Raw genomic sequence first — 60,948 nt, 5'->3', positions numbered from 1 at the left:
TTTGAGAAATATTACATATATTATATATTTTATTCGTATAAAAAACCAATTAAACACATTTTTTCTATAAATAATTTTTCAACAGCTTTTAAAAATAATTTTTTTAAAAACTTAGCCTAATAAAACATGCCCGAAGTAGAGAGCAGACGGTGGATAGCGGTCGGTTTCAATGTGCCGAGAAGATGGGCTACATAATACGTCTTCGAAGCATGAAAAACAGTTAGTTAACTGGGAGCCCGTGGCTTTGGGTGGAAGGCAGCGCCATTATCATCACCATCCCATCGTCCGAAAGCAATCGAACGGATGTCCAGTCGTAATCTGCCACCTGTTAACCCTTCAAGTCACAGCGCAACCGGGGCCCCACCTCCCGGTCTCTACTTCCCCATTCTTTCCAAACTGAAAAAAAAAACAAATCAAAAGGGTGGGGAAAAGAGAGAGGAGAACGCCCCCCCCCCCGCCTCCTCGATCCCGACGAGACTGACCACCGCGGCGATGGAATTCTCCAGCGGCGGCGGCGGCGGAGGCGGAGGCGCTACTCTGTCGGAGATGTACCAGAGCGCGCGGCGCCTGCTGCTCTCGGCGCGCGACGGCGTAGCCCGCGTCGAGCGTCTCGCCTCGGCGCCCACCTCGTCCTCCTACTCCTCCTCGGCGCCGCTCGTCGGGGGCGGCGCCGCGGGGGACCCGGCGGCCGCCGAGGAGGTGCGGCGGGAGGTGGCGCAGATCCAGACGCTGTGCGCTCAAATGGACCGGTTCTGGCGATCCATCCCCGCCAAGGGCCAGCGCGACCTCTGGAAGAGGTGAGGGTTCTCCTTAGATCCTCGACTACTTTAGCTGCTCGGTTGAATTGGTTGTGTAGAGCGTGAATTGATGAAGCCAGAGATCTGGCAGTTCTTGGGTTCACGGTGGGGGTGCAGATCACAGTTTATGGTATTACCTTTTCTTTTATTGTAATACTTGCCAGTTGAGTTGCTTGAGTGTGAACTTTTGTGTCAATGGTGAGGAGTGAGGAGATGATCTACGGTTGCTTAAGGTGTTTAATTAGCTATTTTGCTTAGCCATTATCATAACAGATTCGGCTAAGTCACGTAGGCGGATGCCTATTAGAACTGTGATTTCGACAATCGAATCGGCCTGTTGATTCCATTCGTAGTGTGTCTAGTTTTAGTGCCTGTCTTAATTACCTATCAAGATTAGCCATTATCAGTTTTTTGCCGTACTGTATTGTTGCTTGGTATGTTGGTTGTCTACTTGTTAAGGAAGAGAATGGTAAGGTTATCGACATAGAATGAACTGTTGCTGTTGGCAAAAAGTATCCAAATCTGGCTGTTGCTGCCAGCCTGCCACGGAGATTCAAAATGTTAGATTTGTAACAGGAAGTTCTATCTCCAGTATCATCGTTCTCAAGTTTGATATTGTGCTTCTAGATGCCTGCAACACTAACTAGAATTGATGGGCTACTCTCATAGAATCTACAATCGCATGCTATCTATTATTCATGGGTCAGGAATTTTAAATTGATTTGCTTTGTCAATACTGAGTGCTAGCAATTCGCATTGTCAAGTTCATTGTCAAATGTGAAACCAAAGGTGCAATGTTACTAATTAGGATGCCAGCATGAGAAACATGACCAAGTTGATCTGTTCTAACGTCTGTGCTACTAGAGCAAATAGAAGCATCTTCATAAAGTTTACTACTAGTCTATTGCATGTAGTACTTTAGCTCTGCAGTACAAAGCAGGCAATGTGCAAAATTTTGTCTTGTTACATTGATTATCTCAGGTTAATTAGTAAGCAAAATTTGCAATGGTTTTTAATTTCATAGCACATATTAGGAAATTTAGCTTAATTTTATAATAGCTGACATAGCTGACTATGCAAGCAGAGGATTCTATTCCTCATTTTATAATCATTATTTCTAATTAATTAGCAGTTCTCATTTTGCATATATGCACCTTCAGGGTGCAATACAAATGCTATAACTATGCACTGTACTGCAGATCCTTGAAGACTTCACCGTCATGTTTTTAACCATATAGTGCCACTTGACCTTGAATTCCTTGTGAGCGTGGTCTCTTTAACAATTTGTACGATCTTTTTGTAGTGCTTTACATGGATATGGTGCATACATTATCAACATTAGATCATAGGAATACACTCTTCATTTTTGACCATTTTCTGAAGCCTACCTTTTACCTTTTAAGCTAACAATTTGTGGTTGCAATAGCAGCAGTACTATCTGAATGAATCTGGTCCCCATGTTAATCCCTCTCAAACAGTCATCTCACCAGCTTAGTCAGAGGCTCTTGCCTTTTTCTATGAGTGGTACAACATGAAACTTTCAGGCCACAAGCGTCAACCTGATTAGATACACACTCGTCTTTGGTTGTTATGGAAGATATTAGACCATCCTTGTCTATCTTGCTGAATATGTATTCATTTGCCTTGTTTGACTAGTTTATCCTGTTGATCCATGTTTCCTTTCCTTTGTGAAGAAGTTTCATCTGTGTGTTGCATAGTTGTTAAGGCATCGGTGCAGCGTCGATATAGCGGCATGGCGGAAAATCTGCCGAAGCCATGGCTCCGGCGAGTATGGTGTCCGCCATATCGCCGTGGCGTCATCGTGGCGCGGATTTGGTGTCCTATGGCGACAAGGCGGTGTGTGGAAGGTGCAATACCACTTCGGTCGAGGGGATAAGGAAGGGAACCGAGTGTGTGGGTCACAGTACCTCATCAGTGTGCCGCAATACCCTAGCCCGAGTTGTGTCGTCTTTGCCACCGCCACCTTTTCCGTGACGTCCGCCTGTCTGTGCTCCTCACTGTTTGCCACCGAGATCCCCGCACTCCTTGCCGTCCCCCATCGCCCCCTGCCCCTGCGTTGTCCGCCCCGCTGTCCAGATCTCGCAGGAGGGAGCATGGGGCGGCTGCGGGATCTTATGCTATGGTGGCAAGAGAGCGCGGTGGTGGGAGAAGTGCTCTTGCTGCTGGAGAGCACAGGAGAGGCGATGGAGCACGCATCATGCTTGGCGGTGGCGGGTTTCGTGAGAGGTCGAGGGAGACGAGAGAAGCAGCGTTGCGTTGCTTGGCTGCTAGGGCTAGAGCCTTAGAGGAGACATGGGCTACGAGGGCTTCTATGGGCCAGCTTGGTGGGCTAGGCCAATTAACAAGTTCCTCCTTTTCTTTGCCTTTTCCCTTGTTGTCTGTTTATTATACCTATAAATATATTGGTGTATATCTGATTGACATAGTAAATATCTGATTTACACAGTAAGCTTGAGCTAAATCAGTCTTCAACCTTTTGCTGGATTTAACTGAGGGCATGTGTATGGCGTCGCCACACCGCGCGCCATAAGCATTGTAAAGATGTGAAGGTGGTGGGTCGCTGCGCCTCGCCACATTGCCGTAACAGCCATGGCGTGTTGTTTGTGTTCTGTAAACTGTTCTAAAATTGGTCTACTAGGCCACATACCGGGAAAGAGTGCCCCTGCCGGTTACGGTGTAATCAGATATGCATAGTCAGGCTTTTTAGGTCATGCAATCATTACTAGGTGGGTGACTGAACAATTATTACTTACTGCCTTTTAGAACATTGAATCTATACAAAACCGGTATGCTGGGGTTTGTACAACAATGCTGCATTGTTCTATAACACAGCTGCCCAAATTGTTCATACTACTGGTACATGAACTTTATCAAAAATAGCATTATTGTTAGGAAGATTGTCCTTGTCCCAGCAACATTCTAGTTGGAAAACTTTATTTGCAACGCTCCAACTAGTTTATAAGGTCCACCTTATTGAATTATGTTTTAGTTTGGTTTATTTACTTTTGAAACACTATGCTTAAATATTTAAGAGCAATGTGTCTTACTTGCATCATGCTTTGAGTTGTCTTTTGCAGAGCCTGACATTTGATGTGCTGGATATCAGAGAAATGCTCTAGGATATGCATTAGGTTGTGAGTTCATTTAGTCCTGCTGCATGTAGAAAGTTCAGAGTTTGTGAAGTTTGATAGGAGCTTCTTAGTAGTAGAAGTTTCAAGTTTATGACACATTTTTTTTTTGTGCTGTCTTGGCAGAAAAGTGGAGCAGCTGTCTGAAGAGGTTGATTCACTGAAGGAAACCCTTGACAGGCATTCCTTGCGTCAACAAAAGCGGATTCTGGAAGCAAAAGAAAGGGCGGAGCTATTTGAGAGAGCTGTAAGAAATCCTTTAAGCAAATCTAGATTCTTTTTTCCTTTTCTGTACGATAATTTCAATTGATTAAAGTATTGAAAATTGTTGTTGCAGAATGGTGAGTCCTCACATGTCCTTCGAATATTCGACGATGAAGCCCAGGCAATGCAATCAGCTCGTAGCTCCTCGCGCATGCTTGAAGAAGCTTATGAGACAGGTGTGGCTATCCTTCACAAGTATGCAGACCAGAGGGATCGACTTAAGGTAAAACATATTTCACTTTCACCATAAATCATCAGTTTTAACTGTGGACAGACTATTAATGAATGGCATGGGCCATCTTCATGGCTTTTGATGGTCTAACATCTGTCTCCTAATAGTTAGTCTAACTGCACTGCAGAGTGCTCAAAGGAAAGCTTTGGATATCCTGAACACTGTTGGTCTATCAAACTCTGTTTTGAAGCTTATTGAAAGGCGGCACCGTGTCGACAAGTGGATTGCGTATGCTGGTATGATCATCACCGTAGTGGTGATGATTGCGTTTTGGCGGTTGACACATTAGTGCTGCACTGTGTTTTGAGATATGGTATGTGCAAATCACGGGAATAGGTCAGATATTGAATTGTGAAAGTTTCGTGCTGATACTGGACCAGTTTAAGTTTGCTCTTGTAGTCCTTCTCTGTATGCACCATTCTGACCAGTTGATGGCCTCAAGTGTCAAAGTAGGTTCTTCCGCCAACATCTTTCGTGTTAGCTACTTTGCAAGTTCAATGCAAGCTTACATGTGGGTTAAATACTCATTCCTTATCCTGTATGCACAGAGCTGTGTAGTCTATTATATTACAATTCCTACACATACTTTGCTGTATGCCAAAAAAAAAAGGTGATGGTACTATTTCTGTACAAAATATTCGATTGCCTATTTCTGTACAAAATATTTGATTCGTAGCAAATAAAAGTGGAACTAGGATTTATCTGTGGAAGTTGTGCGGCAGTCTTTCAAAAATTACTGGTGTTACCCCGAGCATGCTCTCACCGCCCTTGCAAAATGTGTACATTTGGTACTACATCATGGTCGCTAGTATAGGAACAAAGTGCATAATCCTATGAAGCCTAATGATAAAAGAAAGGAAGTATTACTCCTGTGAAGCCTGAAGATTCTGATGCAACTATAACAATTTTCTCAAATTTCACAGCAATGGCCGGTAGATTTGATTTTTTGGGTCAAACATTGAATTTTCATACTGAGATTTATTTCCCACTTGAAAGTTGAGAATCTAATTATCAGAGTTGAGAATCTGGTTTGCTGGAAACTAAAGTTGTATTCTTTTGAGTTCGACCCAGGGGTGGATTGGCTACCACCGGCCGCACCCTGGTGTACCCCAGGTAGCACCAGGCTTTAATCTGTACGAGATTTATTATTATCCTGTGATAGTCTTGTTCATGAGCACCCATAATCCTGCATGTGCTACTAGTTCAAACCACATTTTGGAACTTTTATGACGAGGGATGAAGCCTTTTCCCGTTGAGTGTTGCGTTGCGTTGTGTTGGTAGTGGCAAGCGCTGGTGTGCTGACTAGCAAACGATGACTTTGTCGTGATATCGATGTACTCGCCGACAAGGCTTGGAGGCAAAAGCGGTGGATCCGGTTGCTTCTACAGCTAAAATATGCTTCGGCGGGTAGAAATAGCAAAAGAGAAGCACGGGCAGCTTCATCCCCACGAAGGATTTGCAGAGGTGAGTAAATATGCTCAGTATTATGATAGAGTTGAGGTTAAGGTTGATGAGCTTGAGGCTGTAGAAATTGAGGTTTTCTTTGAAGAAATCCAAGGCGTGGAGATGAAAGCCGCTATGGAAGAAGGCCTTTAACACCATAATCTCTTTAGTGTTTGGGGTTGAAAACTCTTCTTCCTCCGCTTCCCTCCAATGAATCAGATTTTTAGGGGCGATCAATTCTTTCTTCTCTAGCTTTAGCTTTTAGATGCAAGCATCCGAGGTCTCTGAGGTGACCCATGCGCTGCTAGAAGATGCCATTGGAGGTTTGGGGGCTGGAGGTTGAAGAAAAGATAAGGTTTTTGCTCCAAGGCGAAGGATTTGAGAATGTGTGGGTAGGAATAAAGATAACATCATAACCCTCTTCTATTTATAAGCCAGAGGGGTTTGGCAACTGCTTCGTAATGAACGTCGGCATTATCACTTCAATTAGTGGCGTCCCTGGCTGTTCAAATTCGAAACACCTTTTTCCAAATGTCGTTATTGCTTCAACTCCTAAAAAATCGTGTGTATTTAATGCGATATTCTCTGAGGACACAGAAAAAGAGAAGGTAACCATTTGCTTCTACGGTTGGATATAGTTCTCAATTAGGTAGGCCTCTACGAGTAGAATTCTATTTAGTTGAAGGTGGTTTTTTATCCAAAAAAGTTCTATTCAATCCAAGATGATTCCGAATTAGGAATAATTTTTTTTTGTCAAGAACCATTCTCGACTATGTGAGTTCTAATACGGTCGGATCTCCGACTATATCTAATCCAATTGCCCTCTTCTGAGCAGAGTTGGTGTGTTAGCTGATGATGATTTGATAATGCAATTGACTGGGATCCACCCTAATGTCTTGGAGAAATTGCTCCAATTTGGGCAATTAGTAAATAAGGGTTTACTAGAAATGCAATATATCCTAAGGACGATATTTCAATTTTACATATGTCCTTAATCCGATACGGTATGTTTCAAACCGTCATAAGGTAAATAAGACATGTGTAGATATTCCAGACAGTTGTTGAAATTAGTTATGCATATAACATTATTACCACAAGCGCACGGGTCATATGTAGCCTTTCACCTAGAGTATTCCAAGATTATCATATGCACAAGGATAAACAAGCAAACCAATCGAGCATTATACTTAATCTATTAAGTTAACCCTATCCACGAAGCATGATTGCATATGGGGAGCAATGAATGTAGAGCGAAAGCAGCAAAAGAAAGTAACAACCGAAATTACGAGTCTTAGCAAGATATGAATTAAGCATTATCTCGATAGCAGTACTTGTAGTTCTAGCCAAAAGATATTTTTGCCATTGCTAAGCTAAGCATCTTTAAATCTATTATCTTCCTTAATTATCACATACTAAGCCCACAAAGACTCCCCTAGTTCCCCATCACGTCGTAGGGTAATTCAATTCTCTCACTTTTTAGTAAATACAATCTAAGCAAGTAGACTCATAGCTAATAAGCATTAGACAGTTCATGGAAGTCTATAATGCTGGTAAAATTCCTACATCTAACAAAGATGTTACAACCAGGTTAAGTTTGGCGAAGTATCACACCCTAAAATCCTAATCTAGTCATTAAGCATGCATACGCATTATGACATCATGCCTCATATTATTTATTTTTGTTTTAAGTGTTCAAAAATATTTTGGAAAAATATTACGTTGTTAATCAATGCGAGTTTTCACCATATATATTATGAGTGGAAATTGTTAAAAAAATAATTAAGAAGACCCAAAATCATTTAGGAAAGAGAAGAAAAAGAAAACGAAGATACGAGGAAAAGAAAAAAGACTTTTAGCACTAGGCCCTACCTGTGGTCTGACCACTAGAACTCAGAGCTGTCACTTAAGACCCCATCGACCACCTCTCACTCCCTCACTCGTTCATTCTATCCCCACCCGAGAGAGAGAGAAGGGATCTCTCACCATTCTCCCATCTCGAGCTCAACGGAAGCTGAAGATTGAAGGAGGAGGCTGCTCATGAGTTCCCCACGTCGTCTCTGACCTCATTCCCAATCATCCCCCTCGCTGGAGCAAGCCCCAAGTCTTCTTCCACCTCTAGGCTGGTTGGAGCACCTCAGGGTCGATCTCCACATCAGCGCTTCTCCGAAGTCTGCCAACCCTCAAGAAAGCTTCCACACACCAAGGTGAAACTCTCCAACCACTTCCCTCTCATTTCCCTTAAGTTCCCCAACTCTCCATAGCCATAGGACTGAGCTCCACCTACGTTGATCCATGGGGTCAATCTTTTGGCCCCATGAATGTCGCTTAAATCACCTAAAATGTGTTAGTCTTGACCAAAGGCATCGCCAGAATCATCGTCGACGAGATCACCAAGTGCCACCGACCGAGCACAGCGGTCTGACCACGTCTCATAGTGGTCTGACCGCCATTTCAGGAGTTGGATCGCCTATTGGGTCGGTCTGACCGTCGGGTATCAAACTAACACATTTCCTAGGAGTCTGATCGCCTTTCTCCATAGTACAACCTACACTCCCAATGGTCTAACCATGCATATTGGCGGTCTGACCGCGGTCAACTCAGATAGACTTGTTTTAGTGGAGTTTACTATTTTGATGAAACTTGTAAAATTCATAATAAATTCTTTATAGCTCCAAAAATTATGAAATTAATTTTTTTGGTTTCATAATAATGTTCTCTACCTATTAAAAATATCCAAAACTATGAAATAGTTAATTAATTTTCTGAGATAAATTAATTATATTAAAGATACATTAATTCACTATTAATTCTTTACAAGTCCAAAATTGGGGAAACCAATTTTACTAGTCTTCTTATGATATGTGCTAAGTAGGAAAATGTTTTCGTAACATATCGCATTGCATCTTGTTTATGATCATGCATCATGAAGTTTACTTCATGGTATTTCATCATGTTATTGCGATGCATTTTTCTCTTTTAGTGATCAACAAATCGGAGAGTGATGGGTTTTCTTGAGAAGGTTTTATGGTTGATTTTCATTTGAAGCAGAGTACCAAGGTAAGCATATATCATATTTCTCCTATATTTTGGTGAATTATTGATTAATCTGTTAGATATTGCTATATGCCGTATATGCATGTTTAGCTAGTTGATGCCGGGAATCGGGTAGAACCTCTCTTGTTGCATTTATTCCTATCTTACTATTATTGATCCCAATCCTTGCAACATGGGGATAACCATATTAATGCCTAACTTAAAATTTATCCAAAATACTTAGCAATGAATATGTCACTGGTAGAAGTCGAGTGGTAGAATGTTCCATCGTTCGTGAGTTATAGGCTTAATTACTTCCACGATGATAATGATATTGGGATGAAAAGTTTGTGAGAATGAGACAAGATGTGGATGATGTTAGAGGTAGGTCGGGAGAGGAATCTGGATGCTATAGACCGCTTGCATTGTTTAACCACTGATTGTTGGTGCCGTTGGTTTAAGCACATTTCCGTACTACCATATATCAAATAGGTTAAGGATGATCCAAGTATCATAAGTCACCGCGCTCATTTGACTCATACGCCCGTGATGTGAGCGAGAGTGCTTGTAGAGGCACCTGAGATTGCTCCGGGGGTAGATCTAGGTGGCCTCTGCATACTCAGACATGGGAACAAAGGTTCGGTTGGGTACGTGAACGGTTGTCATGTGACTCATCACTTACAACTGTTGGGTTGTATTGAGGGTGATCTTGTGTAGGGTTGAAAACAAAGCGGATACAGATATTTTTAGATCGATTATGAATACATATTTGTTTTTGGGGATATGAAAATGGAAACGATTTTTGGGTCAGATATAAAAACAAAAATGAATATCAGGTCAGATTCAAAATGGATAAATCCGTTTTCACCTGGCCCATTGAGGAACAACGTACAAGCCCATCAGTCCACCACCACCACCCACAGCCCACCACGGCCCATACAACCCTAACTACTTAGACCTTAACCCTAACCTTATCTAGGCCCATGCAACACAATTTCTATATGTACATTGTTACTTTTTGCTGTTTTTATATGCATAATTTAAGGGGTCTTTATCATTTGACAAATATCCATATCCGTATTTGTATTCAATTCATATTCGCACTGTATGTGTTTCTGATACTATCTGTATTTGGGATTCCTATATTCATTTCTGTTTCTGGTTAAAAATACGGATACAGAACAACAATTATTCGTCCGTATCCGATTTGTTTTCACCCCTAGTCATGTGTGTAGGTAAAGATGTACTCTCCTGCAGGGTGTAAGATCAATTTAAATTATCGCACTATTGGTCATGAGCGCGCTTATGTCTATCCACATCAGTCGTAGAGTTCTGATGGTGGTCGTATGTGGTGTGTTGGGAAGTAGTAGTGAAGGCTTATGTCGAGTATGTTTATATGTCAGTTATGGTCTTGTTCTTATGGTTAGGCTAGGATAGTCCAAGAATTAGGATATGTAGGTCTTACATATTTAAGTTGTAAGTTCAATTGATTTTCGCATAATTCAATTTAACCTTGTGACATATTCCTTGCTAATTCATTCAAATGAATTATCCTTGGAGTTAGGGATATATATACCCATATGTGTAAGTCTTACGAGTACATTCGTACTCACCGTGCTTTGTTGATTGTTTTGCAGGTGAAGTTAGCTGCCGACTACTTGTACCCCACCGAGAGCAATGTGGTGATGAGTAGTCACTATAATACTACTAACCCCGGTCGATTGCCTTGTGGGCAAATGGCGCCACCGGTCTTCATTTCTGTATATGTTTATTCCGCTGCGAGTTGTGTATATTTTTGCTAGATAATACCTTGCTATTTGTTTAATTTATCAACCTGTAATCATTTGAACACTTGTTTAATCATGACATTGTGATGTACATGTTAGTAGAGATATGTGTGGATAATAGTTATTCTGAGAATGATCAAAACACACATATAGGGACTACCTGAATTGGGTTCATTTTAATAATTTTGTGGCTACGATTATTGTGATGAGATGCGGGTTAACACATGGCATGTTGAGAGATGGACGTGTGCTACCTCTCATTTTCCTAAATGATCGTCCAATTTAATTAATTCGAATATAATTTGGATGGGTCCTCACACAAAGGCTAGCAACATACCCCTTAGATCATACCTTACTATCATGTAGGTCAACTAATAGATCTAATCGCCATGATTACATCTACTAGCTCATCATCTAGATGCATTTAAATGAAAGAGTAAGCATGATCATAATAATAAGTACCAAGAGAGATACAAGATCGCTAACATACTTTACAAAGGCAAATCAATCTTCACAAGGTAAATTATACAAGCACTATCATAGACATACCTAACGGTGATCGTATCTAGCTCTTGAAATTTGGTCTAATTAGAACCATAACTAATTAGAGTGTTCAAAATTCAAGGGATACTCTAATTAGAGTGCTAATTAGCTAGACTAAATAGCCAACTAACATAAACTATGCAACTAGACTACATAGCTCAAGATGAAGGCAAGATTCCACCATTTGTAGCTCTCAACTCAAAATTATGAGTTGGTGTACAATTGAGGGCACCCCTGGGTTCTATTTCATAGTCTAGAGGTGCCTTGGGTGTGCTCCATCATCTTATAAACGAGATCTATCAAAGGAAGAAAAGTACAACTTGTTTTCCAAGTCTCCAAGTTGGTTAGGATTTTTCTTTTTCGTAGATCTCCCTTCAAAGGATGATATCTCCCACGTCCGAATTCTAAATTCTATGAATTTAGACTCTAAATTGTAGTCCTCGGAAAGATATACTTCTTTGGTATTATCAAGTTTTCTTAGAAACACCATCTTTGATCCCCAAAACGTGCAACAAGATAATCTGTTATGTTTCAGACTCTTCTACTCAACATTCATTTCGAGCGCAATATCTCCTAACTCCAGAGTCCAAAATATATCATATATGCAAATCAAAGCTCTCGACAAGATCTATAACTTCGGTATTATCAAGTTTTCCATTTGAGGATGTCTTGAACTCCGAACCTGTGTTGGAAGGTGGTGTTGTCCTAGACTCCATGAATAATTTTAGTTTTAGGATGCTTTTGGATGGACTTTACAGAAGACTTGTGTGCCAAGTCATGGGCTTGGGCCTTGCTCCAAGAATCTTGTGGGCCGTTGTGAGATGATTTTACACTTGATGTGCCGTGGCCAACCCATCTTTGGATGGAGAACTGGACATCATATCAACAATTGTTGTATTTCACCATTTTGAGCTATTATTCGAGGAATTTCTACAAAACCAATTCAAAGGCAATATATCACAAAATCGTCAATATTAGTGATGATAATCTATAATCATAATGATAATTCCATCATATTTGAGAGAAGTTGACACTAAAATTGTACAATAACTAGCATCAACAATAGTTCATCGTGTTTCCTACGAAAACTACCTTTAGATTAGGAAAGAATCCTCGAGATATTTAGAAGTGATATAATTCGGAAAGATTATGCTCAAGACTCCAAGTATAGTACGTTTCCCTGAGCTGACTATATAAGGAGATAAGGGGATATATCAAAGGGGGATCCAAGTCAAAGAATACGTACAAGCAATACAAAACCAAACAAGTTGGATAGACGCATAAACAACCCATTGAGATCCAACAGTTTCAAGCCACGATTAGATTTATACGACTAGGGCTCTAGAACTTAAAATACGAGAGAACTCGCTAAGATTCATAAGAGTAAATCTAGGCACACTTCTATTATAATTATCTTTTTCTGAGATTAAATAAGGCATCACATAATATTGGACTATTATCATAAATGAGACTGAATCTACATAAAATCTCATATTCTCCTCTTATATATGTATAGTTGATAACTAAATATCCTCATTTTTAATAAATACTTACATAATTGACTTTACCGGTCACGACTACCGATAGAAAATTAGCTAAATTTGCATAGGCAGCCAAGACAATAAAACTTTACCATCTAGCATGTTCAAACAAACATAACCCCAAAAAAGAAGAAACAGAACACTTCCATCTCCTCCGCACAAACTCCGGTGCTACCGTCACATGACAAGCTGACAAGCAGCATAAATTCTCCTTGCTTTCTTCCTTTTCCAGGTCCCACATGACGAGAACATCGTGGCCGTCGATCAAGCACGCGTGCCGCTTGCACTTGCGCGAGTGGTTTTCCCGCGAAAAGGCGGGCGGGGAGGCGAGACCACTGATCCCCCAACCAATGCAAAGCCGCCCCCTGCTCGTCGAGCCCATGAATCGTACACAGTTCGTCCTTGGAATCCACGGGTATCGCCGCGCTCGCGTCGTCCTGGACTTGATCACTCCAGCTCCTCCCTCCGGCCCATGGTTTTTGGCCACAGGGATCGCACGAGTCTAGCTGCCTGTCTATATACGTACATGCCTCCCTGGCCCTACTCTTTATCCCTCTAGCTTAGCTACCCGCCTGCGCCACTTTTCTTGGTTTCGTTGGTGCGACGGATTGTGGAAAAGGTTGAACTTTACCGCGCCAAAAGATTGTATTTTTCCGATGCAGATGAGCTCGGTTTCGATGAAGGTGGAGGAGGGGAGCGCCGGCGCGGTGGCGTCCGCGCAAAAGAATTTGGTTTCGATGAAGGTGGAGGAGGGGAGCGCCGGCGCGGTGGCGGACCAGGCGGACGAGACCGCGACCTCGCCGGCGCCGGCGTGGACGCCGCTCCAGCTGCTGCTCGCGGCGTGCAGGGACGCATTCGGGGGACCAGGCACCGCGCCGGCGCGCGCCGACGTCTCCCTCATCAAAGGCATCCTCGGTACGTGGCTGCGTACGCCACTCTGGCCATTCCCCTTGAGTTATCACTGGTGCATTCCGCTCTCACACTTCAAAAACAAAAGAGCAGCATCCGTCTTGCCATCATATGCTTATGAGCATGCAGAATTCAGAAGGGAAAAAGAAACTCTTCACTGATTTGTTCTATTGGTAAATCGACCTACGCAGGTCAGATTGTTCTTGTGTGAAAAAAATCTATGTTGCTCTCAGCACATAGATTTTGGTGCACGGTTGGATCTGCTGCCCCCTGCTTTGGACAAGCTGTTTACTTTGCCACGCTTCCCCTAGATGCATCGATGAGGCGATCAAGAACGCCGGCGGGGTTAGAGAGAGAGGGATTGATTTTGGGGCTCCTTCGCTCGCTGGACTTAGAGGAGGTCCGAGGCTATCGGAGGAGGCAGGCGCGGGGCAGAGTGGTCAGAGTGCCGCCGGCCCACGGGCTGCGAATGACAACCAGTAGGCCAGTGCCGGTTGGTGTAGGTCAGGACGTCGGGTTAGCGCGATGGCGGGCGACGTCGGCGGATTCGGCGGTGGGAGTAACTCCGAAGACGGGTGGAGGATGGCGGGAGACGGGGGTGAGCACGCGAACTTGATTGAAGGGTGGGGAGCGCGAGAGTCAGGGGAGCCGTCGGATGTTGGCTCACAGTCGTCGCCTGAAAAAAAAACTAAAAAATCAGGCCTACTTATTTTAGCATCACCCTTGGCTTTTGTGTGCCGCCATGTAACATGTGATCCATTTGTGACTCTAAATTGGGAAGGGCATGCTCCTATCCTACGAAGGACCTAGTGCTCTCACAAGTGAAGTGGTTGGGAAGAGAAGAACTCACCCAACCCACCCGAATTCGAGGACCGCATCCAACTTACACGAGGGCAGTATTACTATACTTCAAGATGACTAATTTTGCATAGCATGTTCTTAACTAAAAATTTGTATGGCCACGGTTGCACATAGGTCCACTAGGTGGTGAACCTCTTGATTCAGAATTTGATCGGTAATATTGGTCTGCTAGAAGGTTATATGAGCTTTTGGGACTTCGGTACGCGCTGTTCGTTCCGCACTTAGTGAGCAGGACTTGACGTGCTGGTTGCTGTGACCTTTGCAGACAAGATTCGACCAGAGGATGTGCACCTGAGCGCCAAGCACAAGGTCTTCGAGGCCAACACGGACACTTCCGGCCGTCGATGGCATCCTATTATCACGCGGACCACTATACACAAATGCAGAAACTTCTCGGTACGACATGAACCGATGTGTGTTCAAATCATTGACATGTTACTCACTCAAGCTGGATCCCGAATTTATTAATTTGAGCCCTTTCAGGAGCCTGCGCATGACAAGTATTTTCTATTTCTTGGTGTGGTTTGCAGATTGTGATCTTCTTCCTGCCCCCAGGTGGAGTCATCCCTCTGCACAACCACCCGGGGATGACCGTGTTCAGCAAGCTGCTCCTCGGGTCACTGCACGCCAAGTCATACGACTGGGCCGGCCCTCCCGTCGCCGGCGGCTCGACCCCCGATGATCACCGTAAGCTTGTCTCCGCCTGATCGATCGGTGCATCTCCATCCATCCATTTGCAGTCCTGCGGTCTCTGCGTGCACAGCGCTAGCATGCCTGAGCTCTGCTGCTTGTACACTGGCAGCACTGAGGCTGGCGAAGCTGGTGCTGGACGCCGACCTCCGCGCGCCGTGCGACGCCCTGGTGCTGTACCCGGAGTCTGGCGGGAACATGCACCGGTTCGCGGCGGCCACGGCGTGCGCGGTCCTCGACGTCCTCGGCCCGCCGTACTCCGAGTCCGAGAACCGAGACTGCACCTACTACCAGGACTTCCCTTACTCCCACCACGATCCAAGTAAGCTGCTCCTTCCTGGTCCTCTCAAAACATCATCTGAACTAGATAGATTCGTTTCTTCATCATGGAGATCACAAAGAACATGAGCTAATGTCAGTTTATCTTGCACACGCAGGTGAGACCGGCGACGTACATGTCACGGATGAGCAGAATGCCCGTCTGGGATGGCTGAAAGAGACGGACAAGCCCAAGGATTTGAAGATGTACGAAGTGCCATACAGAGGCCCTCCGATCTTATAGACGAACTGGCCTGCTGGTAGCAGAGATGAGAGTACTCGTGTCTTCATTAACATTTCTGTATCACAGATAGATATTTCAGTTTGATCGTAGTTGTTTGTTTGCAAGAGGAGCGTGTGCAAATGTCTGGACCAATCGGTGGTTTGTTGTATATATATATATATATTGACTGTTCTTTAATTTGCCTCTCTATGAAGTCTGAAATCTGAATTCCTTCATGCATACTCAGAACCTGGGTTGATGTTCAGCGTACGCAGCTATATACATCACCATCGGCTGCATACCAAATAAGAAACCTGACTTGGCTCGAGGTTTTGCTTTTAAAGAATGAAGTAACGAATACATCGCTATCATCGGTCATGTGGGTGCTCGGATCAGCACACTGCTCTGCTCAGCTCGCAGAATCTACTGAGTGGATTGTGCTCTGCTCGCAGAATCTACCGAGTGGATTGGATTAGGGAAATACAACTCGGCAACTTATTGTGCATGCACCGTCTATGTTGATTATTCACATCTCTCATCTAGTTGTTGATTCTCTCACGTATCATATGATTATTTTTAACTAACTCTTCCGTATAAATCTCCATGCAAATAGACGGCTGAGATAGACGGTATTATGGAATTTTCCCTTCCGAGTGGATTGATCGCCTCGACACACCGTGGCACTATAATTTCTTGTCCATGCAAGGCCGGTCTCCATTCGGTTCCCGGAATTGGCAAACCAGCGTGCGGCCGGCTATCTAATTTCTTTCGCCATCACTACTTCACCTGGTACTCTTTTGGACCAAGTAAGGAATCCAGAATACTAGTAAACTGCACTTTAGTTTGAGATATTTTACTCTTTTTTTCAAGTAGCAGATCTAGAACCATCAAATTAAGACTCTCCTTCTTCTCCTTTATTCCTTTTCTTTTCTTCTCTTCTTATTTCTCTTCCGTACGTAAAAATTGAAGAAGCAACTTAATGGCCTCTAGGTGCGCCCAAAGATACGAGGGCTTGAACTCCAACGCCCCCACGGTGAAATCGTCCTTTTCTTTTAGAACTCATTCTTAACTATCGAATATCTAACTATGAATATATACGTATAAAAAATATATCATATATAAATAGGGTATGCATAACACGTATTAAGAAATTTTAAATATCACGGAACTGAATCAGCGGTGTCTGATACACCCGAAATCACCGAAGTACATATCAGAAAGGTTTCGATTAGATACCTAACTCGATGCGGTTAGTACTAAAAAAAAATCTATCTACTTGGACGTTAAGGAAGATAACTCCTTATCAACCACGACTGGATAGGAGTCGGTACCTTACCCCTGTATAAGGTGAAAAAGCTGAGGATGAGAACAGAGGACACGAGAACAACACACAAGGAAAACACAGCAAGAGAGAACTCGAGGCAAGCATCAAGACCCTAGCAGAGAAGGTACTTGGCGACCCTAACTTTAGGTTAGACCAGATCTGATATACTCTCTGTAATAGATTTAGCCTCATTGCCTGTACTCGAGATCATCAATATACGGTAGCAACACCCCACAGGATGTAGGGTATTACTCCAATCGGAGGTCCGAACCTGTATACATCGATTGTCCTGTCTCGTGATTAATCCCTGCACTCGAATGTACCTAGTCTATTTACGGACACATTGTTAGGAATTAATCTTCGACAGTTGGCGTGCCAGCTAGGGGCATTCTTCTGCTCTGCAGGATTAATCATGTCTCGGGCTCACGTTTACGTCGAATTCTCCAACGACGGCTTCTACGGCCACTTCGAGTCGACGGTGGACAGCTTTGAGTCCCCTCTCGTCAATTCGAAGATCATCTTCGGAACCATAGTTTTCCGTTGGGACGGCCAAAGTGGACTGATCCATACCAGTACCCTCGAATCCAGACCAGTGGATACGTACCGTGAAGTGGGACATCTCGAGTGGGATCTTGCGGAGCCTAATGTTCTCCACTGCATAGACACCGACAACGATGAGGGTGGCGACGGTGATTCTAACACTAGCCAGAGCAACCGAACAGGTCGATTCGTGTATATGGCTAGAAGCAATGACCCCCCATCAACTGACCCAATGGCAATAGATCCAGAGGCCGTAGTCGACCATGGCACGAAAATTCCCAAAGATCTGACAATAGCTGTCGCCCCTAACGGTACCGGCGCTGAGTTATCACCAGAAACATCCACAGTTGGAGCCTTGTGTGCACCCGACATAACCCTTCACCGGCAGACCACGTAAGAACAGATGCCTCCTGGCCTCTCTCGGCGATTTCCGGTGGGTACGCCTTTGCCTATGACGACTTACGGCTTAAGGGAGAAGCTCCCTCCAAACAATCACCATGAAGCCTCATCGGCTTGACCACCACTGACCACCACCGAGCCTTGGTAACGACGTGTTCAATACTCCGGATGCTAACATACGAGGAGCGCATCTGATCCTTCGATCCCTTCCAGAGTTAGATCTGGCAAATCCGCTAACCCCTATGGTTAATCAAGTCAAGACCCTACTCGATGCAGCTCAGATCCAAGTTGCTCGAGCAAATAATCCCAGCAATTCTAGGCCCCCCAGTCAGTATGGTCCCACTCGAGGAGCCACGAGCGGGAATGCTCTCGAGTAGGGGAATCTCAGACGGGAAGCTCAGGTGGTCAAGCCCGAACATGACAATGTGGGCCAAACTGTAACTGCCTTGTCCATAGGTGCGGAAATCAAAAAGACCTGAGGAATCATATTCCTCGCAATCGGCATGATCTATGGATGGTGATCGAAAACCACCGTGAAGAATGCCGTGAAGATGATCGCCGCTACTATGACCGCAGATCTACGGGACGGGATGGTCGACATGACTCCCCTGCTCGAAGAGGCAGGCGTGAAAATCCCCCACCACGTCCTCCTGATGAGTTCAACGGAGGCTGCGAGGCTTTTGTACACGAACTTCGGTCAATTCGGTGGCCCGAGAAGTTCAAAGTGGGCCCGATCCAGAAATATGACGGGAAAATTAATCCCAACGAGTGGTTGCAGATCTACACCACTGTTATTCGAGCAGCCGGTGGTGACAATCGAGTAATAGCCAATTACCTATTAACCGCCCTCGATGGACCCGCAAGGTCCTGGTTGCTAAACTTGCCGCCCAACTCGATTAGTTCATGGGCAAAACTCAAGGCTCAGTTCATAGCCAATTTCTAAGGCACATTCGAGTGACCAGGAACGGAGAATGATCTCCACCAGCTACACCAAGGCGACAGTGAATCTCTTCGAGATTTTATCCATCAGTTTAGTGACAAGCAAAGCCTGGATATGGTCAAACACTTTGGTCGAGTGGCTATCATCCCCAAGGACGCAAATTCTAAGCGTCAAAGGCACCAAGATGTCGTTGAGGACAAAAACTCCAGGCTCGTAAGTCTTGCTAGCACCTCTAAGTCCGACGATGCCGAAGGCAAGATCAACGATGGCGTCAACGGTAAGAAGACCGGTGGTTGCGTCAAGGTAGTGCCCTAGATCCGTCTGAACCATCTAAGATGGTTAAGATCGGGGTCAATCTTGACCCCAAATAGGAACTTGAGCTCGTCACCTTCCTCTAGGCAAACCAAGACGTGTTCGCAATGCAACTGTCCGATATGCCTGGGGTCCCCAGGGAGGTGATCGAGCATCGACTAGATGTTAAACCCGGCGCCAAGCCTGTGGTGCAAAAGTAGTGAAGATTTGTGAAAGATAGGAAGCGGGCCATCTAGGAGGAGGTCGATAAACTTCTAAAGGCGGGCTTCATTCGAGAAGTACGTCATCCTACGTGGCTTGCGAACCCCATCCTCGTCAAGAAGGCCAATGGCAGATGGAGAATGTACGTCGACTTCACCGACCTCAACAAAGCTTGCCCCAAGGATCCTTTTCCTCTCCCGCGCATCGACCAGATCATCGACTCTACGGCAGGCTGCGAATTACTATGTTTTCTAGATGCCTATTCAGGGTATCACCAAATTAGCATGGGATTAGAGGATGCGGAGAAAACAACTTTTACTACTCCCTTCGGTGTATTTTGTTATGTAAATATGCCTTTCGGTTTAAAAAAACGCTGGTGCTACATATCAAAAGTGTATTCAAAACTATCTACAACCCCAAATCAGGAACAATGTAGAAGCATACGTCAATGATGTTGTAGTCAAGTCGGAAACCAGAAACGCATTGGTTAACGATCTCGGGGAAACTTTCGACAACCTCAGGAAGTATCGCATGATGCTCAACCCCAAAAAGTGCATGTTCGATGTGCCGTCCGGCAAGCTTCTCGGCTTCCTGGTGTCAAGTCGAGGCATTGAGGTCAACCCACACAAAATTGAGGCTCTCGACCAGATGCGGTCACCTCGAACACTGAAGAAGGTTCAGAAACTGACAGGTTGCATCGCTGCTCTTAGTCGGTTCATCTCTAGGATGGGCGAGCGAGGAATGCCTTTCTTCAGGTTGTTGAAGAAACAAGACCGATTCGAGTGGACAGAGGAAGCGAAACACGCCTTCTAGGACTTAAAAAGGTACTTATCTTCCCCATCGATTCTTACACCGCCTAACGAGAAAGAGGAGCTCTTTTTGTATATTGCAGCTACCCCACAAGTCGTAAGCACTGTACTGGCGGTCGAACGGGAATGCCCCGAGAAAAAGGCCAAGGTCCAAAAACTTGTTTATTATGTGAGCAAAGTTCTACATGATGCTAAGCTACGATACCCGCAAGTATAGAAGCTGATATATGCAGTCTTGATGTCTTCCCGGAAATTACGGCACTACTTCCAAGCGCACAGGATCACGGTCTTAACGATGTATCCGCTAAAGGATGTAATACACAATCGGGAAGCTACTGGACGAATCGCGCAATGGGCGGTAGAACTAAATGAGTTCAACGTAAGCTACGCACCACGCACAAGCGTGAAATTCAGAGTGTTAGCAGATTTCATTGCTGAATGGACAAGCGTTGAGGAAAAAAGGCCAAACATGGTCGAAGATCACTGGACGCTCTTTTTTTATGGATCGCTCACGCTCCAAGGCTCAGGGGCTGGCATTGTGCTCAAATCTCCAACGGACGACAAACTCAGGTACGTTGTTTAGTTAGACTTTAAAGCCTCTAATAATGTTGCAGAATATGAAGGATTGGTAAACAGGCTCCGCATAGCTGCATCACTTGGGATTAAACGACTTCTTGTGAAAGGGGACTCACAGCTAGTCGTAAACCAAGTTCAAAAGAAGTACCAGTGCTTGGACGACAACATGGCGGCTTACTTACTCGAGGTGCGAAAACTCGAGCAAAAGTTCGAAGGGCTAGAAGTGACGCACATCAGTGATAACTCTGGTGTGGATGAACTTGCTAGACTCGCTTCTTCTCGAGCACCGGTACCCATAGGGGTTTTCGTTGAGAAACTCCTTAAACCATCTGTCCCGACAGTTCGACGAACGGATGCTGCCCAACCCGACCAGCAGTCTGGTCAGGTCAGCGAGGCAGAACCCGCAAACACGGATGCTGCACTACTTGAACACAACCCGACTTGGATGACTCCATACCAAGCCTATCTCGAGAGTCGAGACATCCCTAATGATAATGCGTCTACCGAGAAAGTTGCTTGTAAATCCAAGCTCTACATTTTGGTAGACGGTAAGCTCTACCGAAAGGGGAGTAATGGAATCTTGATGAAGTGCATCACTCAGGAAGAGGGCAATAAAATATTGCTCGATATCCATGGAGGCACATGTGGTAATCATGCGTCTTCTCGCACCATGGTCAAAAAAAATTTCCACCAGGGATTCTATTGGCCGACTGCTCTCCAGGATGCTTCCGAGCTGGTCAAAAAGTGCGAAAGCTGCCAATTTTTCGGAAGGCAGACCACTCGATCAGCCCAAGCTCTGCAAACAATACCTCTTTCTTGGCCTTTCTCCGTTTGGGGCTTGGATATCCTGGGACCGTTCCCAAGGGCCCAAGGTGGTTACAAGTTTCTATTCGTGGCTATCGACACGTTCACCAAGTGGATAGAGGCCGAACCCGTAGGAAAAATAACCGCAGAAGCGGCCAAGAAATTCATGAGTAGCATAATTACTCGATTCGGCATTCCGCATTGGGTAATTATGGATAACTGTAGCCAGTTCAGAAGCAGAACCTTTATTGCATTCTGTAAAGAATTCGGCATTAAGACTTGTTTCGCCTCAGTAGCTCACCCGTAGAGTAATGGTCAAGTTGAGCGTGCTAATGGTATAGTCTTGCAGGGTGTCAAAACTCGGGTCTTTGACAGGCTAAAGGCTTACTCGAAATGCTGGGTAAAAGAGCTTTCCTCGGTACTATGGGCCGTTCGTACGTCGACTAATATGGCCACTGGTGAAACTCCTTTCTTCTTGGTTTATGGAGCGGAAGCAGTGCTCCTGACTGAGTTGCATTTCAGATCACCTCGAGTGAAAAATTACTCTGAAGAAGGGCAGGAGCACTTACGAGCGGATGGCATAAATCTACACGAGGAGTACCGAGATCGAGCGTCTATTTGAGCGGCCAAGTATCAGCAGGCATTGCGTAGATATCAAGGCCAGAAAATTCAACCCATGCAACTCGTTGCTGGGGACCTCATCCTATGGAAGGTGCAGAAACAGACCCAGCACCACAAGTTATCGCCTAAGTGGGAAGGACCTTACATAGTAGTCGAGGTCACTCGACCTGGATCGGTAAGACTATCTACTCCAAATGGCGAGATACTCGAGCCCTCGTGGAACATCGGCCGACTCTGAAAGTTTTATTCATAGAAAAGATATGTTACATGTAAGTCAATTACATTCGATTCAGTTGGCTACTCGACTACATAGTTTTTCTCGTTCTCGCTAATCCATGTGGCTAGTGCAAAATTGATATAAAGGATCAGCTTAGATCTTTAAAGAAAAAACCTTATTCTCCCTTGAACGAGTCAAGGAACCTTTTATACTCCTCCCTCGGGTGGCAGCTGATCACCCCAGGAATCGGCCGCCGACCAGCATAAGGGCCAAGACAAGTGGCCGAGGTGAAGGCCCTACTGGAGCTGATGACGGACACCGGTGATGCCGAGTGGTCTTCTGGCTAGTGCGAGGGCGATCTGGCGGTTGTCAACGAAGAAGACGACCATGCCTCCCTAGTCGGTGATGACGTGAAGGCTCCACCATCGAAGACCTCGATGGCGGCTTAGTCGATGATCCGGTCGAGATCACCACCATCCTCAATCCTCCCCCGTGCGGAGCGCTGCGCCATTTGGATTGAAGCATAGGCCTTGATGTAATGGCTAACGCACTGAATGGGGGGATGACGATTATTTGCGGTGGACACTTCTTCCCTCTTTTTCTTAGGCCTACCACTCGAGTCCTCTTCGTCGGAGAAAACAATGATGATCTTAGGAGGGACCATGGCAAGAGGCCTAGGGGAAAGGACTTCTGGGATTAGTTCATGAGGAGGAGATGGAGTGGAGGCCATGGCTTCAAGCTCTACAAATCCTAGAAGGCAATGGACAAAGGAGCAAAGGGGGGTGATATGAAAGATAGATGGCTTTGAGTCCCCTCTATTTATAGCGTGGGGAATGGGTCTTACTGTATAAACGTAGTAGTTAGGATTCGAAATGATGGCGTCGCCTCGGGCGCGTAGCACGTTCGGCGAAGTCAAGACGTTATTATGGCTTGTCTCATCTCTACAAAGAGGGATGGGCGGTCATTATGGCGTGTCAAATCAAGATTGCAGTGAAAACGAGCACAAATGGGAGTGGGTTTTTAATGCCCACCTGCCCGACGGTTTGAGCCCACTCGATATTCACATCGTAGTTAAAATAATAATGCTCGGGGGATTGCACTCTCGAGTATTCAGTCGAGGATGGTGTGTCGATACATATGCTCTACTCTTTGTCTTGGTTGCCACATCAAACAGAGAGTCGGGGGCTACATCGCATACCTTTGATGCTGGAACTTTACTCTTTGTTCGACTACATTATGGACCAAATGGTACAGGTATGTCCTTTTTTACTCTCCGATCGAGTAATTTCTTCCTCGACCATAGAGTCGGGGGCTACATCATAATACCATGTTTTTTGCAAAATTTTATCTGGCTCTGCGTCGATCACATTGAATAGAACCAACATAGACATATATGTTGGGTCGATGACGGACAATTATACCTCAGGAGGCATAACGACACGGAGATTGTTAGACATCTCACGCCAAACGGCCAAAAGGGTTCTGAAGTCCTAGTCTGCCTCACTTGTGCTCTCTATCGAGTTCATGTTTATGTGCTGATTGAATACGCAAGTTGATAAAAGTTTACAGAAAATCCGATATGATCTAAGCTCTGTGTTAGTCTTTTTCCTTACTATTACGGTCTTCTTAAGTACTCGAGGGCCGCACATCTAATGACTTGTCTAGCTATGATTTCAGGCATCACAGATGTACCATTGATCAATCTCGAGAATAACGATAGCACGCTTTGATCGGTTTTGCATCTATTCGTGCTAAACTCTATTTCATAGACAAGGAAATAGTAGTGGTAGCATATTAGACAGGCAAAATATCAGCAGCGCCTCCAATACAATTATCAAACAAGAAGAAGCCTATTACATATTTAAGGGAAAAGCTTAGGAGATATCCACCTACAAGAACGCAACTTAAAATTCCCTTCAAGGGATTTGACCGTCCTAGAAATAGCATCGGGGTGCGAAATCTCGAGCACCGAGTATTCATCTCGGTCATAAGCTAGACTTGTTCAACGGAAGCCTAGAGTTCGACCAGGGTTGGTAATTCCTGGTATCGGAGGGACAACCTCAGAAGTCAAGCCCAACATAACTGTTTTGTCCTTCATCCAAAATTGTTTTGTCCTTCATCCAAGGGATAGCTTTCCAGTCGAGAGGCTCCCAAATGTCATCATTAAAAGCATGAATAGAAACTGGTGTCTGAGCATTGTGTTCAGCAGGATCATCGATTTGGTCGCCCCAAGATTTCAAGAAAAACACGCGAGTCTCATCCAAGATAAGTCGAGTGCCCTCCAAACCAGGCTGCCAGAGTTCGTACTCCGACATCGACTTTTCCAATGCTGCAATGACTCCAGATGGATCCCCTAAAGCAACCCCATCTAGGAAATCAGCAATGCGCCACCAGAATTTGCTACTGAAGATTTGGAACCAGCGCAGTGGACCATCGACAAGAAACACATGCACACCCCTTGTCATCTGAAGATGGAAACATGGCATCCTTGGGCAAACAATGATGAATAGTTTCCCGTCCGCATCACACATCCCTCCAGGCTTACCCAAAACGCATCATAAGAAAGTGGCAGAAGGTCGGAGAACCATCCTGTCACTGGGTTGATCACTCTGCTCTTGATCTGGTGCCCTCGCTCGATGATGATCAAGAGCCCGCTTGAGGCCCCGACTATCTCCTAACTGTTACCGACTAAACCTCGGAAACGAAGATCAAAAATTGCTTCGCTCCCCAGACGATGCACCCTGATCAAGCCATCATTGTGCAGAAATGGTCCTTTCATGATCCATGGCGCAAACTCTGCCACCTTTTGCACTTCACGCCAAGAAGTGCAAACACAACGGAAGAAAGCGAAATCCTTCGGGTGCAGCAGCTTGTTGGAGATGATTTCTAGTACTCCTAATGGCAGAGCAGCCCAGTCGGGATTCTCAGCCATGAGACTCAGGGAAGGTGACGAAAATCCTTGAACAAAAGTAGATGATGCCGAAAAACTTTGGAGAGGAGATCTAAAGGCAAGGTTTTGGCAAAGGCGGAAAAGATGAAGGTCTCCGAGTAGAACGCGAACAATGGTGGATGAGATCGAAGGGCAAGGTTGCAATGGATGTCACGAGAGTAGAACAATAGCGCTTTCTACTCAGATAAATAGGCCTTGTCTTAAGGTACGACACAGAAGATGTTTCCGCTTCGGAAAAGGAAGATTTACCGTCTCTTCGATAACAACGTCCGTTTTTACCATGCTTCGACTGGCATAAAAAGCGGTATGATGACGACGTGCGAATCTCTGCACGCCCTTCTGCCCTCATTAAATGCGCCTACACCCGTCGTTTCAAATTTTGAAAGGTTTTTTTTAACTCTACTTGGAGTCGGGTGTCGATCAGTTGAGTTCTTTAGTCTTTTCCTTCAAGTCTCAAGTGCGGTTAGCCACAGGGCGCTCGACCCAACTGAGCTTCCACTCAATACTCGAGGAAGTACCCGCCTATGCTCGATTCCTTCGACCATGAGACTGATCCACTTTACTCGACCAAGTTTAAACTTGCCGGTACTCGAGTGGGCGCTTATGGAAACCTCTCCTCCTGAGTAGAGTTAGGGGGCTAATGTCGAATATCTAACTATGGGATATATGCACATAACGAATATATCATATACGAACAGTGTATGTACAACATGTATTAAGAAGTTTTAGATATCACGGAACCAAATTAGCGGTGCCTGATACAGCCGGAATCACGGAAGTACATATCAGGAATGTTTTAATTAGTTACCTAACTCGATGCGGTTAGTACTTAAAAAAAGATCTATCTATTTGGATGTCAAGGAAGACAACTCCATATCGACCATGGCTAGATAGGAGTCGGTACCTCACCCCTATATAAGGCGAAAAGGCTGAGGACGAGAACAGAGGATACGAGAATAACACACAAGGAAAACACAGGAAGAGAGAACTTGAGGCAAGCATCAAGACCCTATCAGAGAAGGTACTCGACGACCCTAGCTTTAGGTTAGACCAGATCTGATATACTCTTTGTAATAGATTTAACCACATTACCTATACTCGAGATCATCAATATACAGCAGCAACACCCCTATAGGACATAGGGTATTATTCTAATCGAAGGTCCGAACCCGTATACATTGATTGTCCCATCTCGTGATTAATCACTGCACTCGAAGATACTCAGTCTATTTACGAACATATTGTTATGAATTAATCTTCCATATAAACGAATGAAAGTGCTCTAGATCAGTACAGTGTGTTCGACACTTGGATACGGCGTCTCTCACTTCCCGTCGATGAGTTAGGAAACACAAACACGGGTCGGCACGCGTTCTGTCCCTGGCTTTTCTTCTCGGTGGACTACTCGATGGTCACTGGACTGTTTTGTGCATGTGATATGATGGCTCATGTCTCGTTCTGTCAGCTTTGGACAGGGCATTGTCGATTGAGATAATACGGTGATCACCTAAGCTAGCCGCTCCTCATCGATTGGTGGCCACATTACATGCATTTCCATCCATTTGCAGTCCTACAGCCTCGCTCCACTGCACTGCACAACATGCCGCCCATGGGCCATGACTGCATGAGTACTTGTACAATACTGGCAGCAGTGAGGTTGGCGAAGCTGGCACTCGACGCCGACCTCAGCGCGCCGTGCAACGCCCTGGTGTTGTACCCGGAGTGAAGCCCGGTGGGAACATGCACCGGCTCGACGTCCTCGGCCCCCGATATTCCGAGGATAGGGACTGCACCGACTACCTGCAGGATTTCCCTTTCTCCCACCATGATCCAAGCAAGCCATCTTTCCGGCAGCTCCTCTCAGAAGACCAACAGAACTACAGAGACTTGTCTTGAGATCCCAGTAGGTGTACCAATGCAAAATCGCATGAGTAGTTAACGCCAGTTTGTCTTGTACGCGCAGATGAGATCTGCGACCTTCATGTTGCTGATGGACAGAAGAGCCGTCTGGGATGGCTGAAAGAGATGGACAAGCCCAAGGATTTGGAGATGTTCGAAGTGCCATAGAGGAGCACGTCCATCTTATAAAAGAACTGGCCTGACAGCAGAGATCGATGAGATGGTGCAGCAGACAATTTTGGAGAGCCCTGCTTCTATTGCTTCAATTTTGAATCCAGGAGTTTAGTACCTTAGATGGAATTAGGAAGGATAGTGGAGTAATACAACAAACACCAAAGAACAATATCTGCAATTCATCAACATGTTTTATTTTTTTCGAAACGGTGGCTGGAGTTCTGCCGTTCTTATTAGAGAAGGAGTAAAGGTAGTCCGCAAAGCAGAAAAGGAAAATACAGTCAAAGAAGACAACCGGGCTTTGAGATATATAGAACCAGACTTCTTTAGTGAAAATGCAATCTTTGCACACGTGTACTGGGGTTTCGTTTTCTTGATCGCATGGAGGGCATGATTGATTCCGGGGCCAATCTCTTTTCGCCAAATTGTCGGTGGTAAGAATTTTATTTTGTAGGAGAATCCAAAAGAAAATCTTGCATTTCTGTTCAGTTCTAGCCTTCCAAAGTTGTTGCATGTTGTGCTTTCTTGTAAGCCCTAAAATTGAACTTTGTAAGCACTGCGAGCAATATAATTGCCATCTGCCGTCCATCTCCAAGTTAAGGTGTCTTTATGCCTGGTCGTAGCATCACGCCTCTACATTGTGCCCACAATCTTGCAATTTGGTTAAGTTCTTCATTGTTCTCCATTGATTCGATGTAGCCAATCCATCAGTGGTTAGTAAGTCCATTCTTTACTGAGAAATTTTTTCTTCTGGATTTTGCATAAATGAGTGGCACAATGTTTCTTGGGGATTATGCATTCTTCTACGATGAATGAAATACTATCTCTTTTGGATTATGCATTCTTCTACGATGAATGAAATACTATCTCTTTTGGATAAGCCAAGATATGGTGAACTTTGCTGTTGTGTAATATGCAAATGAAGAAGTTTGCAGCTTAAGGTCCTATAAACAAAGACCTAGAATGAACTCACATGGTCGTTTTATTTATCTAGTGTTGCCTGGTTGATTGGTTGGGCTTTAGTGCTGGAATATACTATTGGTGGATCTGCTGTTGCTCGCGGCATATCCCCCAATTTAGTAAGTGTGATTTCTCTAGCACCCAGCTTGTTTCCATGGCATTTCATCAATCCTTTGAATCATAGATATCCTATATTCCTATTTTGATGAACTTTATATGTCTTTTCAGGCCTTGTTTTTTGGAGGACCAGATAGTTTGGCATGGATTTTAGCACGCCATCAGCTTCCATGGTTTGATATCATTGTTGATCCCTGTGCTGCCATTCTTGTTTTGTTGTGACTGTTGTACTGTGCATGGGAATAAAAGAGGTTGCTACTTTGGTCAATTCATAAGTTCACTTTTTTCCTCCTCAATTATAGGACCGTTGATGACCATTCTATTTGAATTGTTGCAGAGTTCATTTGCACAAGGAATCATAACAGTTCTGAATGCTTGTGTGATGGTATTTGTTATTGTAGCTGGTAGTTATATTGGCTTCCAGATAGGATGGGTCGGCTATAAGGTTTCTGATGGGTAATGCATAAATTCTTGGTGCTTTTTTCTTTTTTTGGGGAGATTGATTACTAGTGCGCTTATGCGTGTCTGAACAGGTATTTCCCATATGGAGTAAATGGAATGCTTGCTGGATCAGCAACAGTTTTCTTTGCATACATAGGCATTGATACAGTTACTAGTACAGCTGAAGAGGTAAGGAAGATCCCATTTGCCAAAATTGTGTACTTCCTTTACAGAGTAGTTCATCCCCCCCCCCCCCACCCTTGCAGGTAAAGAATCCACAGAGAGACCTGCCATTGGGAATAGGAACATCATTGGCTATTTGTTGTTCATTGTATATGGCTGTTTCCATTGTTATTGTTGGGCTGGTACCATATTTTGCCATGGACCCAGATACTCCTATTTCATCTGCCTTTGCAAAACATGGAATGCAATGAGCCATGTAAGTACTGTTTTTTAGTTTACTCCCTTGTGTATAACAGTCTTGTAGCACACTCCTCATTGGCTTATGCACTTTGCCATCTAATTTTAGGTATGTTGTAACGAGTGGTGCTGTTCTTGCACTCTGTTCGACCTTGATGGGCTCACTTCTTCCACAGGTATAAACTAAAAAAAGCATACTGTGACTTCAACTCCTGATGACACCCATTGTCTGAAAATGCAATGGGATTTGACTTGATCCTAGTGCATGTAGATTTCTTAGTGCACTGGCAGCTAGTTATTCCGCAATAAATTGTGAACCTAGCCTTGTAGCTGGCCAAAGCCGAATACTTCCAAATCCTTCTTGCGAAAATGGTTGTTCTTTAATTTGCAGTCTGATTTCCAAGTCAGGTATATCCATCAATTACATTGGCCCCCATTTGTTAAATTTAAACTGAATCCCATTCGACCAATGTCATAATGAACTTTGATGTGCCACATCACATCAGTGATAAAAGATGATGCAGCAATATGGCGTACCATATCAGCACTAGGCAGACAACATGGCATGACTTGTCTATACTTGGTGACTTGGTGCCATAATCTCTTGTATATAAAATACGAGTTAGTTCTCGTGTCATCTCTTCTCCTACTCTCCTAATATATAATAAAAATTCTTAAAATTCGAATAATTTACTCACTTTTACTATCTACCTTTATCCTCCAGCTTCCTCACCTCACCTCGTTACCTACTATGGATATGAGATCCGTTTTACTAATGAAAATAAATGAAGAAATTACGTATTTGTTGGATGGCGCTCCTATGGCGCATCGACATCTCCATACTTTGAGTTTGTGCTTGATGTAATATTTGTGTTTTCGTTGTATCGCACGGACACTTAGCTAGTAAATTTAAGATTTGAGTTGTTATTTCCCGCAGCCTAGAATACTTATGGCCATGGCACGAGATGGTCTGTTGCCATCCTTCTTCTCTCATGTTAACAAGCGGACACAAGTTCCTGTCAAGAGCACAATTGTGACTGGAATCTGTGCAGCTGCTCTGGCTTTTGCAATGGATGTTTCACAGTTGGCAGGAATGGTAAGGAACCAGCTGCCTGTTATATTCTGGATATTGGTAGTCTTTTTTTTGGAGGAGAATGTCGATAGTCTTTTACATGGAACATAAACTTCCTGCAAGCTTACACATGCATGTAAGCATTACAAATGCTATTAGGTGGAGTGAGATAAATATAGGGTCTTTTTGTTGCAGGTCAGTGTAGGCACGCTCCTTGCATTCACCATAGTTGCTGTCTCGATCTTGATACTCAGATATGTCCCTCCAGATGAGGTCCCTTTGCCACCCTATATGCAACAATCATTCCATTTGAACCACGAATGTGATGAGGAAAGATCTAGGGATCCTCTTGGAGATGAGAACTGCAACATATGTCAAATAAAGGATGCGATTGTGGTAGTAGAATCAACAATAGACCCTCTCATTGAGAAAAGACTATATAGAGGTATGCACAATTGTTTTCAGGTTTTCATCTTCCCATAATAGATTCATTTACTTCAGCTAGCTAACTAGAGCGCCTTTCCATGGTAGTTCTGTAGGCAAGATGGACGAGACAAAACGTCGAAAGATAGCCGCTTTCAGCATAGGATCTGTGTGCGTAGGGGTTCTGATCTTCACATCTTCAGCCTCCGCCACATGGCTGCCCTTGTAAGTACCAACTTTCGTTAAACTGCCTGGAAGGAAATTTTGATCTTTTATGATTTTTTCACCTCAGCAAATAGCCTACACCTCATTGTCCTAACAAATATATATCTCTTTCCTATGTCAGTCTCCCGATATGTATTGGCTGCATCGTTGGTGGTGTGATCCTTCTGGCTGGCCTCGGCATGCTCTCCTGGATCGACCAGGATGATGGCAGGCACTCTTTTGGTCATTCTGGAGGTACTGCTAGTAACTGTACATAACACTTCTTGTTTCTTCCCTTTTCTTTTTCTTCTTTTCCAGAGATGGTATCATTGCTTGATTCTGCCAGTATATTCAGACTATAAAGAACATCTGTGTTTACTTTTCTGCTGGATTCACGTATCCTTTTGTCCCACTGCTACCAGTTATGTGTATCCTCATAAATACATATCTGTTGATAAACCTGGGGTTAGTATCTGATCCAACAACCTATTTTCTATGCATTTGAGCGATTTGCAAATGACTTACTCCGCTTCTCGTTTCGTGTGTTTATCAGCGGCGACACATGGATGAGAGTTGGTATATGGCTGCTGATTGGTGTTTTTTGTGTACATTTTCTAGAGTTGGCAGAACATCCACGACCCTTCTAAGCTGCAGATAGTTGGATATCTATCAGTCAGGAAGACTAGGAAGGGTCTATTTGATCTCTGCTGTTGAGTCCAGATCTCATGGATGGAAGATGTAGGCTGTGCGTCGAGTGAGCCAGATCAGTTTATCCATTGCTGGAGGAATGTATATGCATAGGTGTGGTGTATATAAACTCAATCCAATTGGTTGGATCATGTGATGCTGTGTATAATTCATGTGTAAGCCAGCCCTTCATACTGAAATGGGTGAACGCTGGAAAGAGTTGCTGAAATGTACACAAACTAAACTGCAATAGATATACCGGAGGAGTTCACTTCATCAATCTATTTGAATGCATCATCCGAAAAATGTTTTCATGTATCCTCTTGGTGACTCATTTGGGGGGGATATACCCAATCATTCAGTATACAGATGATACACTCCTGATTATGCCTGCTGATGCTTGGCAGCTGTTTTGTCTGAAAGGTATATTTAGATCTTTTGTACATGTGTACCCTCAAGCTACCGATCTCAGTAAATTAGCAAATAGATAAGTACCGCAAGCACTATCTCTGGGATGGTGGCGATGTCAATAGAAAGGAGGATGCCCAGTGGCTTGGAGGAAGGCTTGTCGGCCCAAAGATCAAGGGTAGTTAGGGATCATTGATCTTAGGGCTCAGAATGCTGCTTTGCTGTTGAAATACCTTCAAAAATTCTATAACAAGGTTGACCTCCTTTGGTTACATCTCACCTGGAGTGCCTTCTACTCCCGGCCTATTCCTCCCCATGACAGACATTCGATTGGGTCTTTTTGGTGGAGGGATGTCATGTCTTTTACAGATAACTTTCGAATGATAGCAGCTTGCCAAGTAAAACATGGTGCATCGGTTCTCTTTTGGAAAGATGTTTGGGACCATTGTATCCCAATGGAAGTTTCCTTAGCTCTGTTCTTATGCCAAAAACCAAAGCATTTCCTGAGACAGGATGTTCATGTTAGCTTCTGCCTCCTTTTATCAACTGTTGCCGCCACACAGCTGCAGGAGCTTAGAGTCCTTCTTCAAGTGCTACCCTTGCAGCAAGAATCTCATGATGCTTGGATATGGAAGTCTTGTTATTGAAGCAGACATAAGTTGTTGTTCTTCTTTTTTTCTCGAACGTGCAGAAGAGTTACGTGTCATTATATTAAGAAAATGGCAAAGTCGAATTCTTCTGGCTACTCCTTAAGGATAGACTGAACACACAATCTTCTAAGAAGAAAGAATATAGCCTAGATGACTACTGCTGCGTCCTATGCAATACACAGTTGGAAGAAACGGTAGCACACTTGTTCTTCCATTGCATATGAGACAATGTGTGATAAAAAAATTAGTTTAATGGTAAAATTAGCAAAACAAAGTGATTTAGCATGATGCCATATGATGTGTTGATTGGATATGCTCGTGATAGTATAGAAATATTTGTTATTTTGATATATGCAATATACATATTGAGTGGTACTGTGTGGACTAACATTAAGTTAAGTTGAGAAGAATTTGTGCTCGAAAAATTGGTTGTTTGTTTGTTCATATGCATGTGTCCTAGAGATGAACGTGGTAAGTGATACAAGGTCACGCGAGACGTTCAAACTAGAAAACGATGCATGGGAAGATGGATTACACTACGAAATGTACACAGGAGTTGTATAGTCGATGGTGCGGAGAATTACATCATGTGATGTATGGCACGAAAGGTTTTTTTTTATGAAGCATGCATGCATGTGTGCTATGGAATGTTAAAAAAAGGAGGATTAAAAATTGAGGCACTTGCGGTGGCTCGGCTCAGTTGGCCCAGGTGGGCCCAAAAGCAGAGCTGACTGGTGCACAAGTCGTGGGCTCAGGTGAGGACGGCGGCCCAGCTCGTGCAGCAGGTTGGCGTGTGGCCTGGTAGCCCAGGTGGGCGCCCGTGCGTGGCCCAAGCTGAGGGTGTCCTAGCCGGTAGAGGTGAAAAATGATAGCAGATATATGTATTATTTAATATTCGTATTTGATCAAATATAAATATGATAAGAAAAATCTATATCCGACCGACAGATAGATATGAATATATATATATATATATGAATTCATTTTTTAATATGAATATGGATATATTCAAATCTATTTTCTAGAAATTGATATGGATATGAATAATATCCGTATCCGATTACGTAGAAATACTTCTATGGAATAAATATGAGTAATATAAAGTTTTTATCTTGTCCTCTTACTTAATTCTTTCAATCTTACCTATTATTTTATTATTTGGTATTGTACCATATATATTGTAGCGATAAATCTGATCATTTCATCTCTCATCTAATGTTCCAAAATCATCTAAAGTCATAATATTATATTAAAAGTGACTATTTGAATTGCTATCATGCTCGTGTCAAATAAATTTATTATTTTATAATTTATTATTAAAGTTGTAGGATATTCACATACAACTTAATCTAGTACGTATTCGAATGCGGATTCGTATTTGAATAATCCGATTCATATTCGCCATTGAGTATATTCGGATTCGTATTTATATTTATATTAAAATATAAAAAATAGACTATTCGATTTGTATCCAATCCGTTTCCACCATTACTAGCCGGGGTGCAGCTTAGCGCACGAAAGAGAGGCCCAGCTTACCGGCTGTAGAGGGAGATCGCTGATGTCCTAAGAGGGATGAGTGAATTAGGACATTTAAAACTTAATTAGCTTCAAAAGCATCACAAGATAAACATATATTAAATTCTATCTAAATATACTCTAGGTTTATCTAGTGTGTCTACTCTACCGTTCAAAAGAGTTTTACAACCTATAGTCAATCCTAGCAAACTATTCTAGTACGATAAATACGCAAAGGTAGATTGCAAGTATGTAAATATGAAAACGTAAATAAGGTAGAGAAATCAAACTCAATATAAGGGATTTTTATCCTATGGTATCAATGGCATAAACGCTACCCTTAGTCTATATTAGAGCTCCACCAAGGATATGCTCCTGGTTGACACCCTATCACAACTCTTGAGCCACCAAGCTACCAAGGCAAGGCCTCAAAAAAGCTATTAACACCTGGTTGGCACTAGCCGTTAACCCAATGATTCAGAAAAGCTATTAACACCGGATGATCCGATGACAACAGAAGTACTAACACTGGATTATCCGGTGAGTACATCCTCAGAAACTAGCCGTTATAACCCACTTAAAACTATTGTGAACACTGAACTATCGGCGTACCTTTAAATCCAACACCGAACCTTCTGGTGAGTTATCTTTAGCCATCCGAGCTTTTGCAGTCTCTCTGTGTAAAATACTCCGGTGCATTCATCTAGTGTTCATTTCATTCACATCGAACCATCCGATGAGTTGAACATTCTCTTCTTTTTCCTGAAAATACTCTGGTGCAACTATCTCTGTGATCGCCAGACTATCCGGTGAGTTGATCTTCATTCTTCAACTGCCTGCAACATTCTCTGTAGAAAATACTCCGGTGAGTATAACTTGTACACTGGACCATCCGGTGAGATCATATTCCTTCGCCTTCATCTGGAAATGCTCCAGTGCTTCTTCCCATTTGAAGACCAGACCATCCGGTGAGGCAAAACTGCCTCTAGACATAAAGCTCCGATGCATACAATTCTTCCAGCACCGGATCATCCGGTGAGTACATTTTTCCTGGGACTTCTCCAATTCAAACAAACTTTATCCCGGTTACGATAGCTTCTTTATGTATTGCATATATGAGATCTACTAAAACATATATTTGACAAATATGTTAGTCCAATTAACTATATTGTTATTAATCACCAAAATCACAATCCCGATGAGTGCTCAGCCTAGGTGCGCACGTCGACTGTGTCGAACGTGTACTGTGCTGATACGAAAATAAAAGGCACTGTAGCGACCGAGACGTTTTTTTAGAAAAATATAACTCATCTATGGTTTGGAATTTTGTGGAGATTATTTTAGGAATGTTGTGTAGATGCATCTTGTGAACTCATTTATGTAATGAAGATCAATTTTTGTAAGTTGACAAGTCCGTAATTCTATTCTTTCTCCATGTTCTTTGTTTTTTCGTTTGGTGTTGATTTTTGGTGGATCCTTTGGTTAATGTAATTTATTTTGGTTTGATCCATCCAAAATTATTCTAAGCATCTAGGTAAGGTTCTGAAAATTTTGTCTGGTTATTTTTTCCGTAATTCTTGCATTATCGTAAAATTAAGGTTTAATCTATTTTCGTCACCAGCTGTCATAGTCTGCTTTTTGTGAGGCATCTTGTTAACACTTTTGAGAAATAAAGATGAAGTTTTCAAGATGATGTATTGATAATCTCCAAGTTTGCAGAGGTTAATTTTTTCTTCACCATCCAACACAATTTTTTTAAGGGGTCATATCTTAAAATCTGGATATCCGATTGATGTGATTCCTGTTGCATTAGTTTTTTAATTTTCATTGCCAATTTTTAAAATCAATTGGAACTTCTTTCAAAGGTTTTTACTAAGGTTAAAAATATGATAGATTTATATAGGATGAATTTTTAATCACAGAAAATTTATTTTTAGCTTTCGCAATCTTTCACCCCGTCTTATTACATAGTTTGTGAGTAATGGATCCTACAAATTCAGTAACAGTTACCATGTTACCTCAATTTGTAGCAAGTATACGGTAATCAGCCTTGTACTCTGGCATTGTAACCGGATTTTCTATTTAAATTGTGTATTTATATATGTATATTCATATAACATGAAATTAATATCCGAATGCAGGCGTAATATACAATCTTAAGATGATGACCATGACAGACCACTTGAACAGATTTGGTGGGGCTAATTAAACCATGGCATGCAAGATTAGAAATAAAGAAAAGACGCGATGATTTCCCCCGCAAAAAGAAAGACGCGACGACTAAACTAGCACATTTGCACAATTATCTGTAGTCAATAGTTGTGCATGGGAGTTATAGGAGTATAATAGCCTAATAAACAACAAAGAGAGAGTAAAAAAGAGATAGAGCTAATAAACAACAAACAGAGAGTAAAAAAGATATAGAGCTACTGCCTTCCTACCTGCACGGACAACAGAGAGTCTTGACTCTTCGGTATGTTTGTCCTGTGACTACAATATACATATAGTTAGCAACACATTACAGCACAGCCGCCGCACAGGATCACTTTGAATATATGTCCTATTATCCTTGCGGACAAATAATCTGGCTCTTCATCTCTCCCAGCTTTCTCTTCGATGGATGTAGCAATGAAACGACCATTCTGTCCTTCCACATACATCAACCGTGACATCGTCTCTAGTAACTAACATCCAACGACGCTACCAGCTTAGTTGCACCAACTACGACCGCTTCACCTTTCTCGCCGCCGTCTCCATGATGACCTCCCCGTCGACCCTGGAGACCGTGGCCGGGGGCCTCTCTTATTCTCTTGATTTTGATTGCTTCTCGAGTTTCGGTTGGCAATTCAAATTTGGTACTGGCCTTGTTTGCCTTGTTTGCAATCACCGGAGAAAGTGATGACTGATGGATCCAGTGTGTCGGAAGTTTGGAACTCAGTGAGAAAATGAACTCGAGAGTGAGAGAAAATGAATCGGTTCAAGGGGTGACACCCGTGTAACACAATGCAACGTTGTTGCTGGCTACCTGGGGAGGCGGCATTGGCACTGCGCCCAGTGCCACGGCGTGTACCCGGCGGCATCTACCCGACGGTGAGCTTAGTTCGTAGGTGCACCACACCGCCGAGAGCATCGAGTTATCCGTGCCGGCAATGCTTGCGCAGCGCAGGGATAAACCAGTCAGCACTCTGCACGGCACTCGCGACCTCTTTATTTCCCTCAACTATTCCCCTCCCCTGTCCGCAGCAGCTAGCGTTTCCTTCCGAACCAAGCCCGGCCGCCTTGTGTATGAATCACGGCTCCTAAGCAGGGTTTAATTTATCAATGATAATCGGGTGAAATTTACGATTACCGAGTTTACCGTTTTGATCCGATTTTAGAAATCGAATGGTAACTAAATCTGAATTAAAAAAAATCAACAAAATTCAAAAAAATCTTAAAAAAACTATAGACAATTCTAAGATTTTTTTGAAAAATTTTCAAAAATAATGTCATTTATGTCATATTCTATAGGGAAGAATGAAAAAAGTTGAAACGTGCAGCTCAGTTATTAACTCATATTAAGAAAAAGTTTAACATGTAAATACATATTTTTCTTATATAGAACCTACCTTAGGATGATCTAAATATATTAAAAAACAACACTATAATTAACTTTTTTATATCTACTATTATTTTTTCTATATAAAGTATAGTATAAATAAACTAATAAAAGTGGTTTCACTAATTTTAGAGATGTGATGAGTCATTTATGATTAATCTAATCTTAACACATTTACATAATCCTGCATATTACAATAATTAATTCATAAGTTTATTTATTTTTATAAAGCATAGGATCATATAAAAGACTAACAAAATTAGTTTCATAATTTTTAGATTAACAAAGAATAAACTATACAATTAACCTAATTTAACAAATACATTTTCTCACAAATTTTTTTTAATTTTTTTATAAGTATAAATACTTTTATCATGTAAATCATGTTACAATAAAACCAACAAAATTTATTTCACTTAATTTAAAGCTCAGATAAATTAGTTATTCATTTTACAAGACTAAATCAATTTTTAGGTTTTTTAAAACTTCACTGAAAATCGAGAAAACCGAACTATTACTAACAAAACCAAACAGTTACCTATAATTAAAAAATTTAAAAAAACTACACGATAAATCAAGAAAATTCGAGAAAACCAAACAGAGAATCTAGCAGTTTTTTTTCCAAATTTTAAATTTTAGCAAATAAATTTTATACGAATTTCTATCAAATTTTGAAAGGTTATCACAATAACCGCGCATTTTCGGTTACTGCTGAGGACCGGTTACCATTTCCCCAACGGTAACTAAAACCTTGCCCAAGCTCTTGAGAGCTTCCTGTCGACAAGAAAAAATGGCGAAATAAGAATTTCCGAATACATGCCCATTTACACGACATAACATGCTTCGTATAGTTTAGAATGAAGCCATGCATATCAGAAGGACCATGTACAGCAGAGTGACACAAACTGACACTTCGACGTAACCCGAAACTAACTTCGGCATGATGATGTAATACGGTGCATGAGAAGCTAAGACATGGAATGCACAGGTTCACCCACAAGGTTACAACTGGAACTCACATGAGCTCAAACAGCTCCCTTCCGAGACTTACAAGACCAACAATGAACACAAAATGGTTCAATTAGGCCTACTGTCTGGCGCACTAGTTTGTCTGTACCGGCAGCTCATCCTCAAGGTAGTTGTATTCAAATGTGAAATCGTTCTTGATTCTTTGGCACCTGCAAGCGGTATTAACACGTTAGCAATTAGATCGCCAGGAGAACAGTAGCACCTTCAATGGTACAGAGCACGAGCCCAAGTAATAGTTAAACAGAGAACCCATTTGAAAACCCTGTGATATCGTTGAACCAAGCTAATAACTCAGTAGCAAGGGCCCACGTACCATCCTGAGCCATCATCGGTGACATGGAAATCAAAGTATACATAGGATCCTCGCTCATACTCATCAGTCGTAACTTGCGGCTCCACATGCCGTTGGAACCAAGTATTGAATCTCCTGTGAAATCTCCAAGATTGCTTCTTTAGTTCTCTAGCAGCCAAGTATTGTTGGTATGTGTTCTATAAAAGCAAATGAACAACATTAGGAGCAAACAACTGAGAACTCACTGAAAGTTCACTGGTACTGGGAGGAAAACAAATAGAAAGTTGGAAAGAACTACAAAAATTGACCTGTTGATAGTAGAAGGCAAAGAACAGCATATCTGTAGCTAATGTGTCACTACCGATTCTTTCCCAAAATGTAGGATTTGATACAATTGGTGCCTGAATTTGAGGGTAACTAGCAGGGGTGACTGTAGGGTGCCGCTAAAAATAAAGGCAGGTAGAGAAATTAGAACACTACACTAGAGCATTTTTAGTAGACACAGACGTCATTAAAAAATCCATACCGGAACATAATTTTTAGCACGCTCCGAGTCCTTCTGTTGTGGAAGCCTGTGGTATGCAGCTTCGAGCATTTGCAAATTATAAATGTGATCATGACCAGAGCTTGCCGAAGTTCCAGTGAGGTTATCACCGATTGCACCAAGATCCGATACACTTCTTCGGCCAATAACACCGACACCAGATGATGACATTCCAGGTTGCAGAGGCTGCCCAGGTGATAGATCAGAGTCTCTAGATAGCTGGGTGCTATCGGCTGTTGATGCTGACAGATTCTGTGAAAACCAAACCAGAAGAAAGTGCTGAAATATTACAAAGAAACTAAGCACAGAGAAAAGCAAGATAAATTCCATATGGAATCTAAAACATTATTATCCAAAATGGTTTGTCTTGTGAGGGACAGAAACATATTTACTATGTCCAGATTAGTTTGAATTTTCAGTTAATAGTATATTGGGGTGAGTAAAAGGTGCTTGTGACTAAAAAGTTTTGGACCTTGTCAAACAAGAAAGTATATGCATAAGAAAACTAATGCAATAGCAACCACGCATTAGTTTTCACGGGACATGAATGCCTCAACAACTTTACATGGTCATTTCGCAAGGCCCATAGGTTCATATATATATCCAGTTTTCAAAATCTCAGAAGTACCCAAAATCCTGAAACTGTAAAAAATTTGTGTGTTCTCTCTTTAAGAAAAAAAAAACAGAAGTATTTTCCTGGATGGGTAACGTATTTTATAATTTCTCAGATATTTTGTTCTTTTTATGATAGATACACACCATTGACAGTTTGTTAAGGTGTTTTTTTTTTTTTTTTGCTTTCTTAGGAAAAACCAAGCTGTTGCAGATCTAAAATCGAGTTGTATGCCCCAAATAGACTGCTTTAAATCAAACTTATGAAACCATTAAACTGACTTTTTAACAGACTTGGAGATTCATCTTTTCATATTAGTTCAATTATAAATTTCACTAAACTACAATGTCCAATGCAGTTCGAAGAACAAGCTGAGCTGACAGCCAAAACTTGCAAGATTTCTACAGGCTTCCAGCAAAGCCATCCACTAGCACCCAAATGCCAATCATAACAACATGTGTTGTGGTGCTAGCTAGTCGCTACCACTGGGAAACAGTAACAGCACTGACTGGTAACTTGTTTGGATAACACATGATGAAAAAGCCTGTCATTAAAACAGAAGTACAGTATACAAACCGATACTGTCAAGGACGTATCTAGGGAAAAATAGTGTTTCTGTGAAGCTGATTTCATGAGCAGACATTTGCAAAAGGTTGACCATACCGAATATGGAATATTTGTGTCATCTTCATTGGTCTGTTTATTTGCTCCAGTTATTGCAGCAGATTCCACGCCAACATCTTCAGCCAAACTTTGTTGTTGTTCTTCACTTTTTATATGCCCAACATCTGCACAGATGGGTAAATTCTCAATGCACACAACAAACAACTAGTGATCAAATACTACGAACTCCCAACATTTTTGTCCAAACCATAGTTGAAATTATCGGGTGCTCACTACATTTCTGTAGAATTAGAGATTTATTTGATTGTAGTTGACATTAGAAAGCAGAGGTAATACCTGGTCCTTGAACTCCAAGACCAAGGCTCACTTGGGAGGATATAGAGGAATTCTGAGAATTTAACTGCACAATAAACTAATCAGAGGTGCGGAAGTGGTCTCTATAGTGAAAGTAAAAAAAAAAGATATCCCAAATTTTCATGGGAAGCATACCTATTACAAAAAAGAAAAAAAAAACTAGGTGATATATGCTAACCCTAATTAGGCATAAATTAAACTCCAAAAACTTGTTCAGTGTTTCCTAATGTGTTGAAAACAAAACAATGAAATACTAATATATCACATACAAAAGGAAAAGACAAATGAAAAAGGTTAACACTCACAGCAACTTCAAATGTTTTTTTTTTCTTTTGGCATCAATAGAATGTGTACTTCAAAAATTTTAGGGTGCTAATCACGCTGAGGATTATCTCTACAAAATTTTCGCTATCATTTTCAGTTTATTTTATGCCTCCATAATAAAAAAATTAGCAAGCTACGCTGATAGCACTTAATGAGGGTTTTGCACTGGACATGTCCAGTTCATAGGATAGAAGACAACGAAGTGGAACAGCAACAGGTAGAGAATAAAAATCTGAATATGTTCAACTCTGTTGTATTTCTCTACTGCTTGACATAATGCAATAAATTTTAATTTTATAGTAACAGCAGGAAGAACCTGTTGTAGAAGGGGATTTGGCTGCTGTGTCGGAAATTGCTTCTGATTTATGCCGGTTATATGAGAAACGTTAAGAAGGCCGCCTTGCTGTTGTACTTGCTGCAATCTTTGCAAGTATTTCTCCCTTTGATCGGCAGAAATCTCAGGTCTTCCACGAAATTGGCTCTGGAAAGAGTGAGATTAATTTCATATTTCTAAACACAAACAAGTATGTGTGACCAACAGTGAGGGATTATCAAAAGTTCAAATGGATTAAGTTCTAGCGGAAAGGATTAGTGATTTGGATGCATCCAAACAGAGAGGCATTGAATCAAGAGGTAACAATAACAATTCGCAAAAAAAAAAAAACACCAAGAACTCAGAATAAATTTCCATTTGATTTGAGTTGTGCCATCCAGTAAAAAAAAACTGACATTTTCGACGTCAACACGGTCCCCAGGGTGTGACTTCGAGTCTTTGACAACTAATTTTTATTCTAGTATGTTTACCAAACTTAGTAAACTTATACTAATATGAAAGTACTTTTACGAGACAACTCTATGTAACCATTTCACATGCCAATCTAAACATCAACAGGAAAATTGATAGCCAAAGTTCTTTAAGAAAATTTGACTGTAAAGTTTCAATTGATAGTATTCCAAAACATCACTTTAAATTGATTGGAGGGAATAATTGACAGACTTTAAAAACTAAGTGAGCCATTAACATGTCTGATACGCCTATAAAGAGATTATGAAGTACGATCAATGTCAGGATGTGTAAGTGATCGAGGGCAAGTGGACTATTAAATTTAAATTAACAGAAGATGTACATACAGTTTCACTTTGATTTTGAAAAGCAGCAGCGGTTTGAGGTCTCCATTGAACCCCGGAAACAACTGGAGGAGAAAAGACTCTTCCTCCAAGAATTGTGTTCTCATTTGTATTAGCAGCCTCAGAGCTAATTGCATCATTAGTCCTTGGAACTTGCTGTGGTTGAACATTATTACCAAGAGGCGAAACCAACTGCTGAGAAAGACCACCACTGTTAATCCTCTCATCAACATTCAATAAATTTCTTTTGGGGAAGTCATTTATTGCAGGAAGTGCATTAACCGATCCATTTCCTGGGGCAGGACCTATACTTATGGGAGCTGCACCTAATGTCTGACTAGTTATTCCTCGAGCTATGCCCCTGCCAATTCCAATTTCGGTAACAGCAGGAGACAGTCTTCGTGGAGGAAAGCTCATGCTGTCATCATCCTTCAAGGTGCTAGATAAGTTTGCAGGAGCTGAGGTAAAAGCAGGCGTACTCTCGGGAGCACTTCGTGCAGTAGCAGAAGCAGAAAGTATTGCAGCTGCTGTGGTAGGAACAGTCGGCTGTACAGGGGAACTAATGGTTTCTGCAGAAACGGAAACAATCGCAGTACCAGTACTGACAGCAATGGGCACAACTGGCACTGAAGGTTCAAGATTTCCACCTTTTGAAGGTGGTGTCTGTGGTGCAGATTCAGGATTGCTTTCTTGTGAAGCTGTCTCCTCTGCTTGATCTTGTGATGTACCTTCTGAAGGAGTTGTTGGTACAGTAGTCTGAAAAGAATGGGGAAATAATTGGAGAGTCAGCAAATGAATAGGTAATAACCAGAATCTGGCATTAGGAATGATCTGAAACATAATTCCCTAATCTTGTTAGCAGATGTCCTTATCATATCAACAGAGTAGCAAAATCCATGGAACTTCAAATGATAGCTTTATAGGAAATGGACACAAATCAACACTAGCACTTGAAAGTTTACAAGAAAGCAGAAGCCCAGCTGACACTGTTTAACAAATGCTAAAAATCGAGTGTGTTTCAATACAAAAATACTATATTCCGTTTCACCTGTATCACAAACCAACAAATAACTATTAACAGCATGTACCTGAGTGGGTGAAGTTGCAACCGAACTCTTTGTGCTCAAAACTGCAGTAGTCGAAACAGAAGCAACACCCTGCCAATCAAGAAAAAAGACTAGAGAAAAGAAAAATATATACAACTAATAGCTGAGCAACAGCCCAACTTAAAAGACAAACAAGAGAAAGGACCTCTACTAAAGAATAGCCATATTTATAGCAGCCACATATAAACTGTTAATTTTGCTAGTTGATTCCAGTAACATAATCACAAGAATCACAGTAAAAATAAATATAACCAGGGTTATAGTTTACCTTAACAAGACCGGAAGCAGCAAGTGAGACCATGTCTTCAAGTGCTTCAACCTTCTCCATAGGCAATGTGCTATATAGGTCCTCAACATCACTGAATTCATCAAAGTCTTCCTAAATAAGGATTAAAAAATTAAAAAGAAAGTCAGAACAAACAGAAGGTCCATGATATGTCTGTAGGTTATCACAAGTATCACTCAACTATATCAAAGAGGATGTTATGAAAGTTAAATAAGAAGACAGTTGCACCTGGTTACGTTCAACATAGTCATCCAGGAAATCTCTAACATCATTGACTTGCTCAGGACTCAACTCGTCGTTATCCAAAAGCCTCAAGATTGACTCTAATTTCTTTATATGAGCTTTATGCCGCGTAATAGATTTCTCTAAATGTACCTGATGATGCAAAATCACTTCCTCTATAGTTGAGATTATCGGAAACAAGATCCATAAAAGAGTAAAGCATGACCAGTTTGCAATGAAATACAACTGATCATACCAATCGAGGTGGTCTTTGTTTTCCCTTTTTAATTGAAAGCCCTTCAATCTCTGCTTCAAAGTTATCAATCTGGTTTTCCAAATCACTAACCTGTAAAAAAATAGCAAGGCCCAAAAAGTCTATTAGAGATTCTGCACGCATTTAGAATAAGAAACCAAATAATAGCCATAGCAGAAGTCATCATTCATCACAAAACCACATAGTAATCAAATACCAATAAACATTCAAGAGCCATATAAACATTAACATGACATTTTCAAAGCAATCAGATCAAAGAAACTAGTTATCAGAATTCTGATTTGTATATCAACAAATTAAGTTAGAGTTGGATTTGAATTAGGACTTTGTAGGCCGGCTAGGTTATCTCCTTGCCAGCTATATATACACGGTGCCAGCCATGATTAAGGAGGCAATCAAGCAAGAGAAATCAATCTAGTTCCCAATCCCCTTCTCCTATGTCTTCCCTATAGATCTATAGTCTAATATTTCTTCTCTAACAGTTGACGTCGCCCAGCTATCGTCCTAACGGGTATTTACCTTAACATTTGGTATCAAAGATGCTAGGTTCCAACAACGAAGAGGACTCCGACTCTTAGGCCATCGAAGCTTTAACCAAGCTGGTGGCCGATATGAAGCAGCAGCTCAGCGAGTTGGCTCAGAAGGTGGCTACCATCAACAAGCGTTCACAGGACACTGCAAGTCAGCTAACCACACTGCAAAGCGGCATGCCCCCCCCCCCCAGTACAGAAGCCCCTTCACCGGTGGCAACCCAGCAGCAGCAAATGGCCAATATGTCTTCTCGCCTCTCAGCGGTGGAGTAGGTTGTCCAGTCACCGTCGTCGTCGCCGCCCGCTGGCTTTCTCGAGCCCAAGAAGGAGCACCACGGGTCCGTCAAGGCCCTCAACACCACTCTGCAGCCGAAGCAAGAGATGTCACCCGTGCAGCAGTGGCCACCGCAGCTAGAAGCAGGAGGTAGTGTTCGTGCTGCCATCCGCTCTACTTGTGGTGGCCGTGGTGTCGCACCGGGTGGCATGGGGCTGCGAAATGCTGCTGCCACCACAGCTCGAGGACAAGCTATCTTGCAAGGAGGGGTGAAGTGTTATGCGGCGTGCCCAGGTTGGTTAGAGACAAGATTAGTTAGATTGATTGTTAGGGATCAGACCAGATTAGATTAGTTAGAGATAAGTTAGTAGTTTAAATTAGATAGAGATAAGTTCAGTTCGATTTGAATTAGGACTTTGTAGGCCGTCTGGGTTATCTCCTGGCCGGCTATATATACACGGCGCCAAACGTGATAAATCAAGCAAGAAAAATCATTATAATTCCCAATCCCCTTCTCCTATGTTTTTCCTATAGTTTAATATTTCCTCCTTAGCAGCTAACGCCACCCAGCTATCCTTCGGGTGGGTGTTTACCCTAACACAGGTATTCCCAAACAAAAACATAACAACGATGTTGCAATTGAGCTCTTTGTTTCAGTTCAGTATACAGAAAACCAAAAGCAGACATGAACACATGAGAGCACAAGACTAGGCATGCACCAGTTTCAACATACCACATTGTTAAGCCAGTCTCTTGTTTCAGCTTTGGCCTTCTCTTTGGGATCCTGCACCAAATAAGAAATAAATATTATGCATGAAACAGAAGCTGCAAGATAATGAGGTGCACAGCAATTCAAGAAAATAGCAGTAGACCGCCACAAATAAAATCAGCCACGAACCAGGTATGTACAGCAGGCACAAACTTAGAGCTAGACCAAGCAAATGATCTACAACTGATTATGAACTAAGGCAGGCAAAACCCTAATGTATCCATACAGCCCCAATGTAATTGATTATTGATATATTTATTACTTGTGCTAATTCATGAAGTAAAACTCATGAGTCCAGGTAAAACAGTATTTAATTTCTGGAAGTTTTTGGCGTCAGTGTATGATTGTCTCATATGCCAATGTTGACTAATGGTTCACATTCAATTTATTTCAACCCAACAGTTCGAATATTTTAGGAAAAAACATGCCCAATCAGGAAATTTGTACGAGACCTGAAAAAAGATACTTTTACAAGACTCCAAGACGAATAATACAGAGTAATTCATAATTATTATCTTCAATCTTAGGAAGAAAATGTTATTTAAACAACCTGAATATGTAACATCAAGTTAGAAAAGTACGATAGCACAAACAAAGGAGCCCAAGTGCTTACAGTTTTTGGTTGCTGACCTAACCCTTCTTTTGAGAAGGCCTTGGTTTTTGTTTCTTTCTCACAAACCTTAAATCGCTCCATCTCTCGTTCAATCTGCTTCCGAGCATCCATAAGAGCCTGCTCATAAGAGGCACTAACCTATGTCAACATATATTGCAATGGACTAAAACCAACAATAAGCTAAGTACAACGTAAAGTTATCTGCAATTGCAAACAAATATATCATATGAAGACTATTCGAGATGTTGGTAGTGTGGTGACTCAACTTGACTTTACGACTTAATAAACTTGCTTCACAAGTTAACCTACCAAAAAAGACCATAATTTCATCCCAACAACTTTGCATGGCAAATAGCATCTACTGAAAGCTAGCTAGCGCACGGACGTGCAGACATTCGTGATAATAGAAAAGAGTACCAATAACAGAATCCACAGGCTCAGGACGTTAACGGAACAGTCTAGTATCATTAATACAGGAGAATATAGACAATGACACAGCTAGTAAAGCCAAAAACAGCAAAAGAATGGGGAGCCATCGTAATAATAACCTTGTAACCTCTTCATCCCGAGCCCATACTACACAATACATATGAAACTGACTCAGAATAAGTTACGCTTAACACCCAATCATCTGAATCATCACCATCACGATATAGAGAAACTTTTCTCTGATCAAGGTTCTGACTCACCAATCACCATTCATATGGCATGACACAGCATAACGGTACTTAGGCCATGTTTGTTTTTTTATTTTGATTACAGATTCTAGCCTCAAAAGCAAAAACAAACGGTCACAAACTAAACGCTGATTCTCACAATCCACCAGCCAAGTTGTACTATAAAATCTCACAATTCATAATCTGATGGTAATAAGCTTCTCCACAGAATCCAATTTGTGACAATCCACAGCAAAAACAAACAGGCCTTTAATTCTCCGCAAGCAGGCAGCCCCATCGCATTTCATCATAAACACTCCTCTGACCCTCCACGTACAGACAGCGAAGCAAGCTAGGAGGGGGGACGAGCTCGTGGCCTCACCTTCTTATCCTTGATCTCGCTGGACTGGATCCACGTCTTGATCTGGTCCCTGTACCGCTGCAGCTTCTTGATCTCCTTCTTGAGGTCCACCTCGAACTTCTCCTTCTGGTTCGCATTCTCGGTATCGTAGACCTGCAGAAGACCCATCCAGAAAAACCATTAAAAAAATTGCGGACAAAATTCCGGCGGGGAGTGGGACAATGGCGAGTGCGGTTGGGGGGCTGCCTTTTTCCAGATGCTATCGAAGACGTCGACGCCTTCCTGGACCTTCTTGAGGACGCGGTCGATCTCTCCCTGCAGCTTCCGGCTGGCGCCCATGGCGGCGGGGCCCCTCGGGCTCGCGCTAGGGTTAAGGATTTGGGGGCGAGCCAAGGGAAAGTGGGGGAGACTGGGGAGGGGGAGACGACGACGGAATTATTCGGGCGAGTTTATTTTCGACCAGTTTTTCGTGGGTGACGTGGCAAAAATGACGGGGACGTGCTTTAAGTTGGGGACTTGGGGTGATGTCTGTGGGCCGGTACAGGACGCCAGGGGGTAAGCGCTCTGTTCCGGTGTTTTTTTAGTCCGCGGGGCTGTGGATGGCTCGAGTAATTAGGTGCTGCGTACTCTATTTTAATTTGTCTTCGTAGTTAGTATCTCTTGTATATCTACCTTTTTGGATTTTAGTTGTATCGCGATATCTACGCCTCCTGTCACTCCATTGGCTGTTTTAGTGGGCTATAGCACACTACTTTTCAGCTGTGTTAAGTAAAATGAGCATAACTTTTGCAAAAAAAACTCTGATTTTTGACGTTTTTTTTTTACAGAAATATAATTTTGAGACCGACGAGAAAAAATCAACTAGACTTCGTCCTGTTGCAAACTTTGAGCCCAAAATCCATTGCCAGAGCGCACTATTTTGGGATATTTTGGAGTACGTGACGCACTGGAGGACTCGGGCAATCAGGTGCTGCGTGCTCCGTCTTAACTTATCCTCGTAGTTGCGTGTCCTATGTATCTACCTTCTAGGCCTTCAAGTGTATCATGACATCCACACCTCCTTGCCTCTCCTTTGGCTATTTTTCACATTTTTTGCTGTTTTAGTGGGCTATAGCACACGACTTTTCGGCTGTGTTCAGTGTAATGGGCATAACTTTTGCTCAGAAACTCTTATTTTTGCGTTCTTTTTTTCATGGAAAGGTAATTTTGAGGCTGACGAGAAAAAATCAACAAGTCTTCATCCTATTGCCCACTTTGACCCCAAAATCCATAGCCAAAGCACTCTTTTTTTGATGTTTTTCAGAGTCAGCAGGGCCTGGAAGGATCAGGCAATCAAGTGCTGCGTGTTCCGTCCTAACTTGTCCTCATAGTTGCGTGTCCTGTGTATCTACCTTCTAGGATTTTGGGTGCATCATGACATCCACGCCTCATATCGCTTCATTGGCTGTTTTTCACCTTTCTGGCTGTTTTAGTGGGCTGTAGCACACGACTTTTCCGCTATGTTGAGTAAAATGGGCGTAACTTTTGCATAGAAACTCTAATTTTGCCGTTCTTTTTTTCACAGAAAGATAATTTCAAGGCCGACAAGAAAAAATCAACTAGTCTTCATCCTGTTGCCCACTTTGACCTCAAAATCCATAGCAAGAGCACACCTTTTTGGTGATTTTTTTGGAGTCTACGGGGCCTGTAAGGCTCGAGCAATCAGGTGCTGCGTGCTCTGTCTTAACTTGTTCTTGTAGTTGCGTGTCCTGTGTATCGACCTTCTAGGCTTTTGGGTGCATTGCGACATCCACGCCTCCTGCCGCTCAATTGGTTGTTTTCACCTTTTTGGCTATTTTAGTGGGCTATACTACATGACTTTTCGGCTGTATTCAGTAAAATAGTACATTTCTGTGAAAAAATGCCAAAATTGGAGTTTCTCTGCAAAAGTTAGCCTATTTTACATAACACAGCCGAAAAGTTGTGTGCAATAACCTAAAACAGCCAAAAAGGTGAAAAACAACTAATGGAGCAGCCAGAGGCGTGGATGTCATGATGCACCCAAAAGCCCAGAAGGTAGATACATAGGACACGCAACTACGAGGACAAGTTAAGCCAGAGCATGCATTACCTAATTGCCCGAGCCTTCCAGAGCCCGCGAACTCTAGAAAACCACAAAAAAGTGCACTCTGGATATGGATTTTGGGGTCAAAATGGGCAACAGGATGAAGTCTAGTTGATTTTTTTTCTCGTCGGCCTCCAAATTATCATTTTGTGAAAAATAAGAACGCCAAAATTGGAGTTTCGGTGCAAAACTTACGCCGATTTAATTGAACACAGTAGAAAGGTCGTGTGGTATAGCCCACTGAAATAGCCAAAAAGGTGAAAAATAGCCTATCGAGCGGCAGGAGGAATGGATGTCACGATGCACCCAAAAGCCTAGAAGGTAGATACACAAGACACGTAACTACGAAGATAAGTTAAGATGGAGCACACAGCACCTAATTGCCCGAGCCTTCCTGGGACCCAGGGACTCCCAAAAACCCGAAAAGTGCACTTTGGATTTGGATTTTCGAGTCTAAGTGGGCAATAGGATTAAGACTAGTTGATCTTTTCTCGTCGGCCTCGAAATTATCTTTCCGTGAAAACAAGAATGCCAAAATAAGAGTTTCCGTGTAGATCCGAAAAGTTGTGCGCTATAGCCGACTAAAACAGCTTCAAAAGTTATGCCCATTTTACTGAACACTGCTGAAAAGTCGTGTGTTATAGCCCACTAAAACAACCAAAAACGTGAAAATAGCCAATGGAGTGGCAGGAGGCATGGATGCCACGATGCACCCAAAAGCTTAGAAGGCAGATATATAGGACCGCAACTACGAGGACAAGTTAAGCCTGAGCACGCAGCACCTGATTGTCCAAGCCTTCCCAGGCCCCACGGACTCGAAAAACCCCAAATAGTGCGCTCTGGCTATGGATTTTATGGTCAAAGTGGGCAACATGATGAAGTCTAGATGATTTTTTCTCATCGGCCTCAAAATTATCTTTCTGTGAAAAAAACAACTGCCAAAATCAGAGTTTCTGGGTAAAAGTTACACCCATTTTACTGAACACAGCCGAAGAGTCATGTGCTATAGCCAACTAAAATAGACAAAAAGGTGAAAAACAGACAATCAAGCGGCCAGATGTGTGGATGTCAAGATGCAAACGAAAGCTTAGAAGGCAGATGCAAAGGACAGGCATCAAGTCAAGTTAATTCGGAGCATGCAGCACCTAATTGCCCCAGCCTTCCAGGGCCCGCAGACTCCAAAAAACCCCAAAAAGTATGCTCTGGCTATGGATTTTGGGGTCAAAGTGGGCAACAGGATAATCTGTAAGTGATTTTTTCTCGTTGGGCTCAAAATTATCTTTCCGTGAAAAAAAAAGAATGCCAAAATCAGAGTTTCTATGCAAAAGTTACGCCATTTTACGTAACACAGCTGAAAAGTCGTGTACTATAGCCCACTTAAAGAGCCAAAAAGGTGAAAAATAGCCTATCGAACAGTAGGAGACGTGGATGTCATGATGCACCCAAAAGCCAAGAAGGTAAATACACAGCACATGCAACTACGAGGATAAGTTAAGTCGGAGCACGCAACACCTGATTCCTGAGCCTTCCCAGGACCCATGGACTCCAAAAAACCTCAAAAATTGTGCTCTGGCTATGGATTTTGTGGTCAAAGTGTGCAACAGGATGATGTCTAGTTGATTTTTTCTCATCGGCCTCGGAATTATCTTTCTGTGAAAAAAAAAGAATTCCAAATTCGGAGTTTTTCTGCAAAAGTTACGCCCATTTTACTGAACAGAGCCAAAAAGTCATGTGCTATAGCCCACTAAAACAGCCAAAATAGTTGATAAATAGCCAATGGAGCGACCGGAGGTGTGGATGCTGCGATGCACCTAAAAGCCTAGAAGGTAGATACACAGACACATAACTACGAGGTCAAGTTAAGTTAGAACACGCAACACCTTATTGCTCGAGCCTTCCAGGGCCCCGCAGACTCCAAACAACCCCAAAAAGAACGCTCTGGCTTTGGATTTTGGGGTCCAAGTGGGCAATAGGATGAATTATATTTGATTTTTTCTCGTTGGCCTCAAAATTATCTTTCTCTGAAAAAAAGAATGCCAAAATTGGAGTTTTTTGCGCAAAAGTTACGCCCATTTTACTGAACACAGCCAAAAAGTCGTGTGCTATAGCCCACTAAAACAACCAAAAAGGTGAAAAACAACCAATGGAGGGGCAGGAGGCCTGGATGTCATGATGCACCCGATTTCTGTGAAAAAAAAGAATGCCAAAATTGGATTTTTTGTTCAAAAGTTATGCCCATTTTACTGAACACAGCCGAAAAGTTGTGCGCTACAACCCACTAAAACAGCCAAAAGGTTGAAAAACAGCCAATGGAGTAGCAGGAGGCGTGGATGTCGTGATGCACCTGAAAGCCTATAAGGTAGATACATAGGACACACAACTATAGGATCAAGTTAAGTCGGAGCACGCAGCAACTGATTGTCTGAGCCTTCCAGGGCCCCGCGGACTGCAAAAAAACCCCAAAAAGTGCGCTCTGGCTACGGATTTTGGGGGTCAAAGTGGGTAACCGGATGAAGTATAGTTGATTTTTTCTCGTCGTACTCGAAATTATATTTGTGTGAAAAAAAAGAATGCCAGAATTGAAGTTTCTGTGCAAAAGTTACGCCCATTTTACTGAACATGGCGCTGGAAAGTTGTGTGCTATAGCCCACTAAAACAGCAAAAAAGGTGAAAAACAGCCAACGGAGCGGTAGGAGGCGTGGATGCCACGATTCCCCTGAAAGACTAGGAGGTAGATACACAGGACACGCAACTACGAGGTTCTCATTGGCCTCCAAATTATCTGTCTGTGAAAAAAAAGAACGCCAAAATCGGAGTTTCTGTGCAAAAGTTATGCCCATTTTATTGAACACAGCCAAAAAGTCGTGCGCTATAGCCCACTAAAATAGCCAAAAGGGTGAAAAACAACCAATGGAGCGGCAGGAGGCGTGGATATCGTGATGAACCTGAAAGCATAGAACGTAGATACATAGGACCGCTACTATGAGGACAAGTTAAGTCTGAGTACGCAGCACCTGATTGCCCGAGCCTTCTAGGGCCCCGTGGACTCCAAAAAACCCCAAAAAGTGCGCTCTGGCTACAGATTTTGGGGTCAAAGTGGGCAATAGGACGAAGTATAGTTCATTTTTTCTCGTTGGCCTTGAAATTATCTTTCCGTGAAAAAAAATGAATGCTAGAATTAGAGTTTATGTGCAAATGTTACACCCATTTTACTGAACACAGCCGAAAAGTCGTGTGCTATAGCCCTCTAGCCAAAATGGTGAAAACAGCCAATGGAGCGGCTGAAGGCGTGGATGTCGTGATGCACCCGAAAGCCTAAAGGTAGATACACAGAACATGCAACTACGAGGTCAAATTAAGTCAGAGCACGCAACACCTAATTGCTCGAGCCTTCCAGGGCCCCGTGGACTCCAAAAAACCCAAAAAAGTGCGCTCTAGCTATGGATTTTCAGGTCAAAGTGGGTAACATGACAAAGTATAGTTGATTTTTTCTCGTCGGCCTTGAAATTATATTTCTGTGAAAAAAATGAATGCCAAAATCAGAGTTTCTGTTCAAACGTTACGCCCATTTTACTGAACACAGCCGAAAAGTCGTGTGCTATAGCCCACTAAAACTGCCAAAAATGTGAAAAACAACCAATGAAGCGCTAGGAGGCGTAGATGTCATGATGCAAATGAAAGCCTAGAAGGTAGATACAAAGGACACGCATCAAGTCAAGTTAAGTCGAAGCACGCAACACCTAATTGCCCGAGCCTTCCCAGGCCCCACGGACTCGAAAAAACCTCAAAAAGTGCGCTCTAGCCATGTATTATGTGTTCAAAGTGTGCAACAGGATGAAGTCTAGTTGATTTTTTCTCATCTTCCTCGAAATTATCTTTCCGTGAAAAAAGAATGCCAAAATTGGAGTTTTTTGCGCAAAAGTTACGCCCATTTTACTGAGCACAGCAAAAAAGTCGTGTGCTATACCACACTAAAATAGCCAAAAAGGTGAAACCAGCCAATGGAGCGGGTGAAGGCGTGGATGTCATGATGCACCTAAAAGCCAAGAAGGTAGACACACATGACACGTAACTACTTGGTCAAGTCAGAACATGCAACACCTGATAGCTCGAGCCTTCCAGGGCCTTGTGGACTCCAAAAAACCCCCAAAAGTACGCTTTCGCTATGGATATTGTGGTCAAAGTGAGCACAGGACGAAGTATAGTTGATTTTTTCTCGTCGGCCTCGAAATTATCTTTCCGTCAAAAAAAGAATGCAAAATCTGAGTTTCTGTGCAAAAGTTATGCCTATTTTACTGAACACAGCCGAAAAGTCGTGTGCTATAGCTCACTATAACAACCAAAAAGGTGAAAAATAGCCAATGGAACAGTAGGAGGCATGGATGTCATGATGCACCCAAAAGCCTATACGGTAGATACACAAAACACGCAACTACGAGGTCAAATTAAGTCAGAGCACGCAACACCTAATTGCTCGAACCTTCCAGGGCTCTGTGGACTCCAAAAAACCCCAAAAAGTACGCTCTAGCTATATTTTTTGGTGTCAAAGTGGGTAACAGGACAAAGTATAGTTGATTTTTTTTGTTGGCCTCGAAATTTTATTTCCGTGAAAAAAAAAATGAATGCCAAAATCGGAGTTTCTGTGCTAAAGTTACGCCCATTTTACTGAACATAGCCGAAAAGTCGTGTGCTATAGCCCACTAAAACTGCCAAAAAGGTGAAAAACAACCAATGGAGTGCCAGGAGGCGTGGATGTCATGATGTAAACAAAATCCTAGAAGGTAGATACAGAGGACACGCATCAAGTCAAGTTAAGTCGGAGCACGTAGCACCTAATTGCCCGAGCCTACCAAGGCCCGCGGACTCCAAAAAAAACCCCCAAAAGTATGCTCTGGCAATGGATTTTGGGGTCAGAGTGGGCAACAGGATGATGTAGTTGATTTTTTCTCGTCGGCCTTGAAATTATCTTTTAGTGAAAAAAAAGAATGCTAGAATCGAAGTTTCGTTGCAAAAGTTACACCCATTTTACTAAAATAGCCAGAAAGTCATGCGCTATAGCCAAATAAAACAGCCAATGGAGCGGCAGGAGGCGTAGGTGTCACGATTCCCCCGAAAGGCTAGAAGATAGATACACAACACACGCAACTATGAGGACAAGTTAAGTTAGAGGACGTCGCACTTGATTGCCCGAGCCTTCCCGGGCACAACGAACTCCAAAAAAACCCTCCAAAATTGTGCTCTGGCTATGGATTTTGGGGTCAAAGTGGGCAATAGGATGAAGTATAGTTGATTTTTTCTGGTCGGCCTTGAAATTTTCTTTTCGTGAAAAAAAAGAATGCCAAAATATGAGTTTCTGTGCAAAAGTTACGCCCATTTTACTGAACACAGCTGAAAAGTCGTGTGATATAGCCCAGTAAAATAGCCAAAAAGGTGAAAAGCAGCCTATCGAGCGACAGGAGACGTGGATGTCACGATGCACCCAAAAGCCAAGAAGGTAAATACATAGGACATGCAACTACGAGGACAAGTTAAGTTGGAGCACGCAACACCTGATTCATGAGCCTTCTCGTGCCCCACGGACTCGAAAAAACCTCAAAAAGTGTACTCTGGATATGGATTTTATGGTCAAAGTTTGCAACAAGATGATGTCTAGTTGATTTTTTTTTCTCATCGGCCTAGAAATTATCTTTCCATGGAAAAAAAGAATGCTAAAATCAGAGTTTTTAGGCAAAAGTTACGCCCATTTTACTGAACACAGCTGAAAAGTCGTGTGCTATCCCACTAAAACAGCAAAAAAAGGTGAAAAACAACAAATGGAGTGGTCGGAGGCGTGGATGTCACGATGCACCTGAAAGCCTAGAAGGTAGATACAGAGGACATGTAACTAAGAGATCAAGTTAAGTCAGAGCATGCAACACCTGATTGCTTTCCAGGACTTTAAACTAATTAATTTATATCAGAAAGTTAGTTAACTCTATCATGGCTGGGGACATTTTTAATAGGCAGATTAGGTTATTGTGAAACCAACAAAATTGGTTTCAGACAGCGCCCTTGGGCGGTGAACGCCGGCGAGCCGGGGAACCCCGGCGATCATGGGCCAGCAAAGAGGAGGCCTGGTCCTCAGCTTCAGCCTCCTGCCGGGTCTCCTGTTGGCGCTCGAGAGTGACGCGCGTGTCTTCAATGCCCCTCCGCTCGTTGAGGTGTAAGCGGAGGTCCTGGGTTCCGGAAGTGGCCAGGGGGGCGGCGCTCCGCCTGGAGGCCCCCCGGCCAGTGCGACCGCCACCCGACGATGGGCTGGTCCCAGCGACGCCACGCTGGGTGGTGGCGCGGGAACTTTTGGCCAGCACCTGGCGGCGGGCCGTGCCGACTAGGGCGGCGACTTCCTGAAGCTAGTGGCCCTCCGGGGTTTCCCCCGCCGCCTGGACTAGCGGATACCTGAGGAGAGCGTGCGCCGCAAGCAGCGCGCTCCCGGGACTAGCCTCGTCGAAGGGGAGTCTACGCCTGAGAGGCGCCCGGCGCTGTCCAGACGCGGACCTGGTGTCAGGAGTTTCGGTTGCCTGCTGGGGGTTGGGTGGTGCACCGGCGGTGGCGGCGGCGGCCGTGCTGGGCCCAGCGCCCTGGTCCCCTTGAGAGGGGAACGCCGTGCGTGCAGATCGCGGCTGCTGCTGGGACGCAGCAGCGACTGGGGCCTCCTGTGCGAGGGGCTCTGTTTCCCCGCTGGAGCTGGAGTCGGAGTGCTGGAGGCGATGACCACCGGCCATTTTTTCTGCAGAAGAAAACAAACAAACAAATTCAGGGATGCTTGCCCCCTACCTGGTGCGCCAGCTGTCGGAGGGTTAACTCCTGTCGCAGGGATCCTGAGGGACCCCTTTTTAGAGATTCGGCCAGGGGGATGATCCTGAATATGTTCGCCGGAGAAATAAATGGGTATGAATGCGATGGCCGGTGGGGTGGAATGATCTAGTGCGAAATGGAGTAAATACGCTGGTGTTTAGACAGGTTCGGATCGCACGGAGGCGTAACACCCTACTCCTGTATGGATACTATAAATGGCTTGAGGATGTCCCTCAAGGATGTTGCTGGTTACAAGAATGTTTGTCTAACATAGAGCCTGGGGCTCCTTGTTCTTCAGTCTGCGTGTATCTGCTGGCTTTGGGTGTTCTCGATCTTCTCTTCTCTTCTCTACTTCGAAAACTTCTCCAAAGCCTCCAAAAAATTCTTTTTTTGAAAAACCTCTCTTCTGTCCGCGCTGCCGGCGGCTTTAAATACCCGTCGGCAGTAGCGTGCCCCGAACGCGAGGGGGGCACGAGTTCCGAGACACCATAAATGGAAAGGGCGTCATCATCACCTCTATGCGAAGTGACCCGGGGTGGAAAATGCGTCCCACGCCCGATCATCCGTCACCATAAATGCACTGGCAACGGGCGCCGTGGAGAGGGCCCACCGGGCAGCCGTAGAGCGGCCCGGCGTGCCCGCCCTATCTTGTTCTCCTGCCGCAGGAGCGTGGCAGATGGAACGCCTTGGCCCTTACGACGTTATCCCGAGACGGGCCGGATGGCACGGGATGGGACCCGTGCATTTAATGACCCCACGCCTTTCTGCCAGAATGTGGCAAGAACTGACACCGAGCGTGGTGGGAGCAGTTGGGGTTGACAGGCCACGCATGCTCTTAAAATGCGGCTTTAGGCCTTTGACTGGCTGACATCTCATTAGTGGGCCCCTCGGGGGCCACTGTCAGGGGGCTCTCTGATTCGTCAGGGAACCGAGTGCTCGGGGGTCACTGTTCACCTCCCCGAGCACTCTCTCCTGAGAATGCTCTTTCTCCACCCTCGGGGAACCGAGTGCTCGGGGGTACCGTTCACCTACCCGAGCACTCCCTCTCGGGTACGCCTGTACGGATCCTCGGGGGACCGAGTGCTCGGGGGCTGCTGCACGCAGCCCCGAGCACTCTCTCCTAGAGCTTCCTTCAGTGGGTCCTCGGGATACTTGGGTGCCCAGGGGGCCACCGCTTGCGGCCCCTCGGGCACATTTCTCCCGGTACTTAGCTTTCCTAATCGTCAGAGGACTCGGGTGCTCGGGGGCCACCGTGTACCTCCCTGAGCACTTTCTTCCCGGTACCTAGACTTCGCATATCATCGGGGAACTTGTGTACTCGGGGACCACTGACTGTGGCCCCAAGCGCCCTCTCCCGAGACTTAATTTTTTTTACCTTGCAGAGGAGACTCCGTGGGATGGCGCCATGTGGCGGATTGCTGGCCTGGCCTCGGGATTCGGGGACCCCCGGTTCCTAACTCACCGACAGGCGGTGACTAGGGTTTCGCGACTCGGCGATTTAGGGCACGGGGACACGCCGGAATCGAGACAAGAGAGGGCGAGGGACTCGACTGCTATTTATAGGCGGCGGGCTTGAGGTCTCCGTGGCACGCATGCCAAGAAAAGGGAAGGCAGCGTGGGAAAAATCCGGCTCGGTCTCTTGGTTGGGGACGAGTCCGACAAGCAGGGTTCACATGGCAGCGACGCGCGGGGAAACGGCTTGGCGCGGGGCGTGTTCGGGCGACGGCTGAGCGGGCTGGCGAGTGGGCCGGCTCGGGCATTGCCCAGGCGGGAAGGGAAAGAGGGAAGCGGGCCGGCGCGTGGAAATGGGCTAGGGAGAGAGGGGAGGGAGAGAGGGGTTGGGCCGGGGAAAGCGGGCCGAGGCAGGCTGGTTGGACTGGGCTGACCTGATTGGGCTAAGGAGAGAGAGAAATAGATGGGCTGGTCTTTTAGTTTAGGGTTTCTTTGGGAATTCTAGGAAAGCAAATGAAATTCTAAATAAAATACCAAATGAAGGCTAAAAAAAATTCTAGGAAAATCCAACAAGCTCTAAAAAAAACATCTTGAAAATAAAACAAGATATTTTGGGCTTATGAAAATATTTTGGAAATAGTTTTGGAATTCATTTTAACACAAACAATTTCAAATAAATCCAAATGAGCTCAAATAAATTCCAATAAAAACCTATATGCCTATTAATCAGCATGAATGCATACAAACAATTAATAACCTAAATTCAAATTTGAATTTGAATTTTATAAATTAGGCTTTTTCCTATTCTAATTATTCAACCTATAATCTAATCTTGGAAAATTTTCAAAACAACGAGAGTTACATAGATGCCAAATCAGCTAATCGTTGACCAAAATTTAGGAACCAATAATAGCACTGCTAATCCTTGTCCATCATTGACAAAACAATAATACAAACAAATTATCACCATTTGAACAGCTGTAAATTCATTGTGGTATTGGCAAGAGGACATCCAAAACTTATTCATGCATAAAACATATCAGAACATAGTTAAGCCCACCAGAAGACACAACAAAGCAAAGGATGGGACAATGGAGCTACAGAATGAAAACTTAATTTGTGGCGGCACAACCAATTGATACCCAGAATTCAGCTTTGAAACCCTGGTTACCTTGCAAAGAGAAGGTCGATTGTCCTTATCAGCAAGCCATAAGGAAGAACAATTTGCAGAAATTAGATTAGCAAATGAAACTTGGTTCACCTTTTGCGTGCCCATGTTGATTGGGCCGCTAGTGAAATTTATAGATGCTGCACAATGATTATGATAGCTCATAAGCTTATTGACAGGAAAAATTGATCAACCGTTGGGGGATTGAAATTGAAATTCTTTAGCATAAAACACATACATGTATCTTGGTGTGTATAGGATGGGGATTGGGGAAATTATTTCCTGTTTGAAAAGAAAGAATATATGCTACAACTGTGCAATTAGAAAAGAAAATCAAAGGGTATAACGTATTATGTTAGTGGATTCAAAGTTTTGTATCTAGGAGCCATGTTGGTATAAAAGTTAATGATGAGATCGGCCCTTATGTCCAAACACAAAAAGGTCTCAGACAAGGGGAACCCATTTCGCCCATATTATACAATATCGTTGCGGATATGTTAGCGGTATTGACTTTTAAGGGCTAAGAACGATAGACAAATTTTGGGAGTTGTTTCACATCTGGTGGAGGATGGATTGTCAATTCTATAATATGTAGATGACACTATAATCTTCTTAGATCATAAATTAGAGCAAGCTAAGAATATGAAGCTTCTTTTATGCGTCTTTGAATAGCTTTTCGGATTGAAAAATAACTTCATAAAAGTGAACTTTTCTGCTATATATGGCAATGCAAAACAATATGAAGAACAATATGTAATGTTATTTAGGTGTGATATTGGTACTGCACCATTCAAGTATCTAGGCATACCTATGACCCATCGTAAACTTCAGAATAGTGATTGGAGAAGGGTGGAAGAGCGTTTTGAGAAAAAACTGAGTAGCTGGAAGGGCAAGCTTATGTCTGCAGGGGGAAGATTAGTGCTCAATAATTCTGTATTAAGTAGCCTTCCAGTTTTTGTGATGTCATTCTTTGAAATACCTAGAGATATCCTAAAGAGACTCGATAATGTACGATCGAGGTTCTTCTGACTAGGGGATAATTATAAAAAAAATACAGACTTGCTAGATGGGATATCCTCTGCTAGCCCGGTGATCAAGGTGGATTAGGCATTACTAATCTCAAGATCAAAAACATTTGCCTCCTTAGTAAGTGGCTTTTTAAGTTACTAAACAAGGATGGGGTTTGGCAAAGTTTACTAAGGAATAAATACATTGGTAGCAAAACTCTCAACCAAATAGAAGGAAAGCCAGTAGACTCTCATTTCTAGTCTGGGTTGATGAAAGTTAAGGACAATTTTCTTAAATTGGGTTATTTCCAAATACAGGATAGAGCACAAACA

The 60,948-nt window shown here is 43.2% G+C and overlaps 3 protein-coding genes and 1 pseudogene across 5 annotated transcripts; 3 read left to right on the top strand and 1 right to left on the bottom strand.

Annotated features, from left to right (window-relative positions):
• The first annotated feature begins 398 nt into the window (after nt 1-398).
• LOC133915784 (membrin-11-like) lies at nt 399-5,152 on the top strand. Its single transcript, XM_062359086.1, has 4 exons — nt 399-797; nt 4,073-4,193; nt 4,284-4,433; nt 4,570-5,152. The coding sequence occupies exons 1-4, from the start codon at nt 493-495 to the stop codon at nt 4,729-4,731; spliced, it is 738 nt and encodes a 245-aa protein (XP_062215070.1). The 5' UTR covers nt 399-492; the 3' UTR covers nt 4,732-5,152.
• An 8,066-nt stretch (nt 5,153-13,218) lies between these two features.
• LOC133914224 (plant cysteine oxidase 2-like) lies at nt 13,219-15,943 on the top strand. The gene is made up of 5 exons (XM_062357358.1): nt 13,219-13,704; nt 14,825-14,955; nt 15,090-15,246; nt 15,362-15,571; nt 15,687-15,943. The coding sequence occupies exons 1-5, from the start codon at nt 13,446-13,448 to the stop codon at nt 15,809-15,811; spliced, it is 882 nt and encodes a 293-aa protein (XP_062213342.1). The 5' UTR covers nt 13,219-13,445; the 3' UTR covers nt 15,812-15,943.
• An 11,280-nt stretch (nt 15,944-27,223) lies between these two features.
• Nucleotides 27,224-31,840, top strand: LOC133914621 (cationic amino acid transporter 2, vacuolar-like; annotated as a pseudogene).
• A 7,002-nt stretch (nt 31,841-38,842) lies between these two features.
• LOC133915783 (uncharacterized) lies at nt 38,843-48,521 on the bottom strand. Of its 3 annotated transcripts, none has more exons than XM_062359083.1 (16): nt 48,297-48,518; nt 48,072-48,203; nt 47,034-47,171; nt 46,385-46,435; nt 44,830-44,919; nt 44,580-44,726; nt 44,334-44,444; nt 44,048-44,116; nt 42,963-43,715; nt 42,148-42,312; nt 41,490-41,553; nt 41,193-41,317; nt 39,899-40,168; nt 39,681-39,815; nt 39,394-39,569; nt 38,843-39,229 (listed from the first exon to the last, which is right to left on the bottom strand). In XM_062359083.1, exons 1-16 carry the CDS (start codon nt 48,387-48,389, stop codon nt 39,154-39,156), a joined length of 2,595 nt encoding a protein of 864 aa, XP_062215067.1. In that variant the 5' UTR covers nt 48,390-48,518; the 3' UTR covers nt 38,843-39,153. The 3 variants fall into 3 exon arrangements, with proteins under 3 accessions (XP_062215067.1, XP_062215068.1, XP_062215069.1); XM_062359084.1 differs by having other exon boundaries at nt 47,034-47,150; nt 48,297-48,517; XM_062359085.1 differs by lacking the exon at nt 39,681-39,815 and having other exon boundaries at nt 48,297-48,521.
• Nucleotides 48,522-60,948: the final 12,427 nt, after the last annotated feature.

Source organism: Phragmites australis, chromosome 4 (assembly GCF_958298935.1).
Source record: "Phragmites australis chromosome 4, lpPhrAust1.1, whole genome shotgun sequence".
Lineage (NCBI taxonomy): Eukaryota > Viridiplantae > Streptophyta > Magnoliopsida > Poales > Poaceae > Phragmites > Phragmites australis.
The sequence above is the reverse complement of the archived record's forward strand: the minus strand, read 5'-3'. Positions and strand labels throughout refer to the sequence as shown.

Coding starts and splice junctions, on each gene's coding strand:
- LOC133915784 (XM_062359086.1), top strand. CDS start 493: ATGGAATTCTCCAGCGGCGGCGGCGGCGGAGGCGGAGGCGCTACTCTG. Junction 798..4,072: donor CAGCGCGACCTCTGGAAGAG/GTGAGGGTTCTC, acceptor CTGTCTTGGCAG/AAAAGTGGAGCAGCTGTCTG. Junction 4,434..4,569: donor ACCAGAGGGATCGACTTAAG/GTAAAACATATT, acceptor ACTGCACTGCAG/AGTGCTCAAAGGAAAGCTTT.
- LOC133914224 (XM_062357358.1), top strand. CDS start 13,446: ATGCAGATGAGCTCGGTTTCGATGAAGGTGGAGGAGGGGAGCGCCGGC. Junction 13,705..14,824: donor CCTCATCAAAGGCATCCTCG/GTACGTGGCTGC, acceptor TGACCTTTGCAG/ACAAGATTCGACCAGAGGAT. Junction 15,247..15,361: donor CTCGACCCCCGATGATCACC/GTAAGCTTGTCT, acceptor GTACACTGGCAG/CACTGAGGCTGGCGAAGCTG.
- LOC133915783 (XM_062359083.1), bottom strand. CDS start 48,389: ATGGGCGCCAGCCGGAAGCTGCAGGGAGAGATCGACCGCGTCCTCAAG. Junction 39,816..39,898: donor GTGCTAAAAATTATGTTCCG/GTATGGATTTTT, acceptor CTTTATTTTTAG/CGGCACCCTACAGTCACCCC. Junction 39,230..39,393: donor ACCGATGATGGCTCAGGATG/GTACGTGGGCCC, acceptor TACCGCTTGCAG/GTGCCAAAGAATCAAGAACG.